This window comes from Lissotriton vulgaris, unplaced genomic scaffold (genome assembly GCF_964263255.1).
Source record: "Lissotriton vulgaris unplaced genomic scaffold, aLisVul1.2 SCAFFOLD_3352, whole genome shotgun sequence".
NCBI lineage: Eukaryota > Metazoa > Chordata > Amphibia > Caudata > Salamandridae > Lissotriton > Lissotriton vulgaris.
This window is the reverse complement of record NW_028249925.1, coordinates 1-71,709: the sequence shown is the minus strand read 5'-3', so window position 1 is coordinate 71,709 and position 71,709 is coordinate 1. Positions and strand designations below refer to the sequence as shown.

At 48.7% G+C, this 71,709-nt stretch overlaps 1 protein-coding gene across 1 annotated transcript; it reads left to right on the top strand.

Annotated features, from left to right (window-relative positions):
• Positions 1-13,930: 13,930 nt before the first annotated feature.
• On the top strand, positions 13,931-66,646 carry MEPCE (methylphosphate capping enzyme). The gene is made up of 4 exons (XM_086950441.1): positions 13,931-15,608; positions 28,568-28,786; positions 34,106-34,232; positions 63,061-66,646. The coding sequence occupies exons 1-4, from the start codon at positions 14,439-14,441 to the stop codon at positions 63,111-63,113; spliced, it is 1,569 nt and encodes a 522-aa protein (XP_086806567.1). The 5' UTR covers positions 13,931-14,438; the 3' UTR covers positions 63,114-66,646.
• The last annotated feature ends 5,063 nt before the right edge of the window (positions 66,647-71,709 follow it).

Below are 71,709 nucleotides of genomic sequence, written 5' to 3'. Positions count from 1 at the left end.
ATATTGGTAATCCCACCACGAGAGACTTGTTCAGAAGGTTGGAGCGACTTATGCGCTCTGAACAGTCTAAGTGGTGGGAACACCGGTCTTTGTGTTGCTATTTACAAGTTGGACGAGTCCCTAGAGGATTACGTATCACCTTAGCCCCTAATTACAATAACCCAGACCTGGCTATGCTGGCAGAGTGGGCGGAGTCCAACTTGGAGTCTTCGAGCAAGCTGATGAATATTTTAGTCAGATATGCTGAAAGTGATTGGGCCAAGTTGCAGGTGGAAATTGATGCCTTAGAACTGGAAATTGCAAAATTGGAAGTGACGGACCAGATAAAGAGAATGAGGGATGAAATGATGGTCAGATTAAATAAAGATGAAGAAGTCATCAAAAAATAAAAGGCTTATAAATTTGAAAGAGACCGAGCAGATTATCAAAACGGACAGGTTTTCACGTTTGCCCGCCGTTATGAGGCAGTTAAGGCAAGAGTAAGAGCAAATAAACCTTCTCTACGACAAACGAGTGAAACTACTGTCACTTCAATATCAGCGTCGGACTTGAGTTCAGCAGCCGAGGGCGATCCAGAGGGGGATACAACAGGGGATCCTAATTTGGGGTTTATCAAGCTTTCGTTGGCACAGGAGGTCAACTGCCTATGCCAGGACCGTCGAGAAACACTGAGGCCACGAATACCTGCTGGCACAAAAGGAAACGAGCAAATTTCAAATGGAGCAAGCACCGCAAGTGCAATACCCGCAAAAACAACAGGGGAAAAGCGGGTAAGGTGGGGACGCTGGAACCGATTTCAGAAGCGGGATGTGGACCAAGTGAAACCTCAAACTCGGTAATTAATCTCACGGATTTAGAATTAACTGCGGGAGAAAAATCGGTCCTAGGCTTAGGACTGTCATATTGTCCACCATGCAATTTGAACTATGCCGATACGAGAATGGACATTTACAGATTCACCCGCAAATTAAAGCTTAGTAAATTCCATCGACTGCAACCAAAAAAGACAATACAGCTGGATACTGTCTGTAGTCCCTCATTGTTATCTGTTGAAGACCGTGAGTCTTTTGAAGAAATTTGGGCACTACAAAATGAACAAGGGGAGTTTATACACACAGCTAAGCCCACTATAACTGAAGTTTCAGGCCATTGCAGTACTTCGTTTAAACCGAAATCTGTCTTCCAACCAATAATGGCCCATGACAACTTGGATGTATAACAGGATATTGTGGTGCAGGACTTTAAAAAACTGTATACCGCCACTAACAAGAAAAAGTTTAGTATTAGCAAACAGAACAGGTGCTACAAACAACTAGTCAGCAAACTGGAATCTGACCACAATATAATAGTCAGACAAGCTGACAAGGGCGGAAATATTGTCCTTTGGCCCCGTCAAATGTACTTAGATGAGGCCGAAGTGCATTTGGGGGTCTCATCCTGTTACAGAAGAAGCAACATCCCAATTTTGAAATCTACTTGGGCGGATCAATATTTGAAACTCCAGGCTTGGAGAAGTGGAGGTTTATTATCAGAGGATGAATTTCGTTTCTTAAAAAAGGAACATCCAGTTATTCCCACTTTTTATTTGATCCCAAAAGTCGATAAGGATATACATAGACCCCCAGGAAGACCGAATATTTCGGCGATTAACAGCTCCACAGAGAATGTGTCCAAATATATTGATTATTTTCTGCAGGACTGGGTCAAGTCATTGAGTTCGTATGTCACAGACACTTCTGATTTTTTAAGGAAAGTGGAGCAGGTCACTTGGGGACCAGACTTGCTTTTATTGACTTTGGATGTCTCCGCCTTATATACATCAATAAGACACTGTGATGGATTGAAAGCTGCTGAACTTTTTTTAAATAGGCGTCCAATGAATTTTGCTACGCATAACAAAATGTTGTTGAGTATGATCCAAATGTGTCTGGAGCTAAATTTCTTTATTTTCAATAATGCCATCTATCAGCAGATCAGGGTTGTTGCAATGGGGGCCTGCTTCTCCCCCAGCTACGCCTGCTTGCATGTGGGGCTGTGGGAGGAGCAGGTCCTGTATGGGCTACACCATGCAATTGCCCAACAACACACCCTTCTGTATCTGAGGTGTATTGACGACCTATTTTTTGTTTGGAGAGGTTCAGTCTTCAGTGCTATAGCATTTGTTGATGAGCGTAACACCAACAGCCTAAATCTTAACTTCACATCCAATATCAATGCCAAATCACTATGTTTTTTGGATGTGGAGGTATATGTGGAGAATAATGCCCTAGCCACCAAACTGTATAGGAAACCCACCGCCGGGAATACGGTTCTACAAGCGGCCAGTCATCACCCGCAACATCTGATCCGCAGTATCCCCTATGGGGAGATGCTGCGGATCAGAAGAATTTGTAGTTCTGATTCCAAATGCATTGTGGCATAAGAGGCCAGTCGGAGGCGTTTCTTGGCTAGAGGGTACTCCCATCAAGTGCTCACCAATGCGATCAGACAGGCACAAAATATGACAAGGCAGGAGGCTTTCATTCCAAGAGTTAAGCAAAATGTAGTGAGTGATAAAGAGCCCAGTATACCATCTCGTATAATCCTCACTTACAATCGACAACATGCAGAATTGAGAAAGATCTTCTGTAAAAACTGGAATTTAGTAAAAATTGACCCTGTTATTGGTCACGAGGTAGCAAACAAACCTTTACTTACTTTCAGAAGATCTCCATCCATGGCTACGGCTTTAGTCAGCAATACCTTGGAACCTCAAGTCTCTAATACATGGTTGTCATTAAGTACAGGTTTTAAAAAATGTCCCCAGAGTAAGGCTTGCCGCTTTGGCATCAATAAGACACATTACACTAGCCCTTTCAAATCAGACCCGATAGCCGTTTCCAAAAGATTGTCCTGTAAAACAGATTATGCAGTCTATGTGCTGGAGTGTCCGTGTGGGTTGTGGTATGTTGGCAGTACCAGGTTACCCGCCCACAAACTGATACTCCAGCACATAAGGGCAATTACAGGACATGATCAGGCATACCCAGTTGCAAGGCATTTTGAACTTAAACATGCAGGCAATCCTTGCCATCTCCAATATTTTGTCATAGATACAGTGTTACCATCTAAAAGAGGAGGGGATCGTGAGGTTAAATTACGTCTCCTCGAGACAAGATATATATTGGAGTTTAATAGCAAAAACCCAAATGGGTTGAATGACAGAGAAGACCTTCATACCTGTATCTGACAGTAAAGAACAAGTTTATCTAGAAATTGCCTGCTCCTCCCGGAGGGGGTTCTGTTCTACGGCTGATTCTTGCAAGATAGTTTTTAACTTAAGAGAACATAAATGAGGTTGAGCGCTGTGTCTTTTTTATCTGATATTTTTTCATATTCAAACTATCAGTAGTAATGAAGTCTCTGTCTCCGCCAGGCTATATCTTTTAATATATGGAATAATGTATGTGCATATAGTTTGCTATGAATTAATTTGGATTTATTGTATATTTGCACTTTAGCATTTTTTGCACTTTCATGCACTTGGGTCACTTTAATTCAAATATGAAGGTTTGCGTTGTTAAAGTGAATATAAATTTTGAATTGTGATACGTGACCATTGCCCACTATGGGCTTTTTATAAAAACCAACAGGCAAGAACCAAGTCTGTTTGGTATCATGACATAGTATATTTTATTATATGCTGTACAGAGAAAATGACTGAAACGTTTGTGTGCTATGTTGATGGGCCTGTAATGATTTCCTAGCTTGTTCCGCAGGAGCGTCAGGAATCCGGAGAATAGTCCTCAGCCTTCCCCTACGGCCTTCCTACTCTATCAGACTCTAGAGTAACGGATGGCACACCAGGGGAAAACAGGGAAACAAAACAAGGAAAGGTGGGGAAAAGAATAGATCTTGGCTTGTGGAACTTCAATGTGGGCTCTTGTTGTGTAGGCAGGCTGTAAGGGAAAGAAGATGTTACAGCCTATACTGTAGTACAAAAGAGTGTACATAAACAATGCCTACATACATATATAGACTGCACATACCCCTGCTAATAGTCTGGACCTTGAGATACCACTGGTGGGTAGAATTGGCGTCCGCTCTCTCTGTGCTAGAAAAGGACCAAGAGTATAAGCACTCTACCTCACTCTGTTCTAGTATAATAAGAAAGTGATATGTAAATCTCACCACAATATCTTTATTAAGGATACTTGAAGAGCGCCCACACTCTATTCCAAGGAGAATTGCATTCATGTGAGCCTTTATTCTGATAAATTGTACAAGGTGTAATCGTGATTCTAGTGGCTGAGCAGCGAAAAACATTGGTCCACGCAAGTGCCCCAAACAAACGTATTCCAAAATGCAAAAGGGAAGGCTGGTTGGGAGGTTCACCCAACGGGAGACAGCTCCGGCCAGTGAACCAGAATATGCAGCAGGCAGTACCCGGCCGGACGACGGGGTAAGACCCGGCCGTTGGGCGGAGCATCAGGAGCAGGGGTGTTTGGGATAAGCAGTACCCGGCCGGACAACGGGGTAAAACCCGGCCGTCGGACAGAGCACCAGGAATTGGGGATATGAAAGGAGAAAAGAAATATCACACAAACACGAATTGCTTCACACGAATTTGTGAAAAGAAGCAATAAAGAAAACACAATTATAAGGGTCAGCGCAGTAGAGGAACCGCCAAGGAAGGCCATCGGGTAAAACAGAGCAGAACTCCAGTACGGAGGACATGGAGAAACAGAACAGGAAACCCAACGGACAAAAACCGGAAGTCAGGCAAATCTCACGCGGACAGAACATACGGAAGGGGGAGCTAAACGCTAGAACGCAAAGCGGCATTCTGTTGTCTTAGAGCGTCTTTTATAGTGACAAGGCAATCAGGCTTCTTCGCGAGAGGGACCTCGGAGCATGACAGCGCCTTCTTTAAGTGGTAAAAAAAATGTTTTTTTAAACTCAGCAAACAATAGGAGATGGGTAAAAAGGCGTGAATTGCAATATATTTTTCCGCCCTCGCTCAAGATGATATGATTGTACCTGTATTACATTTTATGAGCCCCATAGCACATTTTATACATGATGTTATAGATTCTCAAACAATTTTTCAATGTATGTAAGAATCTTGCGTAATTTGCACAGTATTTTATCTATGTCTACAGTATACTTTGAGTCACGTGTCTCATGAGCAATTGTTTTCATGCACTGTCACTTTGAAAGCCCTTCTGAACTACACGTAGTATGTCATGCGATCAAGCTTCTGGTTGAAGCGAAACGCGTTATGGGGGACACGCTGGGCACAATAAATTTGTTTTAATCTTTGCACCAGCAATTCCGGGTCTACTCCTCGTCATTGTTTGCCTGCCAAAGGGTTTGTGATCGGTGGTGACGACTTTGTGCATATATATATATATATTAAAATGAGGTCTAGACTCGAGGACTCTATGGTCCAGTTGAAGGCAAGGAGCCGAAACGCGTAGACCGTCCGTTTTTTGATGCACTTTATTTTGCACATGGTGTGTAAATAAAATCTGTGAACCAACCTGTTGGTGTGCCGTGACTTCATCTGTGGTAATCGTGGGAAGAAGAAACGAAGGAGAATATATATATATATATATATATATATATATATATATATATATATATATATATATATATATATATATATATATATATATATATATATATATATATATATATGCTAGCAATCTTCAATCCAGCCACTGGAACCCTTGTCACGGTATCCCAATCGTAGAAAAGAGCGGAAGACCCAATTTGCAGGTGAGCATTCAATTTTATTGTTTAGTGGAAGCGCACCTCGCCAGCACAACACAGCATATATATATATCCACAAAGTACCTTTATCCGTTTGAATAAAACGTCGCCGACACTCTGAAAGTTGCTGTGCACGAAGGATTTAATAAGGCAGGAAAACTTTTCCTGCCTTATTAAATCCTTCGTGCACAGCAACTTTCAGAGTGTCGGCGACGTTTTATTCAAACGGATAAAGGTACTTTGTGGATGTGTTGGGTGACCGGTAACCCTACGCCGACCCACCCGTGAACGTGACTGGCTTTGGACCGGAACTTTGGTGATGTTCTATATATATATATATATATATATTACCTACTGGCGATCGCCAGAAGGTAGTTATAGTTAGGATTATTTTGAATAGGGAAATCGCAACATTCTATTGTGAATAACTTTGGCGCCGGTTGAGGAATCTGCCTGAAATTTTCCTCAAATTTGCCTCGCGGCGCTCCGGTCCTTTCCTGAAAGTTTGGGGGGGATTCGTCAAGCGGGGGCCGAGAAAAAAGGGGGGTCCCAAAACATGTTTTCCCCATGTTAATTTCCATAGGGCGGTCGACCTCACTTTTAGCCCGAACCGCTGAATGGATTTCCACCAAACTTGGCAAAATTGTAGGGACTGGTAGCCCGATGTGCCTTTGCTATGTCTCAAGATATGTGCTCCAGTGGATTTTGAGTAATTTAGGTTCAAAAAAATATATATATCTATAAGCGCGCCCAGGTACGCGCACTGGGGCGCTAACCAGCGCGCTACGCGAGTTCGCGCACGGAAAACCTGCTTGGCTCTCGGGTGTCTGTCAACATTCCAAACAGTCCAGAGCGGCCGCCATCTTGTGTCTCGGTAGGATAGAGACACAAGAGGTGGCAAAAACAAAGAGGGGAATGACCAAAAGGGGGCAGGATAGACCCCCCTTGACCCTCTAGGTTTGATGTGGGGGCCCCACGGGGCAAAAAAAATTGTAGTTTTTTTTTCGATTTGCACGGGGGGAGCGCCCGGTACGCGCACCGGGGAGCGGACCGGGGAGCGTACCATGGGGGAAAAAGAATGACAGAGTTTTTTTTTTCATTTAGCCTTTTTTTTATAATTTGGAGGTAGTTCTGAAAAGAACTGTTTTTTTTCTTCTTTTTGTTGTTTAATTTTTTTTATTGTTTTTTTGAACATTTTTTACTTTTTTTGGCTTTTCTGAACAGTTTTATATTTTTTTGTATTTTTCATGGGGAGAAACAAAACACAGGGAATTATAAACGGCTGCACTGGAGCAAAAAAAAACAGGAAAAAAATGAGGGTTTCTTCGGGCACTTGTGGTTTTACCAGCAATGTTGATGAGGGTAATACTCTTCTCACCATAAGTAATAGTTTTGCCACAATATATGCAAACGAATTTGAAATCACCAAACTTAGTTTGGATGTTTGGAACCATGTGATTTGCTTCTGGACCCGATGGAGTGGGTTCTTTGGTTGTTGAGGTGCTGGCAGACGATTGTGGAAGGTTTCTGCACAGTTCTCTCACCTCTGCTGCAGAATAGTTATTGGGGTGCAATTGTTGCATGTGCTGAATCATTGTGTGATTCCCAAATGAATATTTTTTTGCAGGGTTCCCCCTGGATAGTACAGCGCCACAGATGAGACAAGTCACCTTTGCAAGGTTTACCTTCTTTGCACCCCTTGGGATTTCAAAAAACTCCCATATAAAGTGCACCTTAGGTTTATATGGGGCATTGTCTTCAGGCAGGAAATGCCTTCTCTGCCTTCTCTCTCTCCTCCTCCTCCTCCTCCTCCTCCTCTTCTTCTTGACCACCAATGTGATGTTGTGGTGGTCCTTGTGGTGATGGTGGTGGTGGTGCAGATGCTCCAGCTGCTGCTGCTACTGTAGCCATTTTAAAGTACAAAATATTAGTCACAGATCTCCAAGCAGGTCTTCCTCAGTCAAAGGACAAAGTCAGAATAAGGAAAAAAGGTGGGGGCTTTCATCATTTGGAAAACAAAACTGCCCAGAACCAATGAAAAGTGTTATTTTCAGGTCACATGACACGGGCTTTCATCATTTGGAAACCAAAACTGTTCTGCACCAATAAAATGTGTTATTTTTAGGTCACATGACCCGACGCGCTTACGCTACGCGCCCCCGGCGCGCCCGTGGGCGCGCCCCGGGGCGCGTCGGATGCTTACGTTGCGCGATCGTAATCGCTCGAATGCTTCCGGGTGCGTGTACGCCGTGCATATCACGCGGACGCGGCTACGCGATACGTCACGATGATGTTTTCGTTCGCGGCAATAGCGCTAACGGGACGCTCACCGGTTCGCCGGAAAACTGCGCTTTCCGGTGCGCTCACCGAGACCCGCACCAGGAGCGCTCCAGGGCAAAAAAATAAAAATAAAAAATACATAAAGAAAATAGTATTACATAAATAAACAATATAGGAATAATTATAAAAAATATTAGATTTTATAGTTATAGAAATTTGTTATTAAAAAACCTGCGCGTGGGGGCTTCCTGGTGCGCTAACGCCGTGCGTATCACGCGGACACGGCTTCACGAAACGTCTCAATGATGTTTTCGTTCGCGGCAATAGCGCTAACGGGACGCTCCTCGGTACGCGCATCGGGGCGCGCCGGAAGACTGCGCTTACCGGTGCGCTCACCGGTACGCGCACCGGGAGTGCTCCAGGGCAAAAAAAAAAAAACATGAACAATAAACATTAATAAAATAGTATTATATAAATATACAATATAGGATTCATTATAAAAAATATTAAATTTCATAGGTTTGAGGCCCTATATATAGTTAGGAATTAGCATTTAAAAAACCTATGAAATTCACTGAAAAAACCATAGGTTTCACACCAGTTATAGTTAGGAATTAGCATTTAAAAAACCTATGAAATTCACTGAAAAAACCATAGGTTTCACACCAGTTATAGTTAGGAATTAGCATTTAAAAAACCTATTAAATTCACTGAAAAAACCATAGGTTTCACACCAGTTATAGTTAGCTGGAAATTTTACTGACATAAAACCATTGAAATTCCAACGTTATAGTTAGACGGACTCACTATAACAAGCGCGCCTGCAATGCACTGCTGATGACGTCACATATTACATCACTCATGACATCGTCAGTGACATCACTCATGACATCACTTATGACACCATCCTTGTGACAGAGTGACAGACCTCCTTTCAGTGTAATGTAACCCTTGTTCACCCAACGGGAGACAGCTCCGGCCAGTGAACCAGAATATGCAGCAGGCAGTACCCGGCCGGACGACGGGGTAAGACCCGGCCGTTGGGCGGAGCATCAGGAGCAGGGGTGTTTGGGATAAGCAGTACCCGGCCGGACAACGGGGTAAAACCCGGCCGTCGGGCAGAGTACCAGGAATTGGGGATATGAAAGGAGAAAAGAAATATCACACAAACACGAATTGCTTCACACGAATTTGTGAAAAGAAGCAATAAAGAAAACACAATTATAAGGGTCAGCGCAGTAGAGGAACCGCCAAGGAAGGCCGTCGGGTAAAACAGAGCAGAACTCCAATACGGAGGACATGGAGAAACAGAACAGGAAACCCAACGGACAAAAACCGGAAGTCAGGCAAATCTCACGCGGAAAGAACATACGGAAGGGGGAGCTAAACGCTAGAACGCAAAGCGGCATTCTGTTGTCTTAGAGCGTCTTTTATAGTGACAAGGCAATCAGGCTTCTTCGCGAGAGGGACCTCGGAGCATGACAGGGCCTTCTTTAAGTGGTAAAAAAAATGTTTTTTTAAACTCAGCAAACAATAGGAGATGGGTAAAAAGGAGTGAATTGCAATATATTTTTCCGCACTAGAACGCCGCTGTAATTGGATGGGGAGTACTTTTTGCTGCTCGGGTAAGCTATTTGTATTTGCCGAATGGAGTTATATATTGCTTAAGTTTAGGATTCAGTGTGGCATACGGGTAACTTCTGTTGTTTTAAATTAATATATATTTTCGAGAAGTGTGATAGTTGTGTACCCGGATATTTTAATGATACAAGTCTGAAGAACACTTACTGTGGGGTTGTCTGGTAATAGGTACTAAGGATGGTTGTGTACCGATTACATAATATGTACTGAAGTGAAGGTTTATATTTTATCGCCTTACCGCATTTAGAAAGTAGGAATTCATATCGATGAGTGGACACGACCGATACTGATCACTCTTGTGGTGTTTTAATGACAAGTGCCAAAATCGTGGTTGGAGACTTATTTTGTCTTATTCGATGTGTATTATTTACAGGTAACAGAATATTCATTTTGGCTATCTTCTTGTCCTGAATAGGGACTGCAAGAAACAGACGGTAAGAACATATAGGGAATGTTTATTTAGGGTATATATTTTGTTTAGTTGTTGTGGAACATTATAGTTAGATACAAAAATATTTTTTTCTCTCCCAATCTTTACTTCAGTTGGATACTTTTCTTGAATCACGAGTTTCTACTCTTAACTACTGTGGCCATTGTGAATGTAAATTAGACGGATATTTTATTAGGTGAGCTCATCTGGCTTTTAACACCAGCATGGGGTTTCATATGACTTTGAGGTTTATGTTGTGCACATTTTAAATTAGAAGTATACCTTACACACAGTGTTTTGATTCTTAATATGGTGATTAAGATGATGTATGTAATCTTATATGTGTTTAGGATTGCCCTTCTTGAACAAGATCAACCATAGATGATAATGTATGCTAAGATGTTTTGTTTAATAAGAAAATTGGGCACTTAAGATCAACCGTTTTTGATCACTTTTTGAGCACACGGGTGTTGTGGTGGAGGTGATCTTGTGTACATTTTCTTGGCATTACATAGAGAAATGCTTGTTAATTTATTTATAGCCCTGATAAAGTTAAGGATGTGAAGGCATCAAATTGACGAAACATGTGTTGGCTATATGTGATCTGGAGAAGGATATACATGATTGAGAGAAAATTTTATCGAACATCATGAATAAAATCATCATGGATAAAGAAGATTGATTGGACTTCTTTGCGATACATATGGTGTTGTGCTCAGGACAATTTTTCAGTTTTTACTGTATTACTGTATGTGTTCACAAATGCTTTACACACTGCCTCTGAGAAAAGCTTGTCTGCTCGTGCCAAGCTACCACAAAGTTGATCAGGGGTCACTTTAGGAGTGTAGCCCCTTTACTCTGACTAGAAGCAAGGGTCCCTATTTGGACAAAGGTGAAAGCCATTGCCAACTAGAGACCCCCAGTTCTAACACAGCTCATGCAGTGTGGTGGGCTTAGTTAGGTGTTCTGTATATACAGTGTGCGGAGTGCACGTGGAATATCAGCCAGCGCCCAGCGTAATATTTCCACCAGTACTCCTTGCATTTGAAGTCGCAAGCCGGTGTAAGTGTTGGGAGTTTTGTGGGTGTAGCAAATTGAGTTATAGTCAAGGTAAAACTGACAGAGTGTTGCATAGGTAACAATGTGGGTAAAAGGAAAGGCGAAAGCTGGTATTTCAAGTAGCATATTAGATGAACATGTATGGTAACAACTGCCAGTGCACGTAACGGCGTGGGTTTAACTCCTCCCATGCCCATGACCAGCTCAGCTCGTCATGAGCCACGGTGCTCCGGTGCTCATGACGAGCTGAGCTCGTCATGGCGCGTGGAACGCTTGCACGCTGGGCTAATTCCCCTGCTGTGCTGAGCGTTCCATTAAACGGGCGTGGTCGTGACGAGCTCCGCTCGTCATTAGCACCGTGGCTCATGACGAGATGAGCTCGTCATGATCATTGGGGTGCTGTGCGTGCCCCCCGTCCCCCAGCACAGCAGGGGAATAGCCCCAGCAGCCAAGGGGTTAAGGGAGGGTAAATGGTGGCTGGGCGAGTTTGCAGTGAATGGTACATGGTGGCAATTTGTGCAACATAGTATTTGAAAGCCCAGGTACAAGCAGGGAGTGAATGCAACATTGGATAAAAGGCACGACAAAAGCTGGCATTTCATGCATCTAGGTGAGTGAAGTGCATGGTAAAAGCTAGCAGTTCATGTGCCGTAGCAGGTGACATGCCTGTTTAAAGCTGTCAGTTCAGGCAACGTGGCAGGTGACATGCCTCGTTAAAGCTGGCAGTTCATGCAACATAGCTGGTGACATGCCTGTTTAAAGCAGTTAGTTCATGCACCTTAGCGGGTGACATGCCGCGTTAAAGCAGGCTGTTCATGCACTCTAGCGAGTGACAGGCTTTGTTAAAGGAGGCAGTTCAATCACCATCGCTGGTGACATGCATGGTAAAAGCTGGCAGTGCATGTAATGTGCTGTGTAACATGGTTAAAGATAACATTTCATGTAACGTAGCAGGTGGCATGTGGTAACAGCTAGCTGTTCAGACAGTTCATGCAATGTGGTGGTGCTCTGGGCTTGTAATGGATTCTGTGTCTTAGGAAATCCATAAGGGCACCGTGCCTTTGACTTTGGCGGGGAAAGTATGTTTAAAGTTGCCAATCTGTTAACAAGTTGAACAGTAGGATTGCTGAGATGTTCTACAAATGTAACATAGTAGTTTAAAGATGTTCAGTATTCTGAGGTGCTTTCATCTACGCCACCCAGGGTGTTTGCTCTTTCACCTATCTAAAGCTCCCTTTCTGTTGGTATAGGTGGTGAGGTTCATTGCATTTTTTAAGCTACTAGTATTGTAAATAACAATGCCTTTTATTTATGTTTTAAAACCCAAAACATAAATAGAAGGCATTGTCATTTACAATGCCAATAGCTCATAATCGTGTGAATGCGAGACCTATTGCGTTGCAAATGCCTGTTTTATATATGTGATGAACAGAAGGCATGCTACCCACCTCAAAAGGGTAGAGGCCCTAAATGAGTACTGTGCTAGAGTACAGCGCCACTGAGACGTACAATTGTTCATAGGAACGGTGAGCCACTAAGATTCATAAATGGCTTTTATACCTTCAGTTCTCAGATGTGAGAAGTTGCTTGCTAAAACAAAACGTTGGAATGCCTCAAAAACTGTCAAGATGCCTTCGACAAAACAAGAAAAAAGTGCTAGGGGCAGGAAAAATGGTGTACTTTGGATCAAAACTTTTCACCAACTTGCCTATGGCGGCTATTGATTAGTGGAGCCCCCCAAGCCCAGCACAATCCAAAGAAAGTGAATTATCTTGGGTCATGCCTCAGCCCAGGCCTCATGAATAAGGAGCTTTTGGTGTATTTAAGAAAACTTGCATCTCCCAGGTTCAGTGCTTTTAACTTGACCTCTCCCAAACGTCAAATCTACTTTTGAGGTATTAGCCGTGGATTACATGTGTTTTTATGATACAAAAAAATAAAAATTAAATTCAAATGTAATTTGTACCTGTCACATGGTGTGTATATATATATATATATTTATTTGGTGCACCTAAAGCTAGTTGAGCGCACCGCATCAAGCTTTCTCAGAATCAGTTTGGTTTGGCCGACAGCCAAGAGTTAGTCTTTGAAAAGTGATGAACTCGTGGGAGCAACAGGTGCGCCGCCCGGGTCCGCGGGACGCAATGAAACGACAACAAACGACAGGCCAACGTCCCACGGAAATGGACGCGAGGCTTCAAAAGACTACAAGTCCCGGCGAGCCGCGCGCCGGGCGAGGACCCGTCGCTCCGACGGCGTCACGTGCTGGGTGCCTCCCCAACGCTCCCACTTCGCATTTTCCGTTAAAGAAATGCGCAATTTGATTTCATTCTGCTTGTTGATTTTCAGAATTCCAGGTTCATGCAAGTTGCGCGTGGCTTAGTGACGGAACCTGACCCGTGTCGTTTTTCGGTGTTCGCTCTAGTGCCTGCAGCACAGCTGTGTTTATTTCCACTATTTTCCTAGTCTTACTGGGTTTTTTGTTTTAATTCATTGAACACCCTGCATGAGGACATTTCTGCCCGTTACCAGAAACTGCATTAAAAATAATTCCACGCAACAACAAATACGGCATTTTCCGTGGGGACCTAAGGGGCTTCGAAGTGGGGACGCGATGCGACGCACCTCCCTCGCCGTTCATTGGGGGAGGCGGATTCCGAAGCACTGCTCCTCGTGCACTCGCCGCGCCTTTATTGGTCAGTGAGGACAACGTCCCGCCCCTCCGCCCTCTTCTATATATAGGCCTAACGGAGGGAAGAGCACTTCAGAAAGCGCTCGGAGCGGGACTGCCTGGGTGTTTAGTGGGAATAGGGGAAGTAGTGGGGCGCGCGGATAGGGGCGGGGCTCCCAGGTAGCTGGCGCTCCCGACGTCACGTGGCGGCGACACTAAAGTGACGCTGAGGCGACGCGTTTGAGGAGCGAGGCGGACTTTTGAGTGGCCACCAGCAGCATCTTCGGCAGGCAGGTCGTTTCGGGTTTCTTTATTATTTAAAGTCTTTTTCCCTGGGAGGGGTAAAAATATACAACCCTTCGGGGTGACGTCACGCTCAGTTGACATATGCTAATGAGGGGGCGTGGCGGGTGAAAGGGGGCGGTTGGAAAGGGGAAGGAGTAGGCGCGGGATGCGCCCGCCCCCTCGCTCCCCGATTGGCTGAGGGTCCGCGAGTGACTGACGGCGCGCTTGTACACAGCCGCGCCCCCCTCGCGAGCGGAGGCTCGTGCGCCGCGGGTGTTCCATTGCTGGCGCGCGGCGCCGCTCGCGCACCCATGCCCGATGCAGACCATGATTGACACGCCCAACGAGAAGAAAAGCAGGGGCGGGGCCAGCCCTGCGGGCGGCCCCGCCCCTGCGTGCATGGCTCCACCCCCGCGCTCTAAAGAGAGTGATTGTATTCGCCCGCGCAATGGTTTCCAGGCCCCCAAGCCCGGGGGCGCCCCCGGCGGGGGCAAGAGGCGGAACAGCTTCCACGTGGGGGGCTTCAAGCACCCCGGGGGCCCCTTCGGCAAGCGGCGGCGGAGGGCCAACTCTGACTGCGACCCCGTGCTGCCCTCCAACTTCCTGCTGGGCGGCAACATCTTCGACCCGCTGAACCTGAACAGCCTGCTGGACGAGGAGGTGAGCCGGGCGCTGAACGCCGAGACCCCGCGCAGCTCCCCGCTGCCGCGCCGGGGCCGCGACCCGGTGCAGATCCTGGTGCCCCGCGACATCACCGACCCGCTCAGCCTCAACCTGGGCCCGGACGGCGAGGTGCTGGTGTCCCCGCTGAAGAGCGGGGGGAGGAAGCGGCACCGGCACCGCCACCACCCGGCGGCGCCCGAGAGCCCGCCCGCGCAGCCTGCACCCGACCCCGCGCAACCTACGCGCCCCGAGGAGCCGCTGTCCTACGAGCTCAACACCGCCATCAACTGCCGGGACGAGGTGGTGGCCCCCGCCAGCCTGCGGCATCGCAAGCGCAAGCAAACGGGCAGCCGGGGCAGCGCGGAGCCGCGGAGGGCCAGCCCCGAGCAGAGGGGCCCGCGGGGCCCCCAGCCCGCCTCCTCCGCCCCTCGGCCCGCCCGCAGGAAGTTCCAGTACGGCAACTACTGCCAGTACTACGGCTACCGCAACCCGGGGCGCGCCGAGGACCCGCGGCTGCGCCTCTTCCAGCCCGCATGGATCCAGGGCAAGGAGGTGCTGGACCTGGGCTGCAACGTGGGCCACCTGAGCCTCAGCCTGGCGCGGCACTGGGGGGCGGCGCGGGTGGTGGGGCTGGACATCGACGGGCGCCTGGTGCACGCCGCCCGGCAGAACGTGCGCCACTACCTGTCCGAGCAGCAGCAGCAGCAGAGCCGGGCCTTCCCGGCCTCCCTGGCCGCCATCCGGGGGCCCATCGCCGCCCCGCAGCTGCCGCCGACCCCCGGGGGCCCGGCGCAGGCCTTCCCGCACAACCTGCTCTTCGTCACGGTAAGGCTCCTCGGAGCGAGCGCTGCGTGTCTTGTGTGTCTGTAGATCAAACATGTCCTCTGCACACATCTCTGGTACTTTTTAATCCTTTCCTCAAAAAGAGCCACTGCTTTGACTTTGATTTGTTGCCCGATCACTTTCTCCTCTCACACACGCTTAAAGGCAAACTTCGCCCTCTCTAGTTTACTTTCATTTGCACTTGATTGGCCGGGTCAGAATGTGGACATGCTGCCCTTTAGGGCGCCCTCCCTCTCAGGCAGCATCAGCAGGTCTGTTAGCCTCCTCCGTCTCCCTGACAGCAGACACTTCCGGGGGTGGCATTTAACAGGTTTCACTGCAGCCGAGGTCACAGCTCAGGTTTAAAGTTGGTGGAGGGGAGATGTTTTGAGGTCTCTGCTGCGCTGCTGTTCACGCTGTGTGCGCTCTGTTAGGGGACAGCTGTCACACCACTATCCAGTAACCTGTTGTGGGTGTAACATATATACTGCTGTTTAAACGATGTATGCTTTATTTTTAGGAAAGGGAGCATTTTTCACTGCTACTGCCTATTATTACTATGTATAAGTTTACACTGCTGTGCAAAGTGTGTGCATATGTGTGCGCTGCTTCCTGCCCTGTACCTGCCGTGTGCATACCGTTTGCCCTGTTCAGTGTATGGGGGCAGAGATCACTGCTGCTTCCTGCCCTGTACCTGCCGTGTGCATACCGTTTGCCCTGTTGTTCAAGGTGTTTGGGGCAGAGATCACTGCTGCTACCTGTAGTGTGCATACAGTTTGCCCTGTTCAGTGTATGGGGGCAGAGATCACTGCTGCTTCCTGCCCTGTACCTGTAGTGTGCATACCGTTTGCCCTGTTCAGTGTATGGGGGAAGAGGTTCATGCTGCTTCCTGTTACCCTGTTGTTGAAGGTGTGTGGGGGCAGAGGTCACTGCTGCTTCCTGTCCGGTAGATCTTATTTCTTAAATTTTATATAGCGCAAACCTGATCCGTGAGGGTATCAGACTGCATTACAGAGGCAAGTGCGAAACAAGAGAACATTTGCATATACGAGAGAGGAGGTATAATCTGAGAAGAAAAACAAGCAGAGGAACATGGCCTCCATAGGAAATCAGCAAGATAACAGTCATGATCAACCAATGAATCATTGTCAAGGATAAGATCAAGAGATGGAAAGTGTGAAGAGAGGTTTTGTCTTTTTGTCCTGATAACAAGTCTGACAGCAAGTTTGAGTGGGCCCATAGAGGGGCCAACTTGTATCTAGGCAGGCCACAGGGAGGAGCACTTCCATAACCCAGCTGGGGAATGCCAGAGGCCTTTGACCGCATCCTGGGGTGGGGGGAGGAGGAAGGGATCTATTTTCCTTCAAAGGCTCATCTGATAATTCTCTACTTTGGTGTCTGTACTCATGTGATCATGCAGGTTCAGGTATTTATCTAGTGTCATTCCCAGAAATCTCGCAGTCTAGAATGTGAGGGGAGCAGTTGGGGCAGTTGGATGCTTCATCCATAAATTGATCTTGAGGTTTTGAGTAGGTGGGGCCATGAGATGGGATTCTTTGACACCATTAAGCTTGAGATGGCTGCGAGTACATGTGTGAATACCGTTTGCCCTGTTGTCCAAGGTGTATGCTCTTTTGGCGCAGATTCTGCTGCTTTCTGTTAAATGTGTGTGTGTGTGTGTGTGTATATACTGTTTGCATTACTGTGCAAGGTGTGTGCACTCTGTGTGGACAGATGTCATTCCTGCTTCCTGTGCGATACATTTATTTAAGCGGTTTGCACTGCTGTGTGCTCTGCGGGGACAGGTGTTGCTGCTTCCTGTCTTGTACATGTTGTTTGTAAGCGGTTTGCACTGCTGTGGTGACGGGTGTCGCTGCTGCTTCCGGTCTGGTACATGTTGTGTGTATGTGGTTTACACTGCTGTGTGCTCTGTGGGGACAGGTGTCGCTGCTGCTTCCGGTCTGGTACATGTTGTTTGTATGTGGTTTGCACTGCTGTGTGCTCTGCGGGGACAGGTGTCGCTGCTGCCTGTCTGGTACATGTTGTGTGTTACTGTTTGCACTGCTGTGTGCGCTCTGAGAAGACAGGCGTCGCTGCTGCTTCCTGTCTGGTACATGTTGTGTGTTACTGTTTGCACTGCTGTGTGTGCTCTGCGAAGACAGATGTCGCTGCTGCCTGTCTGGTACATGTTGTGTGTTACTGTTTGCACTGCTGTGTGTGCTCTGCGAAGACAGATGTCGCTGCTGCCTGTCTGGTACATGTTGTGTGTTACTGTTTGCACTGCTGTGTGTGCTCTGAGAAGACAGGTGTCGCTGCTGCTTCCTGTCTGGTACATGTTGTGTTACTGTTTGCACTGCTGTGTGCGCTCTGAGAAGACAGGTGTCGCTGCTGCTTCCTGTCTGGTACATGTTGTGTGTTACTGTTTGCACTGCTGTGTGTGCTCTGCGAAGACAGATGTCGCTGCTGCTTCCTGTCTGGTACATGTTGTGTGTTACTGTTTGCACTGCTGTGTGTGCTCTGAGAAGACAGGTGTCGCTGCTGCTTCCTGTCTGGTACATGTTGTTAGTATGCGGTTTGCACTGCTGTGTGTGCTCTGTGGGGACAGGTGTCGCTGCTGCCTGTCTGGTACATGTTGTGTGTTACTGTTTGCACTGCTGTGTGTGCTCTGAGAAGACAGGTGTCGCTGCTGCTTCCTGTCTGGTACATGTTGTGTGTTACTGTTTGCACTGCTGTGTGTGCTCTGCGAAGACGGGTGTCGCTGCTGCTTCCTGTCTGGTACATGTTGTTTGTATGTGGTTTGCACTGCTGTGTGCTCTGTGGGGACAGATGTCGCTGCTGCTTCCTGTCTGGTACATGTTGTGTGTTACTGTTTGCACTGCTGTGTGTGCTCTGAGAAGACAGGTGTCGCTGCTGCTTCCTGTCTGGTACATGTTGTTAGTATGCGGTTTGCACTGCTGTGTGTGCTCTGTGGGGACAGGTGTCGCTGCTGCCTGTCTGGTACATGTTGTGTTACTGTTTGCACTGCTGTGTGTGCTCTGCGAAGACAGGTGTCGCTGTTGCTTCCTGTCTGGTACATGTTGTTTGTATGTGGTTTGCACTGCTGTGTGCTCTGCGGGGACAGATGTCGCTGCTGCTTCCTGTCTGGTACATGTTGTTTGTGTGTGGTTTGCACTGCTGTGTGCTCTGCGGGGACAGGTGTCGCTGTTTCCTGTCTGGTACATGTTCTTTGTAAGCGGTTTGCACTGCTGTGGTGACGGGTGTCACTGATGCTTCTTGTCTGGTTCATGTTGTGTGTATGCGGTTTGCACTGCTGTGTGTGTTCTGCGGGGACGGGTGTCGCTGCTGCTTCCTCTCTTGTACATGCTGTGTGTGTGCGGTTTGCACTGCTGTGTGTGCTCTGTGGGGTCAGTTTTGCTGCTGCTTCCTGTCTGGTGCATGCTGTGTGTGTGCGGTTTGCACTGCTGTTTGATCTGTGGGGACAGGTGCCACTCAGCTGTGTGTGCTCTGTGGGGACAGGTGTCGTTGCTGCTTCCGGTCTGGTACATGTTAGTAAGCGCTTTGCACTGCTGTGTGTGCTCTGTGGGGTCAGTTTTGCTGCTGCTTCCTGTCTGGTACATGCTGTGTGTATGCGGGTTGCACTGCTGTGTGTGCTCTGCGGGTACAGGTGTCGCTGCTGCTTCTTGCCTGGTACATGTTTTTAAGCAGTTTGTTCTGCTCTGGGGACAGGTGTCGCACAGCTGTGTGTTCTGCGACGACAGGTGTCACTCGTGAGCTGTGGGTGCTCTGCGGGGACAGGTGTCGCTGCTGCTTCCTGTCTGGTACATGCTGGGTGCATGCGGTTTGCACTGCTGTGTGCTCTGCAGGGACAGGTGTCACTCAGCTGTGTGTGTATAGTTTGCCCTGTTGTCCGAGCTGTGTGGTGTGCAGTGGGTCACTGCTGCTCTGTGGCCGGCACCTGTTTTGTGTGTGGTCTGCTTGAGATGTGTGTGTGTTTAAGATGAGTTCAGGGTTTCCCGTGTGTTTGTTTCAGATGAGTGCAGTGTTTGTGTTTCAGATGAATGCAGGGTTTCCTGTGTTTGCGTTTCAGATGAGTGCAGGGTTCCCCCGTGTGTGTGTGTGTTTCAGATGAGTTGCAGGGTTTCCTCTGTGTGTGTTTCAGATGAGTGTAGGGTTCCCCGTGTGTGTGTGTGTTTCAGAGGAGTGCAGGGTTTCCCGTGTGTGTGTGAAATGAAATGAAGAAGGTTCTTGATAAAGCGCACTGCGACCAATCGGCTTCCTGGCGGTAAAGAGCTAAAGAGAATGGGAATTGCCGAAGGAGATCAGTTAGAGTATGCTATAGAAAACAGATGAGTCTTGAGAGCTTTACGGAATTGGGAGTAGACTGGGATAGATCTGAGCGACAGAGGGAGAGAGTGTGTGTTTCAGATAAGTGCAGGGTTTCCTGTGTTTGTGTTTCAGATGAGTGCAGTGTTTCCTGTGTGTGTGTTTAAGATGAGTGCAGGGTTTCCTGTGTGTGTGTTTAAGATGAGTGCAGGGTTTCCTGTGTGTGTGTTTAAGATGAGTGCAGGGTTCCCCGTGTGTGTGTGTGTGTTTAAGATGAGTGCAGGGTTTCCTGTGTGTGCGTTTCAGCTGAATGCAGGGTTTCCTGTGTGTGTGTTTAAGATGAGTGCAGGGTTTCCTGTGTGTGTGTGTGCGTTTCAGATGAATGCAGGGTTTCCTGTGTGTGTGTTTAAGATGAGTGCAGGGTTTCCTGTGTGTGTGTTTAAGATGAGTGCAGGGTTTCCTGTGTGTGTGTGCGTTTCAGATGAATGCAGGGTTTCCTGTGTGTGTGTTTAAGATGAGTGCAGGGTTCCCCGTGTGTGTGTGTGTTTAAGATGAGTGCAGGGTTTACTGTGTGTGCGTTTCAGCTGAATGCAGGGTTTCCTGTGTGTGTGTTTAAGATGAGTGCAGGGTTTCCCGTGTGTGTGTTTGTGTTTCAGATGAATGCAGGGTTTCCTGTGTTTGTGTTTCAGATGAGTGCAGGGTTCCCCGTGTGTTTGTGTGTTTAAGATGAGTGCAGGGTTTCCTGTGTGTGTGTGTGCGTTTCAGATGAATGCAGTGTTTCCTGTGTGTGTGTTTAAGATGAGTGCAGGGTTTCCTGTGTGTGTGTTTAAGATGAGTGCAGGGTTTCCTGTGTGTGTGTTTAAGATGAGTGCAGGGTTTCCCGTGTGTGTGTTTGTGTTTCAGATGAATGCAGGGTTTCCTGTGTTTGTGTTTCAGATGAGTGCAGGGTTCCCCGTGTGTTTGTGTGTTTAAGATGAGTGCAGGGTTTCCTGTGTGTGTGTGTGCGTTTCAGATGAATGCAGTGTTTCCTGTGTGTGTGTTTAAGATGAGTGCAGGGTTTCCTGTGTGTGTGTTTAAGATGAGTGCAGGGTTTCCTGTGTGTGTGTTTAAGATGAGTGCAGGGTTTCCAGTGTGTGTGTCTGTTTAAGATGAGTGCAGGGTTTCCTGTGTGTGTGTTTAAGATGAGTGCAGGGTTTCCTGTGTGTGTGTTTAAGATGAGTGCAGGGTTTCCTGTGTGTGTGTTTAAGATGAGTGCAGGGTTCCCCGTGTGTGTGTGTGTTTAAGATGAGTGCAGGGTTTCCTGTGTGTGCGTTTCAGCTGAATGCAGGGTTTCCTGTGTGTGTTTAAGATGAGTGCAGGGTTTCCTGTGTGTGTGTGTGCGTTTCAGATTAATGCAGTGTTTCCTGTGTGTGTGTGTGCGTTTCAGATGAATGCAGTGTTTCCTGTGTGTGTGTTTAAGATGAGTGCAGGGTTTCCTGTGTGTGTGTGCGTTTCAGATGAATGCAGGGTTTCCTGTGTGTGTGTTTAAGATGAGTGCAGGGTTTCCCGTGTGTGTGTTTGTGTTTCAGATGAATGCAGGGTTTCCTGTGTTTGTGTTTCAGATGAGTGCAGGGTTTCCCGTGTGTGTGTGTTTAAGATGAGTGCAGGGTTTCCTTTTTTTTAAATTTTATTTTTTTATTTCCAGTTGGTATAAGACAATAATACATACTAAACAGAGAAAAACAAATGTTGCATGTTGTAATTAGTAAACTTGGTTTAGCATACATCTTACATTGGAGTTAGAGTTTGTTTTTACATAAAAATAAAGTATAAAACCATTGCCCAAAATATTTTACCGCCTAGATCCAATATAATCCAGATGTTAGTAGACGGATAGAAAGATTAGTATAAGCCGACAGAGTGTACAGTGAGACAAAAATTCTATTCTAACAGTAATTTTCCCTTTCTCGAAACCTGATAATTCCTTTGATTGCATTAATTCCAGATCCCCCCCCAAAAATGTTCTCAAATTTCTTTAATGAGCGTATACCTCTTAGTTCAGCTAGAGTCTTCTCCATTGTTTTAATTTCTGTAACTAAATACCACCATTCTATAGCATTTGGTGCGTTGCTGTTAATCCGGGCCCTTGCCAAGATTAATCTAGCGCATGCAATTAATATCGCTGCCAATAGTGGGCGTGGTGGTTTTATTATATGTATACCAAGTAGCACCATAGGCGCCGTTATAGAGGAGCTTAGGATATTTTTTTGTATTTAGGATTTTTCCCACCTCCTCCCAATATTTCCCGAGCATTGGACATGAGAACAGCATATGCGCTAGATCCGCCGCGTAGGCCGCACATTTCGGACACTTGGTCTTATCACCTTGGATGTTACTACTGGACCATTTCGAAATCTTTTCTGGCGTATAATAGAGTAGATATGTAGTTCTATATTGTTGAAGTCTAAGACTGGACGATCGAACAGAGTTGTGTATATTAGTATAAGATTTGATTATTTGTTTCCCTGTAATACTTGTTCCAAGTTCCAAGTTTCAGGTTCCATTTATTGAGTGCAGGGTTTCCTGTGTGTGTGTGTGTGTGTGTGTGTTTAAGATGAGTGCAGGGTTTCCCGTGTGTGTGTGTTTAAGATGAGTGCAAGATTTCCTGTGTGTGTGTTTAAGATGAGTGCAGGGTTCCCCGTGTGTTTGTGTGTGTGTGTTTAAGATGAGTGCAGGGTTTCCCGTGTGTGTGTGTTTAAGATGAGTGCAGGATTTCCTGTGTGTGTGTTTAAGAGGAGTGCAAGGTTCCCCGTGTGTGTGTGTTTAAGATGAGTGCAGGGTTTCCTGTGTGTGTGTGTTTAAGATGAGTGCAGGGTTTCTTGTGTGTGTTTAAGATGAATGCAGGGTTCCCCGTGTGTGTGTGTGTGTTCCCCGTGTGTGTGTGTTTAAGATGAGTGCAGGGTTCCCCGTGTGTTTGTGTGTGTGTGTGTGTGTTTAAGATGAGTGCAGGATTTCCTGTGTGTGTGTTTAAGATGAGTGCAGGGTTTCCTGTGTGTGTGTGTTTAAGATGAGTGCAGGGTTCCCCGTGTGTGTGTGTGTGTTCCCCGTGTGTGTGTGTTTAAGATGAGTGCAGGGTTCCCGTGTGTGTGGGTGTGTGTGTGTGTGTTTCAGATGAGTGCAGGGTTTCCTGTGTGTGTGTTTAAGGAGAGTGCAGGGTTCCCAGTGTGTTTCAGATAAGTGCAGGGCTTCCCGTGTGTGTGTGTTTAAGATGAGTGCAGTGTTTCCCGTGTGTGTGTGTTTAAGGAGAGTGCAGGGTTCCCAGTGTGTTTCAGATGAGTGCAGGGTTCCCCGTGTGTGTGTGTGTAAGATGAGTGCAGGGTTCCCGTGTGTGTGGGTGTGTGTGTGTGTGTTTCAGATGAGTGCAGGGTTTCCTGTGTGTGTGTTTGTGTTTCAGATGAATGCAGGGTTTCCCGTGTGTGTTTAGTCCCGCCTGTGTGCGCGGAGCCCCCCCTCCTCCCGCTCCTTGCAGTCGCCCCGGGCCGCAGACCCTTCGGCTTGTGCGCAGGATCACACTGTGAGCTGTGCTCGGCACATATGGCCCTTTATGGCCCTGCTCCGCATGCCAGGCCGTTCCGAGCCCTGGAGCAGCCAAGAGGAGGCACCGTCCGAGGACTGGCACTCATCTGCCGGCAGAGACTGGCTGCCACCTGCGTGTGCCCCACAGGCGGGCGCAGAGTCGGGGGTGGACGCATTGGCACATCCAGGGAACATGTCCAGGCGAACCCCGTCCACACGGTCAGAGGAGCCGAAGGGGCGTTGTGTGGTGTGCAGAGGGCGTGCCGCTGCCAGCCTCGGGGCAGCTGAGCATAAACCCTGCCCACACTATGCAGAGCCAACCTTTACCCGTCTGAGTATAGTGCCGCGAGACTCCGCACAGGCCTTCCAGGGTCACAGCACTCGGTCCTTCTGTCGGACAGGAGTATAGTGCCTCGTGCCTCTGCACAGGCCTTCCAGGGTCACAGCACTCGGTCCTTCTGTCGGACAGGAGTATAGTGCCTCGTGCCTCTCCACAGGCCTTCCAGGGTCACAGCACTCGGTCCTTCTGTCGGACAGGAGTATAGTGCCTCGTGCCTCTCCACAGGCCTTCCAGGGTCACAGCACTCGGTCCTTCTGTCGGACAGGAGTATAGTGCCGCGAGACTCTGCACACTCCTCACGCTCAGTCCTGTGGGACACTCCTTCCAGGGTCACAGCATTCAGTCGGACAGGAGTATAGTGCCTCGTGCCTCTGCACAGGCCTTCCAGGGTCACAGCACTCGGTCCTTCTGTCGGACAGGAGTATAGTGCCACGAGACTCTGCACACTCCTCACGCTCAGTCCGGTGGGACACTCCTTCCAGGGTCACAGCATTCAGTCGGACAGGAGTATAGTGCCTCGTGCCTCTGCACAGGCCTTCCAGGGTCACAGCACTCGGTCCTTCTGTCGGACAGGAGTATAGTGCCTCGTGCCTCTGCACAGGCCTTCCAGGGTCACAGCACTCGGTCCTTCTGTCGGACAGGAGTATAGTGCCTCGTGCCTCTCCACAGGCCTTCCAGGGTCACAGCACTCGGTCCTTCTGTCGGACAGGAGTATAGTGCCTCGTGCCTCTCCACAGGCCTTCCAGGGTCACAGCACTCGGTCCTTCTGTCGGACAGGAGTATAGTGCCGCGAGACTCTGCACACTCCTCACGCTCAGTCCTGTGGGACACTCCTTCCAGGGTCACAGCATTCAGTCGGACAGGAGTATAGTGCCTCGTGCCTCTGCACAGGCCTTCCAGGGTCACAGCACTCGGTCCTTCTGTCGGACAGGAGTATAGTGCCACGAGACTCTGCACACTCCTCACGCTCAGTCCTGTGGGACACTCCTTCCAGGGTCACAGCATTCAGTCGGACAGGAGTATAGTGCCTCGTGCCTCTCCACAGGCCTTCCAGGGTCACAGCACTCGGTCCTTCTGTTGGACAGGAGTATAGTGCCTCGTGCCTCTGCACAGGCCTTCCAGGGTCACAGCACTCGGTCCTTCTGTCGGACAGGAGTATAGTGCCGCGAGACTCTGCACAGGCCTTCCAGGGTCACAGCACTCGGTCCTTCTGTCGGACAGGAGTATAGTGCCACGAGACTCTGCACACTCCTCACGCTCAGTCCTGTGGGACACTCCTTCCAGGGTCACAGCATTCAGTCGGACAGGAGTATAGTGCCTCGTGCCTCTGCACAGGCCTTCCAGGGTCACAGCACTCGGTCCTTCTGTCGGACAGGAGTATAGTGCCTCGTGCCTCTGCACAGGCCTTCCAGGGTCACAGCACTCGGTCCTTCTGTCGGACAGGAGTATAGTGCCTCGTGCCTCTGCACAGGCCTTCCAGGGTCACAGCACTCGGTCCTTCTGTCGGACAGGAGTATAGTGCCACGAGACTCTGCACACTCCTCACGCTCAGTCCTGTGGGACACTCCTTCCAGGGTCACAGCATTCAGTCGGACAGGAGTATAGTGCCTCGTGCCTCTGCACAGGCCTTCCAGGGTCACAGCACTCGGTCCTTCTGTCGGACAGGAGTATAGTGCCACGAGACTCTGCACACTCCTCACGCTCAGTCCTGTGGGACACTCCTTCCAGGGTCACAGCATTCAGTCGGACAGGAGTATAGTGCCTCGTGCCTCTGCACAGGCCTTCCAGGGTCACAGCACTCGGTCCTTCTGTCGGACAGGAGTATAGTGCCACGAGACTCTGCACACTCCTCACGCTCAGTCCTGTGGGACACTCCTTCCAGGGTCACAGCATTCAGTCGGACAGGAGTATAGTGCCTCGTGCCTCTGCACAGGCCTTCCAGGGTCACAGCACTCGGTCCTTCTGTCGGACAGGAGTATAGTGCCACGAGACTCTGCACACTCCTCACGCTCAGTCCTGTGGGACACTCCTTCCAGGGTCACAGCATTCAGTCGGACAGGAGTATAGTGCCTCGTGCCTCTGCACAGGCCTTCCAGGGTCACAGCACTCGGTCCTTCTGTCGGACAGGAGTATAGTGCCGCGAGACTCTGCACACTCCTCACGCTCAGTCCTGTGGGACACTCCTTCCAGGGTCACAGCATTCAGTCGGACAGGAGTATAGTGCCTCGTGCCTCTGCACAGGCCTTCCAGGGTCACAGCACTCGGTCCTTCTGTCGGACAGGAGTATAGTGCCACGAGACTCTGCACACTCCTCACGCTCAGTCCTGTGGGACACTCCTTCCAGGGTCACAGCATTCAGTCGGACAGGAGTATAGTGCCTCGTGCCTCTGCACAGGCCTTCCAGGGTCACAGCACTCGGTCCTTCTGTCGGACAGGAGTATAGTGCCGCGAGACTCTGCACACTCCTCACGCTCAGTCCTGTGGGACACTCCTTCCAGGGTCACAGCATTCAGTCGGACAGGAGTATAGTGCCTCGTGCCTCTGCACAGGCCTTCCAGGGTCACAGCACTCGGTCCTTCTGTCGGACAGGAGTATAGTGCCGCGAGACTCTGCACACTCCTCACGCTCAGTCCTGTGGGACACTCCTTCCAGGGTCACAGCATTCAGTCGGACAGGAGTATAGTGCCTCGTGCCTCTCCACAGGCCTTCCAGGGTTACAGCGGATGAGTTAATTCAAGGTGTGAACTCATCTGAGGCTTGACCTGGTCCGTTTGAAGTGTCTGGCATCGTGACGCCTCCTCGAGCCTAGACCTCTGTGGCAGCGGTGCCTGCTCGAGATGCCAGCCAGACTCTGCCAACCCCCTGCCCGCCTGCGGCCCCTTGAAACTTCAGTGATTAGTGGGACAAACTAGCACCTCTGTGTGCAATCAATCAGCACATGTGTAGAGCACACTACTCGCCCAAGAGGGTCTCACTCGAATAGCCCGGTCTTGAGAAGCCTCCTGAAGGTCAGCAGGTCTTGGGTTTGCCACAGGAGGAGGGTGTTCCAGGTCTTGGTGGCGAGGGGGGGGGGGGGGGGGGGGGCGAGTAGAAGATGAGTCGTCTGTTGAGATACGCAGGTCCGGTGTTGTGGAGCGCCTTGTGTGCGTGGGTGAACTAAAGCTCCTCACAGAAAAGACTCTGCAGGATGCATCTGAAAGCCCCCTCTCCTCAAACGGACACTAGAACAGCCATTCATACCCAAGGGCATCCCTTCCATCCCATGCGGCTTAGTGTGAGCGCAGACTGTACTTGCTCAAGCAGTGTTGGATCTGCAGCGCCTCTCCTGGCACACATCTGGCGCAGCGCCTCACCGCTGACCTGCCACTTGGATGTGCAGCGCCTCTCCTGGCACACATCTGGCGCAGCGCCTCACTGCTGACCTACCACCTGGATCCGACGCATCTGTCCTGGCACATCTGGTGCAGCACCTCACCACCTGGATGTACAGTGCCTGTCCTGGCACTCATCTGGTGCAGTGCCTCACTGCTGACCTACTACTTGGATCCGCAGCACCTGTCGTAGAACACATCTGGTGCAGCGCCTCACCACCTGGATGTGCAGCGCCTGTCCTGGCACACATCTGGTGCAGTGCCTCACTGCTGACCTACTACTTGGATCCGCAGCACCTGTCGTAGCACACATCTGGTGCAGCGCCTCACCACCTGGATGTGCAGCGCCTGTCCTGGCACACATCTGGCGCAGCGCCTCACTGCTGACCTACCACTTGGTTCCGAAGCGCCTGTCCTGCCACACATGTGGCGCAGCACCTCTTCGCTGACCTACCACTTGGATCCGAAGCTCCTTTCCGGGCACACATCTGGCGCAGCGTCTCACCGCTGACCTACCACCATCTTTATTCTCTGCTGAAGTCATGTCCCTGCTGTTTCTTTCCTATTCTTGGTACACGCAAAACTCCAACCCCCGCTGTGCGTTCCATGCCTCTCTGGGCTGTACCTTCCACCGTGCATGTAGTCCAGAGCTATCCGCACTCCTAAACCGCACTGCCCAAACCGCACTGCCCATCAGCATAACTTTAATAGAAACATCGGCTAGCTGCGGCCCAACTCTTGGAAGAACCGACCTGTCCCATGAGGCTGTCCCCTTCCCAGCCCTCCTAGCCTCACACCTCTGCAGGGCCTTCTCTCCTTGCCCGATGAGTGCTGGATGTGAGGCTGAAATTACTAGTGCAATTTATTGCATTAATCAAATGATTACAATATAACTAGTAAATACCACAATCGGCGCAAAAACAAATAGATAATAAATTCTGGACGTGTACAAGTTAAAATCAATCATAAAAACAGATTTGAACCAGATGGCTCACACTTGACAGGCAAATGGTGTCTAAAATGGTATTAGACTTAGAATTTCACTATTCTCTCTGACACTAAAACAATATTTACCAGCCTCAACAGTTATTTTTGCCTTGTTAATAATCGGTCGAAAGTCGGTGGCGTAGCTAGAGGTTGCAGGTAAGGGGGGGGGTCCACCGCCCCCAAAGTTGTGCTAACCCACCCACCCACCATGGTACCTATGGTGGGTGGGTGGGTTAGAGAGGGGCTCTGCTGTCTGGACTCGTGATCCTGATCTGTCTGCGTGAGAGTCCCTGGGGTGATGTCATGAGGGGGGCACCTAACAAAAGCATGCTTCATAGTACCAACTTGTAGTGCCACTACTCAGATGCCATCTTTTTGTGTTCTAGGGGAACTATGTGCCGGAGCGAGACGAGCTCCTGGAGGCGCAGAGCCCGGAATACGATGTCATTCTGTGCCTGAGCGTGACCAAGTGGGTCCACCTGAACTGGGGGGATGAGGGGCTGAAGCGAATGTTCAAGCGCATCTACAGACACCTCCGTCCCGGGGGGCTGCTGCTGCTCGAGCCGCAGGCCTGGTCCTCCTATGGGAAAAGAAAGAACTTAACGGTAAGCAAGGACTGTCCCTCTGATGCTGCTCTGATTTGTAATGGTGATGATGGGGTGTGTGCAAAAACGGGGCTTCTTCTGGGTTAAGAAATAATGTGTCGGCGACCTTTACTCCTGCGTCTGTGGCCCCACACTGCAGGCGTCTGCCACCCTTCTCTAGCCTGCAGGCGTCTGCCACCCTTCTCTAGCCTGCAGGCGTCTGCCACCCTTCTCTAGCCTGCAGGCGTCTGCCATCCTTCTCTAGCCTGCAGGCGTCTGCCACCCTTCTCTAGCCTGCAGGCGTCTGCCATCCTTCTCTAGCCTGCAGGCGTCTGCCATCCTTCTCTAGCCTGCAGGCATCTGCCATCCTTCTCTAGCCTGCAGGCGTCTGCCATCCTTCTCTAGCCTGCAGGCGTCTGCCATCCTTCTCTAGCCTGCAGGCGTCTGCCACCCTCCTCTAGCCTGCAGGCGTCTGCCATCCTTCTCTAGCCTGCAGGCGTCTGCCATCCTTCTCTAGCCTGCAGGCGTCTGCCATCCTTCTCTAGCCTGCAGGCGTCTGCCATCCTTCTCTAGCCTGCAGGCGCCTGCCATCCTTCTCTAGCCTGCAGGCGCCTGCCATCCTTCTCTAGCCTGCAGGCGTCTGCCATCCTTCTCTAGCCTGCAGGCGTCTGCCATCCTTCTCTAGCCTGCAGGCGCCTGCCACCCTTCTCTAGCCTGCAGGCGTCTGCCACCCTTCTCTAGCCTGCAGGCGCCTGCCACCCTTCTCTAGCCTGCAGGCGTCTGCCATCCTTCTCTAGCCTGCAGGCGCCTGCCACCCTTCTCTAGCCTGCAGGCGTCTGCCACCCTTCTCTAGCCTGCAGGCGTCTGCCACCCTCCTCTAGCCTGAAGGCGTCTGCCACCCTTCTCTAGCCTGCAGGCGTCTGCCATCCTTCTCTAGCCTGCAGGCGTCTGCCACCCTTCTCTAGCCTGCAGGCGTCTGCCACCCTTCTCTAGCCTGCAGGCGTCTGCCACCCTTCTCTAGCCTGCAGGCGTCTGCCACCCTTCTCTAGCCTGCAGGCGTCTGCCACCCTTCTCTAGCCTGCAGGCGTCTGCCACCCTTCTCTAGTCTGCAGGCGTCTGCCACCCTCCTCTAGTCTGCAGGCGTCTGCCACCCTCCTCTAGTCTGCAGGCGTCTGCCACCCTCCTCTTGCCTGCAGGCGTCTGCCACCCTCCTCTTGCCTGCAGGCGTCTGCCACCCTCCTCTTGCCTGCAGGCGTCTGCCATCCTTCTCTAGCCTGCAGGCGTCTGCCATCCTTCTCTAGCCTGCAGGCGTCTGCCATCCTTCTCTAGCCTGCAGGCGTCTGCCACCCTCCTCTTGCCTGCAGGCGTCTGCCACCCTCCTCTTGCCTGCAGGCGTCTGCCATCCTTCTCTAGCCTGCAGGCGTCTGCCATCCTTCTCTAGCCTGCAGGCGTCTGCCACCCTTCTCTAGCCTGCAGGCGTCTGCCATCCTTCTCTAGCCTGCAGGCGTCTGCCATCCTTCTCTAGCCTGCAGGCGTCTGCCATCCTTCTCTAGCCTGCAGGCGTCTGCCACCCTCCTCTAGCCTGCAGGCGTCTGCCACCCTCCTCTAGCCTGCAGGCGTCTGCCACCCTCCTCTAGCCTGCAGGCGTCTGCCACCCTCCTCTAGCCTGCAGGCGTCTGCCACCCTCCTCTAGCCTGCAGGCGTCTGCCACCCTCCTCTAGCCTGCAGGCGTCTGCCACCCTCCTCTAGCCTGCAGGCGTCTGCCACCCTCCTCTAGCCTGCAGGCGTCTGCCACCCTCCTCTAGCCTGCAGGCGCCTGCCACCCTCCTCTAGCCTGCAGGCGCCTGCCACCCTCCTCGAGCCTGCAGGCGCCTGCCATCCTTCTCTAGCCTGCAGGCGCCTGCCACCCTCCTCTAGCCTGCAGGCGCCTGCCACCCTCCTCTAGCCTGCAGGCGCCTGCCACCCTCCTCTAGCCTGCAGGCGCCTGCCACCCTCCTCTAGCCTGCAGGCGCCTGCCACCCTCCTCTAGCCTGCAGGCGCCTGCCACCCTCCTCTAGCCTGCAGGCGCCTGCCACCCTCCTCTAGCCTGCAGGCGCCTGCCACCCTCCTCTAGCCTGCAGGCGCCTGCCACCCTCCTCTAGCCTGCAGGCGCCTGCCACCCTCCTCTTGCCTGCAGGCGTCTGCCACCCTCCTCTTGCCTGCAGGCGTCTGCCACCCTCCTCTTGCCTGCAGGCGTCTGCCACCCTCCTCTTGCCTGCAGGCGCCTGCCATCCTTCTCTAGCCTGCAGGCGCCTGCCACCCTCCTCTAGCCTGCAGGCGCCTGCCACCCTCCTCTAGCCTGCAGGCGCCTGCCACCCTCCTCTAGCCTGCAGGCGCCTGCCATGCTTCTGTGACTGTGGCCTCTATACGGCAGGTGTCCACCACCCTCCTCTAGCCTGCAGGCGCCTGCCACGCTCCTCTAGCCTGCAGGCGCCTGCCATGCTTCTGTGACTGTGGCCTCTATACGGCAGGTGTCCACCACCCTTCTCTAGCCTGCAGGCGCCTGCCACGCTTCTCTATACTGCAGGTGTCCACCACCCTTCTCTAGACTGCAGGTGTGTGTTGGAAAGTGGGTTATTGGTAGGGGCAAATTTAGATCTGCCACTGACAATAAGGCCACGAACACATGGTAGGACCCAGCATAGGTCTTAAAAATTATTCCTAGCTTTAACCCTTGGTAACGTGGCTGCGAGCAGACAGGCTTAACTTCATAGACAGATATGTAAAGCATTTAAAAACACCATTTCGGTAAATAATTAAGACACAGCACAAAATAAAAAACCAACACCAATTTATAAAAATAGGTAATATTTTTATCTTTTAAATGACACCAAACGAAAATAATCCACTTTAAGGAACCAGAGATACTAATTTTTAAAGATTAGTCGCTTTCTAGCGCTTAGAAACCAACGGTGCCCCTTTTAGTCATTTTGTTTTCTCTGTCAGGGACACACCTTTATAAATTGTTCTGAAGAATTTTCTCACCACTGTGGGTGGGCCGCCTTCAGCAAGCAGGGTCCAGTTAGAACACCTTCCTGGAGTTCTGCTTGCGGATCCCAAAGTATCCAACACACAATCCAAGGTTCTGGAATCTCCAAGAGGGTCCTTGAAAGCGTGACACTTCAATTCCATAATCCACTTAAACAACACCCTTACAAATCCACTGATGGGTCTCCAAGGTGTAGATTTAGTTGCTGATGTTCCAGTTGAGCTCTTTTAACCAGTAGCTTTCAGGGAGTCCACTCTTTTGAGTTCCTTTTCCAGCACAGAGTCCACATGGCTGTAGTTTTCAGATGGTGCAGTTTTCAGAGGTCAGGCCTTCAATCTTTGCACAGCAAAACTTCACAGCAGGGCTCTTGTTGCTTCAGTAGTTTCAAGCAGCAGATCTGGAGGGCTCTGCCCCTCTCAGATACTTATTCAAAATTCTCTGGGTCGAGCACCAGGTCACTTCTGACCAATGAGAGCAGGGTAACTCCTCATAGTTATGACCACATCCTGTAGAGTGTGGCACTATTTTGTCCCAGAGTGCACCATTCTTCCAAATCCATAATGGCTGATTTTTCAGCAAGGAGGTAAGAGCTGGCTAAACGCACCCCATAGATGGCTTATTTCCATGGCCTCTCCCCCTATCATCTGCACATACCTTAATTAACTAACCCCTTCCCTGCCGGGTACATTCCTCCGCTGTGCTGGGGGGAGGCGGGGCGCGCTCAGCACCCCCATGCTCATGACCAGCTCAGCTCGTCATGAGCTACAGTGCTCCTGTGCTCATGACGAGCTGAGCTCGTCACGGCCACACCCGTTTCTTAACGTTCAGCACAGCAGGGGAATTATCCCAGCGTGCAAGCGTTCTAAAGGCCATGACGAGCTCAGCTCGTCATGAGCATGCAAGGGGTTAACCCCTCCCATGCTTCCTTAACCCCTCCCATGCTCATGACGAGCTCAGCTCTTCATGAGCCCCGGTTCTCGTGTGTTCATGACGAGCTGAGCTCGTCATGCCCGTTGGAACGCTCGCACGCTGGGGTAATTCCCCTGCTGTGCTGAGCGTTCCATTAAACGGGCGTGGTCATGACGAGGTGAGCTCGTCATGAGCACCGGGGCGCTCTGCGTGCCCCCCAGCACAGCGGGGGAATAACCCCAGCAGCCAAGGGGTTAAGCCTAGCCCTGACTCTGGGTCAAGAGTGTAAGGGTGAAACTGAAACCCAGGCCTCCCCTCTGCCTTTGAAAAGTATGGGTTAAGACTCCACCCCTGGCCTGGCATTCCTATAGATCAGCACACTGCCCTCCCAGCAGAGTTGTTAACCCTAGGGGTACCTTATCATCTCTTCAAAGCAGCCTGGCTAATCCACTTAACTCTGACCAATCAGGACAGACTACTGGAAGGCTGAATTTGGACTTACAAACAAGAAAGTCTTATAACTTCTTGTATGTACACTTTAGGAGAGATTCAACAATATAATGTTGGATTTACTACTACCATTCTGGGAAGTCTTTGAATGGTCCGGCTAGTCCTCTCCTATCAATATTTCTTAATCAATAACTTCCTACCATCTTAACCTATGGGCCATGGGGTTTGCAATGGGGAAAATGACTTGGGCCAGTTTTCTAGCACTAGGGCTTATAAAAACATATTTTATAAGTATTTCCCTAAGTTCTACAGGACTCACACCCCCTGTCCAACTAAGGGAGACTTTAGGGGTTCTGAATCGGCGGAAATATTGCAGATCCTCCTTACCCAATGCTCCTAGCAGCAAAATATCAAATTTGATCAGCACTTTAATACAATGTGGGGAGTTTAATGTAAAATTGCACTTTACCCAGGCATATAAAAACTCATTTTAGAAGGGTGTACTTTACAGATAACTGACCCCCACCCCTGGGATACCTTGGGGAGACCCTGTGAGTCCCTAGTATGAACAAACATTGTAGGTTTTCCTACAGTGTGGATGCGTCCCTTCTCTAGACGGCAGGTGTGGCCGCCACCATTCTGTGACTGTTCGCCTCTAGACTCCCTCTTGAAGTTAGATATTCAGCCTTCAAGTTGTTTTCAACTGCTTCTGTTTTAACGAATTCAAAGTATATAGTTTAGTGAATTTTTCTTTCTAGACACCCCGTCTCTTCCTTGATTGACCTTTTTTGTTGTTGTTTAAAATATGCAATTCTTTATCCGGAATAAAAAACAGACAAACTTTGAAATGCTGCTGATCCTTTAGTTTGCAGACAAGTTATCTACATTTGCAAAGTAGCACAGTACTAGATTTAAACTTTCGACATTTTTTTTATTTTTTATCCTCCATGCAGGAAGCAATCTATAAAAATTACAATCGAATACAGTTTAAGCCAGAGCAGTTCACATCCTATTTGGTGTCACAAGAGGTGGGCTTCGCCAGATACGAGTTGGTGGGAACTCCACAGAGCACAACAAAAGGTAAGTTGCAGGAGTGGACTGGTTTTAAAAATGTATAATTTTTTTAAAATTTGGTTTTACTTTTTTCTCCTGGGGAATTATGCCAAATATGTATGTTTGTAAATATATATATGTGTGTTGTATGTTTGAGGCATGTGTGTTGTAGATACACATGCTTTGCAAACTCCTGCCATCTAGTGTTGGGTCTGGATGTTTGCAAGTTGTTTTTCTTCGAAGAAGTCTTTCTTCGTCACGAGGTAAGTTGACTCCTCCTTTCGGTGATAGTGCGCATGGGCATAGACTCCATTGTTAGATTGTTTTTCCCACTATCTGGTTTGGACGTGTATTGCTGCGCTCTGGTTCGAAACAGTCCTTAGGGTTCCCCTCGGTGCGCAGTCCACTTACCCTCAACGGTATTATCATACGCGTTTCCCTCTCTACATATCCATTCGATCAGGAAAGTCTCATCTATGATTGAAAACATAATTTGCTGATGGATCAGACCCCGTTTCAATTCTGTCCTTGGTGCCATGCCCCATACCCTTGCACCTATATCCACCAAGTCTGCAACACAGGAGCACAAGAAAGAAGATTGCAGGGCCTGTTGGTTGTCCAATCGAAAAAGACTCAACATACTCTGGATATATTTGGAGAAAAATCTGAACTTGAAGACACAGCTGTGGAAGAAAGGGAGGCCTTCTCGGTCGCAGAATCCGATCTCTAGGCCAAAATCGAATTGGAGTATGAAGACATTCAAGCTGGGCAGGTGGTCGTGAGTAGTAAAACTCCTGCATTCCAGAAGCTATCTTCCACTAAACAAAGCTTCGGGCACCACCTCTGCCTCCGGGCATTGGTCAGCACCAAGACTGTTTCTGATGCCATGCCCTCTGGCCCATGCATAAGAAACAATTGATGGATGGAATGCTGGAAAATGCAAACCTTCACCCCCAGTCACAAGGATCTGGATTAAATCCATCATTATTTTGCTCACCTTGCTACACCACCCCAGTTTGGACCCAGCCATATGCAAATCAGACTTGACCCTGTTCCGTGTCCTCCCTGGACCGGAAACAAGCATCCTGGGACTGGTTTCAGGGCATCACCTATCATCAGCCAGGCTAGCTTGAATCCAATGGTGTAGTGAGCATAGGACCCTCGTCTGGGCATACCCTTCTCACTTAGGGCGACATATGTACAAGAAACAATTGATGGAGGACAGAATGCTGGACAATGCAAACATTCTCCCGCAGTCACAAGGATCTGGGTTAAATCCATCATTCTTTTGCTCACCACACCACCCCAGTTTGGACCCGTCTTGCCCGGCACCAATACAAGTAGTCCAGCCTTCCGGCTCCGGATCGAGCCGAGACAGATAGTCTTTGGACCCGAAACCTTCCGCTTCCAATGACAAGTCTGGTTCAGCACCAAAACGTTTGGCGCCTTCATCCAGAGAAGATATTTCAGACTCTTTCCCCCCCCGGAACCAATTTTAGACATTACGAAAGACAAATTGGATCCAAAGCTGAAAAGGCTTTACATCAATCCGGACACTGGACATATATTAGCCAAAACTCCTTCCAAAAGGAAATTCAGTTCAGAGGACACTGGATACAAGACCCCCCCCCCCCCCACCCTCCCCCCCCCTCCTCCTTAAGAAGAAAGACATTGCTACAAGTCCTATCCATCCTACTTTTCCATCTCCTCCACTATTTTCACCTCTTCCAATATTGCCAGGCTCGGATCCACTACACATAGCACCACTGGGATCTCCTCTCACACAGACTGAATTAGGAGATGACGATGATAATGACTGACCATATTCCTTTACCTACAGATCCGTGGGATGATATTGATCAACCTATAGCTAATGATCAAGACCTTTACACTGCAAAACCTTCACCTCTAGATGATAATGTTTCCTATTGAGAGCTAATTTCCAGAGCAGCAGCATATCACAGGGTTACACTGCATAAAGAGACCTTGGATGACGATTTTTTATTCGAGACACTTGGGTCTTCACACAGTTAGCCAGTCTCCCTATGTTAAAAGGCATGATGAGACATGCAGATGACATTTTTAAGGACCTTGTACGTGCACACATTTTAACCTTGGGTTGATAAATACAAACCTTCATCCTCTGATCCTGTTTTTATTAAAGGACAGCTCCCTTTATGTTCACTAAAAGTTTCTAACACCCAAAAGAGAGCAAACTCACAGACCTCTGAAGATGCACCTCCCCCAGATAAAGAGTTTAAATTCATTGATGCACCTGGTAAGAGTGGCTGCTCAAGCCGCTCTCCACTGGCACATTACCAACACGCAAGGCCTACTAGCTGGGTATGACTGGGTACATTGAGATGGGATGGAAAGCTTACTTTAATACCTCCCAGAGGAACACAAGAAAAAGGCACAAGAGCTAGTCCAAGAAGGAAAACCTATATTTAATTCTTCTCTAAGATGTGCTCTTGATGCTGAAGGAAAATTCGGCAAATGAAGTAAGCACCAGCGTTCTCTTACGTCGACATGCTTGGCTTAGAATTTCAGGTTTTAAACCAGAAGTACAACAGTCTGTTACACACTCTTTTTAACCAAACAACTTTTCGGACCTCCGGGTTGGTGAGGCTTTAGTAAAAAATGAATTAAAAAAAAACAGATGTGGTGAAATCCATGGGAGCACTTGTCTCCTTCAAGCAGAGCCTCCTTTCGTCGCTCATTCTATAGACCTTGGTCTAAAACTACATCCTCATACACTAACACTTCGTACAAGTCCAACACGCAACCCTCTTCCGGTAGAGATTTCTTTAGCAGAGGGTACAGAGGAAATCATTTTAAGGTTAGAGGTATGGGCATGTCAACACATAGCTCCCCATCTCCCAATAAGCAGTGAAATGGCTATGCTTCCACCCATCATCTAACACTTGTTGGTGGAAGACATCAACAATTTCTCCCTATTTGGCAATCCATAACATCAGACAAATGGGTGCTGGACATCCAACATGGTTATTGCCTGGAGCTCACCAGCAATCCTCCCAACATTCCACCTCTCGCACTCAAACTCTCGTTGGAAAACCTGCAGTTTCTCAAACAAGAAGTACAAGCTCTTTTAACAAAAAAGCAATAGAACTGGTTCCATTACAGTACAAAGGGTCAGGGTGTACTCCATATTTTTCTAATCCCCAAGAAGAACAGCTCCTTAACACCAATTTTATATCTAAGGACATTAAATCTGTACATACTTTCAGAACATTTCCACATGGTCACGCTTCAACAGGTCCTGCCACTGCTACAGCAAGGCGATTTTATGTCCACACTAGACTTGAGCGCATACTTTCATATTCCGGTTCACGCAGCTCATCGTAAATATCTCAGATTTGTGATAACAGGAAACCACTATCAATTCAAGGTTCTCCCATTCGGAGTAACCACTGCTCCGAGAGTGTTCACTAAATGTCTGGCGATAGTGGCGGCACATCTCGGAAGACAACAAATTCAGGTCTACCTATGTCTGGACGAGTGGCTCATCTTAGCAATCACACACCAAAAGGGTCTACACCACACTCAGACAACATTAGACCTACTCTACCAATTGGGTTTCACAGTCAATGATCAAAAGTCTCATCAGCCGTCACAAATGCAGTCTTATCTGGGAGCGACTTAAACACTTGCACAGCTCTGGCCTCTCCCAATGCAGCCAGAATTTGAAATATTCAAACTCTGCTACTACAGTTTCAGACCAATCAATACTTAGAAGCCAGAACTTTCATGCAACTGCTAGGGATGATATCATGCATCATGGTAGTGCCTCATGCAAGATTGCATATACATCCTCTACAGGAGTGCTTAGCACGTCAGTGGAATCAGTCTTTGGTTCAATTATTAGGTCTAGTGTTGGTAGACAGCCACGCTACCTATTGTTCTCTGCAGTGGTGTACCACACCATACTCCTCAAAAGGGCGGCCTTTCATTGTACCTGTTCCACAGCAGACACATCCCTTTGGGGTGCCCATCTTTACAACTTGGTAATTCAAGTACAAAGCTCTGCGCATCAATTATCTAGAGCTTCTAGCTGTGTATCTAGGACTGAAAGCTTTTCAGTCTCACCTCATAGAGAAAGTTGTCTTAGTCCGCACCGACATGATAGCAATGTACTAAATACAAAAACTGGAAGAAGTGGGGTGGATGGAAGAGACGCATTCTCTGCAACTGTCGCGCCTCTCTCGGACCATTTGGCGTTGGGCAATTAATCACAAAGTTCATCTTCTGGCCGAGCACCTCCCCGGAGTGGACACTCCAATTGCCGATCTCAGCACAATGCAGCAACAAATACACAAGTGGGAACTTTATCCCCAACTTCTCCTTCCATACTTTCAACAATGGGGATTCTTACAAATAGATCTGTTTGCCACAGTGGAAAACTCAAAATGCCTAAACTTCACCTTCAGTTTCCCATACCCTCTATCCAAAGGCAATGCCCTGTGGATGAATTGGTCCTTGATATTGGCCTATGCTTTTCCGCTTCTCCCTCTCCTAGTTCTGGTTCGGAAGCTCAGGCAAACATCCTCACATTTATTCTAGTGGCTCCCACTTGGGCTCATCAACCGTGGTTCACAACACTTTTAGAACTGTCAGTAGTTCCACATCGAATGCTGCCTCTCAATTCCAATCAACTCACGCTGAACCATGGAGAAGTCAGATATCCAAATCCCAAGGAGTTCAATCTAGCGATTTTTGGCCCCTGAAGTCATCGTTTGGATATCTTAACTTGCCACCAGAATGCATGACCATTCTTAAAGAAGCAAGAAAGCCTACTACCAGAGCATGGTATGCAGCTAAATAAAAACTATTTGCTCTGTATTGGAATAATAACAATGTGTCCTCTAAATGAATCTACTCAAAATATCATTTTATCTTCTGTGTTTATAGTGTGCTGGTTTAGCCTACGCTTCCATTTGTTTGCATCTTGCAGCAATAGCTGCATATTTGCAATACAAACATCTATCTCTATTCAAGGTTGCAGTAATTAAAGTGTTTATGGAGGGCCTTAAGAAAATAATACCACCCCGCGTACCTCCAGCACCAGTTTGGAATCTGAACATTGTGCTTAGATGGGTCCACTTTTTGAGCCATTACACAACTGTCCGCTACAATTTCTTTCATGGAAAGTCGCCTTCCTCTTTGCTATCGCTTCATTAAGGAGATTTGGTGAGCTTAACCTTAAAAGAATTCTTCTTTGAACTTCATAGACAGAGTAGTTCGCACCAACCCAAAGCTTCTTCCCAAAGAAGTTTCTGCTTTCCATATCCGCCAATTCGTTGAGTTGCCCGTGTTCTTTCCTCAACCTGATTCGATAACTGAACAAGCTCTTCATGTTCTTGATGTCAGAGTTCTATTGCACTACATTGAAAGCACAAAATATTTTCGCATAACTGTACCTCACAAAGGCAATCCCATTTCTAAATCTTGTATTGCAAGATGGATTGTTAAATGCATTCCTGCTACATTAATGATAACAAACTTCGGGGGAAGATCCATTTCAATGTCTTGCGGAGGGTGTTGAAGCAACTGGAGGCTACAGCGTTGATCTGTCAGTTTTATGGAGGGATGAGTCTAGGAGAGGGATGAGTCGAGTAAGATACCAAGGTTTCTGGCGTGACCCGGGGGGTCAGTGGGCTGCCGAGGGTGGTGGGCCACCAGGTGTCGTCCCGTGCTGAAGGGGTGGTTCCGAGGACGAGGCCTTCTATTTTCTCAGAGTTCAGCTTCAGACAGCTGTTGGTCTTCCAGGCCGCAAAGTCCTGCATTCCTTTCTGGAAGTTGAGTCTGGCAGTGGTGGGGTCCGGGGTGAGGGAGAGGATGAGCTGAGTGTCGTTGGCGCAGGATACCATGCTGAGTCCGTGTTGTCGGACGGTGGCGGTGAGGGGGGCCATGTAGACATTAAAGAGGGTCGGGCTGAGTGATCCTTGTGGGACCCGGCAGGTGATTTCCGGGGGGTCAGAGAGGAAGAGCAGCAGTCTGATCCTTTGGCTTCTGCCCGTGAGGATTGATCGGATCCAGTCAAGGGCGGTTCTTTGTATGCCGGTGTTGTGTAGTCTGGCCACGAGTGAGCAATGGGAGACTGTGTTGAATGCTGCTGATAGGTCGAGTAGGATAAAGGCTGCAGTGTGGCCTTGGTTGAGGAGGGCGTGGATGTCTGTGGCAGAGAGTAAGTCGGTCTCTGTCCTGTGGTTGCTTCAGAATCGGGATTGAGACAGGTTGAGGACTTTGTCTTTTTTGATTAATCTAGTCAGTTCCGCGTTGATCGTTTTCTCTGACTTTATCAGCAAAGGGGAGAAGCGAGATGGAGCGGTTGTTCTTGAGGTCTGTGGGGTCTGCTAATGGCTTCTTGACCAGGGGCCTGACTTCTGCAAGTTTCCAGTCGTCTGGGAAGGTGCCGGTTTCGAAGGTTGTGTTAATGGTGCGTTGGAGTTCGGGCACAATGTCGGCTCTGTGGTAGGTGGGCAGGGTTGGTGGGGGCCCCTGAGTGGATGTTTTTCATGGTTGAGGCCGTCTCTTCAGCTGTGATTGGGGTCCAGGTGGAGATGGTGGGCTGGCTGGCGTGGCTGGAGGGAGGGCTGTCTGCGGAGTCGTGCGTATGGTTGACTATGTTACTCCAGTATTGGAACTTTCATATATTCCCATGCTTGTATCATTCCCCGTCGTTGGAATGGGAGTCCCCGGTATACATAAAACAGCAATAGAAACCATTACAAAAACAGAGCCTAGGCCTAGGTCCGTTCTTGTTTTGCAACCTATCCACCTCTTTTTGTAAAAGAGACCCAAAAAAGGAACAATCAATCAGATTAGCCTCACCCCTTAGAACCCTCCTGCAAGAAGCTCAGAATCTCGGGTTTTCTACCGCATGTTGTGCAAGGGAGTCTCCATTGAGCTCTGCTCAGTTTTTTCCTACAACTTTAATTCTACTACCTTTTCACCAGGTTTTTCTTAAACTTCTTCAGGATGTCAGATAAGGAAAAGAAGGCCCTCTTTAAAGCATGTGCTACTTGTGCTAAAAAGAGATTATATATTACAAAGACTGTATATTGCAGAGGTTTTTGATCTTCAGGTTGAAGTAGCATCGAAGCTTGTCAAAGGTACTGGGAGTGGGTGTTGGTGGCTTCGCTGCGGGGATTAGTGAATTCCTGGATGACAGAAGAGTTCCTTGTAGTTGCTAGAGATGGCGAGGATTTTGGTGTGAATGAATGTCCTTTTGGTAGTTCTGATTTGTTGGTGGTAGTTAGTCATAGTGTCCTTGTTGGTGGTGTAGTTTCCGGGTGTCCTACAGTTTCTCCAGTTCTTCTCCAGTTCTTCTCCAGTCGTCTGCCGGTCCATCTGGCTTCTTGGAGATCGGTGGTGAACCAGGCAGCTTTCCTGGGGCGCTGTTAGTCGGGGTTGCGTAGCGGGTCAAGCTTGTCCGCTCAGTTGGCGATCCAAGTGTGGAACTCCCTGGCTGCGAGGTTGGTGGCGGGTACCGTTGTGTGGTTGTCTCGGATGATGGTGGAGTTGAGTTGCTCATCTGTGACTTTACTCCAGTTCCTTCGAGGTGGGCGTGGGGCTGGTTTGGGTGCCTTGGCTTTGTCGACGAGGAAGTGTACGCAGTGGTGGTTGGTCCAAGGAGGTTGCGTGAGTGGCTGAAGTGGACGCTGTGTCCTCCTACGAAGATGGGGTTGAGGGTGTGTTCTGCCCTGTGGGTCGGTGTGGTAACGAGTTGTTTGAGTCTGATGTTGGCGAGGTTGTCGCAGAGAGTGGGGGAGTTGGGGGTCGCAAGGGTTGGCGAGGTGGAAGTTCAGGTCCCCGCTTAGTATGTATTTCATCGAGTCGATGGCATGGGGAGCGAGGAGGTAAGTGATGGCTGCAGTTAGTTGGTGTTAGTTCGGTGGAGGGGAAGGTTTTGCTGGAGGTGGTGAGGTGAAGGGAGTTCTTGGGAATGATGACGAGACCCCCCTCCCCAGTGGTTGGGGCAGTCTTTCCGCTGGATCTTGAATCCGTCCGGGATGGACTCCCATCTCGACAGGGAATGATTCAGGCATGTGAATCTATGAAAGCTTCTAATACTGGAAAAATACAGTTTCAGGTAAGTAACTTGTTTTCTTTTTCTTCTCATGGCTTTGTCAATAATAAATTACAGTGAAAGTTAATTGTGCCCGTGCTTTTAATAAAAAAACTAGTTTGATTCATATGACTAATCTGAGATGATCAAGCCTAATTTAAATCTTTTTATAGAAGCGAGGCGTTATATTTACCATCATTACCTAGAAGTGTAATCGTGCAATAGTTTGCTGAGGAAGTCCTGTCTTCCCCCTTTGTAGATTATTTGCAAAATTGCCCCTCTTCAAGAACCTGGATCACCTCATTCGTTAATACATAATTGTACAACCAGGCCACTTTCCCTGACCAAAACTAAACACTGTGCTTAATGTTGTCCATTTGGGCCTGGTGTGCCATCTTTAAGACTTTGATATTGGAGATTTGGGACAATCCGTTTGCCAGTGCTGATTAAGGTTTTGCTTTATGTAGCCTATTTGGTTTGAATAGGAGACTACATTCTGCTGTCACTAACTAGCAGTCGATGCTGTCACTAACTAGCAGTCGATGCGGTCTATTTCCCAAAGATATCCAGAATCTTCGTCTGTCCTTCTTTGCTGTATATTGGGCCCTTATGGAATCTGCCCACGTTGACTCTGGTATATTCACATTATTTGCAGTCCTAGTTCATCTCTCAATCTGATTTACTATTGGCCTAAAGATGTTTGAACTTTTGTCTTTACTGGCCCAAAAACGTAATTGCTGCCTCTTTGCTTGCCTTTCTATGATTGGGTAAGGATTTTTAATTTCTGGGCATTATTTTCTCAATGTGTTAGCAGTTCCTTACAGTGCCACATCATGCATATAATATTCAATTTCAGTCTCTTATGATTCTGTATGCAAATGATGCTGGGCAGTTGGACATTACAAACAAAGGTAGTGCAGTATTTAACTCTCAGGATGAGCTCTTTCTGGTCGTTTGGCAGCGTGAAAGTGACTAGTAGGTTATAATTACCCTCAAGCTCGCCACCCGAAAGCACCACCAACTGATCCACGCCACCAAGAAAACAGCATTCAAGGACCGGCTGGACAACAACGCACACAACAGCAAGGAACTCTTCAACATCGTGAGAGAGCTCTCCAACCCCAACGCCGGAACCAACGACATCACCCCATCGCAAGACCTCTGCAACTCCCTCGCCTCCTACTTCCACAACAAGATCGCTGACATACACAACAGCTTCAGCACACAAACAACGCTCCCCACGACCACACCAACGCCCCCCCACCACCACCCTCAACGCCTGGACACCGATCAACCTCGAAGACACCATCAGCACGATGAACTCCATCCACTCCGGATCTCCAACCGACCCCTGCCCTCACCACGTCTTCAACAAGGCCGACGCTGTCATCGCACCCCACCTGCGGGACATAATCAACACCTCCTTCGACACCGCCACCTTCCCTGAGAGCTGGAAGCACGCCGAACTCAGCGCTCTACAAAAGAAACCAACGGCGGACCCCACCGAACTCAAGAACTACCGCCCCATCTCGCTCCTCCCGTTTCCAGCCAAAGTCATCGAGAAGACCGTCAACAAGCAACTGGCAGCCTTCCTCGAGACGACTGGATCCCTCGACCCATCTCAGTCAGGCTTCCGGGCCAACCACAGCACCGAGACCGCCCTCATCGCTGCCACTGACGACATCCGAACCCTGCTGGACAACGGAGAAACAGCGGCCCTCATCCTCCTGGACCTCTCCGCGGCATTCGACACTGTCTGCCACCGCACCCTAGTGCAGCGCCTCAGCAACGTCGGAATCAAGGAGAAGGCACTGGAATGGATCATCTCCTTCCTCGCCGGAAGGACACCCAGAGTCCGCCTCCCCCCGTTCAGATCAGAAGCCACGGAAGTCATCTGCGGCGTCCCTCAGGGCTCCTCGCTCAGCCCCACCCTCTTCAATGTCTACATGAGCCCCCTTGCGGCCATCGCACGCCAACACAACCTAAACATCATCTCCTACGCCGATGACACCCAGCTGATCCTCTCCCTGACCAACGACCCCGCCACCGCCAGAGCCAACCTACACGAAGGGATGAAAGACGTGGCCGAGTGGATGACGACCAGCCGCCTGAAACTGAACACAGACAAGACGGAAGTCCTCATCCTGGGCTCCTCACCCTCCGCCTGGGACGACTCCTGGTGGCCCCCGCCCTGGGCAACGCAACCGACGGACCACGCACGCAACCTGGGCTTCATCCTGGACTCCTCCCTCTCCATGACCAGACAAGTCAACGACGTCTCCTCGTCCTGTTTCAACATCCTGCGCATGCTACGTAAGATCTTCCGGTGGATCCCCACCGAGACCAGGAGGCCGGTCACCCAGGCCCTCGTCACCAGCCGTCTGGACTACAGCAAGGCCCTCTACGCCGGAACCACCGCCAAGCTCCAGAAGAGACTCCAGCGTATCCAGAACGCCTCGGCGAGACTCATCCTCGACGTCCCCAGACGAAGCCACATCTCCAGACACCTGAGACCTGCACTGGCTCCCGATCAACAAAAGAATCACCTTCCGGCTCCTCACCCACGCACACAAAGCCCTACACAACCAAGGCCCGACTTACCTCAACAGCCTCCTCAACTTCTACGCTCCCAAACGCCATCTCCGCTCGACCAGTCACGCCCTCGCCGCCGTCCCCCGCATCCGCAGAGCGACAACAGGAGGAAGGTCTTTCTCCCACCTGGCCGCCAAGACTTGGAACTCCCTCCCTCCCTCCCGACCTACGCCTGACCCAAGACCACCTCTCCTTCAGGCAGAAGCTCAAGACCTGGCTGTTCGAGCAGTGCGGACCCCCCCCCCAAGCGCCTTGAGACCCTCCGGGTGAGTAGTGCGCGGTATAAATGCCTATGATTGATTGATTGATAATTGTATAGTCAATAATGGATGTGGCTTAAATAAAAGTCCGTTCCAGTCTTGGACAGATAAGTACAACTTCTTCTTAGCTCCTATGATTCCATGTTATAGACTCCATTGAGTATTCTTAATCCTGGCTGTGTTATTATACTTTATCAAATCTGCTCTTGTCCAGAGCAGCCCGTGCGGGTATGTTCCAGGTAAGATCTTGTGCAAATATTTGCTTGTCAACAGAATTTAAGAAACAAGTTAATATTAAAATTTCATGTTAACATAATATTACCTGTAATCTTGCTTTAATTCCATAATAAGTCATTAAAGTGGCCTTGCTCGTCTCTGTATTGATGTATAGACGCTGGCAATTATCAGGGAGAATTAAAACTCCTTTGACTTTTGAAGTTAACTACTAGCAGTCACCGTTCCTTGAACTGTAAGTAAGTACATTCCACATTTCGATCAGAGATTATGTAAACGGCTAGTCGTCCCCTTGGGCATTCTTTCTTTCTGACTTTGAAGGCTGGATTGTTGAACTCTACAAACCAAATTAGAGAGATTGTCAATTGGGATCTTGTCTCTTGTAGGATTACGATATGATCATCTTTCCAATGCTTCCTTAATTTGGGATTGTAAGGAAAATCGTCGGTTTGTATGATTACCGGCCAGGTTTTTCGACCGATACTGCTGGTGTTTGAATCGGAGTGCACTGAGGCCTGCTAACCAGACCTCCGTGCCAGTGCCCGGACTCTAAAAGTGTATGTCGAATTGGCTATACCCAGTTGGAAATGGCTTCCTAACCTGCAAGTTACTAGTAAATGGTACCACAGTTCTCAGGGTATACAAGTTAGAGGTGTACCCCGGGGCTTGAAGCCATAATTGTGCCATCCTGGTGGTCCCCCAAGTAAAGAGAAGTCTCTCCCCATCCCCCTCCCCCCAGCACGCTACTGCAGACTGGTAGAGCAGTCATGCACTGCTAGCCCGACTTTGCCACTGAAAGCAATGGCAAAACCAGCACTCCCCTGTACATGTGTATAAGGCCCTCCTCCACCAGGCCTATTGAGTCCTAAAGGCAGGACGCAACATAGGGCACAGGCAAGGCATTTACTTTACATATCCTGGAAATAAAACACACAGAACTACAGATTGTACTATGGAAAAACTTGGTCCCCCAAATGCGAGTACAGGGTTAAGTGCTGACCCTCAGCTGTGCTAACTCCTGAACAGTGCAACCAAAGGGTGCACGCAAAGGTATCCAATAACTCATTACATTAAGCCTGACTTGTATCGACTTGTATCTCGTCAAAACGTATCTAACTTGTTGCAGTGTGCAGCTGTAGATAGAGCTGCAAAAGAAAAAATGCCTCTGACACAATCCATGCAGATATTTGTGTGCCTCAGTGGTCTTCTTAATTGACCCTGGGTTATTTACTTATGTTTTCATACTTTAAACTTTATCAAGGAAGACGTTACTACCACATTATACATTAAAACATACTCCTGAGTTTCTTGTACAGTAGCAACTCTCAGCACCACTAATCACAAGAACAAGTGACATAAATACTTTTTACAAACCATACATTTATAAGATTAGTGAAAAACAAGTAACAATCAAAGAAATGTGCTTTGGAACTTGAAGCAGTCCTACTTCTTTACATGCAATAGTGTGACTATATTTGTTTTTTGTCCTCCATATTCTCAAAATCAAGAGGTCCTAGAGGGGTCAGAGTTATTTAACCAACTCTAAGCAAGAACTTCAAAACATTCTGCTCAAGTTAGCCTGATATGGTGCAAATAGAGTTCTATCGGTTGCTCAGAACCTCTCTTGTGTGGGGGCCAACTCGTTTCGACCTTCAGTATATGGGACCAGAAGGAAATATTCTTTCGAAGGTCTTCATCAGTGCGGGGGTATATTCGTGTAGGACATGGGGTGCCATATGTGGCTTACGTCGTGTATTGAAGCGTAGTATTTTGGTTCTTCGATTGCACAGACTGTGATTGTCTTAAATTTTGTGTCTCGTAGACATCACGCTCGGGGTCTCGTTTCTTTAGAGTTCCGGTTTTTCTCTTTTGGCAGAATCTCTCCTTAGCGGGTCGTTTGAGCTTCTACTTTCCTGGGCACACATGGAGCCTGGTCCACTAGACAGATCTCATTCCTCCTGAAGAAATGTGCCAGTGATTCGCGGGAAGGAGAACATTGACTGAGTGCAGGAAGCCACTTGGGTGTTGCTCCCAAAAGGCAGGCTTCAAAGGTGAAGCCACCTTTGAAGGGCAGATGTGTAACACAAGGGGGAGTGCTACCCCATTGTTGAGTTAGACGGGCTGGCATGGGAGGCAGAGAGGGGAAACTAGTTGCCAAAATGGTTTCCCATAGGGAGGGTTGCCCTGAGGTATCTACACCCCAGGGATGGGCTAGGGGGTTCTGAACACCTAGAGAGGAGGCTCTCCATCCTAGAAGTAGGCAGAATGGTGCATCCTAGGATAGTCAGATGCTACACTCCACAGGAAGTGGTCTCCAGGTGGGAAGGAACCTGGTAGCCAATTGGCTACTAAGTGCATTCTGCCTTGAGGGCACTTTACAAGCCTAAAGAGGGAATCCCTGGCACCCAGACCTCCGATCTCAACTGACTTGTAAGGACTGCACTGTTGCACCGAGGAGCCAGCGAAGAGAGGCTGCACCGACTAAGACTGCACACGGCAGCTAGCTAAGAGAGGGACTGCCATTGCATCCACAGCATCCTTGGAGCATCTTCAGCATCCTTCATCTCTTGTATCAGGGCCACTCCATAGGTGTCCACTGCAATGTGGATAAGTGCCTGCAACTGAAGGACTGTTTCTTCTGTGAAGGTAACTGTTCTTGAAGATCGAGCTGGGTCACCTGACTAGAGTGGAGAAGTGTGGCTCAATGGTTAGAGCGGCAGACCCTGATGCAGAGGTCTAGCCCGGGACCAGGGTTCAATTCCCCGCCTCGGCGGGTCTTGGGCTCAAAATTCCACGGACCTGATAATTCTCGCCTCGGTACCTATTCCAATCATGGAGTCCCACTCTGCAACTCTGGGCAATAGCTTGCCTAATCTCCACAACGGCCCCCACAACGCTAAGGATGCCTGGCCTCCACCTTGGGGGTGCCCAGGAGTGGACGCCTCACAGGGAAAGCCAGGATGGGTTCCACAGCGGTATTCGTGCAAGCGCCTTGAGACCCTTGCGGTTGAGTAGTGCGCTATACAAGTATCAATTTACATTTACTAGCTCCTTGCCGGAGTCTGTCACCCCAAGTACCTGTAAATGACCACATTGACATTTACCTACATTTTCCTTGAAAATATTTCTGTGTCTACTTTGCCGACTTTGCCACGGCTTGTTTTCTGTGAGTGATGTTGATTTATTGTTTCTTGTAAAATCTAGATCTCTGGAACCCCCTCTGGAGGCTCTTTTTTGTTCTGGTGTCTAAATCCTTATAAGAATAGTCTATTTTTATAAATTGCTGTCAGATTTCTTGAGTATTGTGTCGATTTCTTAATGTTGTTGTGCTGTTGTAAGAAAGTGGCTCTGTATATAATGGACCAAAGTAAGGTACCATGTGCACATAGTCCACAGTCCCCAGAGGTTTGGCTGAGGCTAAAGTTAGATAGTCAAGTCAAGTGACTTATATAGCGCACTACATACCCAGAGGGTCTCAAGGCGCTAGAGGAAGGGTGGAGAATTACTTGTCGAATATCCAGGTTTTAAGCTGTTTTCTGAAGGCTAGGTGGTTTTGGGTAAGGCGGAGATGAATGGGAATGGAGTTCCAGGTTTTAGCCGCTAAGGAGAAGGATCTCCCCCCCCCCCCCCATGGTGGTTTTGTTGATGCGTGGAACAGCAGCGAGGGCTTGGTTGGAAGAACGTAGCTGGCGGGAGGGGGTGTAGAAGGATAGTCGCGTGTTGAGGCTTTCGGGTCCAAGTTCGTATAGGGCTTTGTGTGAGTGGGTGAGGAGGCGGAACGTTATCCTCTTATTGACGGGGAGCCAGTGGAGGTCTTTCAGGGAACCGGAAATGTGGTCTTTGTGCGGAATGTCTAGTATGAGTCTGGCTGAAGAGTTTTGGATGCGTTGGAGTTTTTTCTGAAGTTTTGCGGTGGTACCGACGTACAGGGTGTTTCCGTAGTCCAGGCGGCTTGTAACCAGTGCGTGGGTGACCGTTTTTCTAGTTTCGGTGGGGATCCAGTGAAATGTTTTTTGAGCATGCGAAGAATGTTGAAGCATGATGATGAAACGGCGTTGACTTGTCTGGTCATCGAGAGTGAGGAGTCCAGGATGGCGCCCAGGTTCCGTGCGAGGTCCGTTGGGATGGGTGCTTTTCCTAGGGCCGCTGGCCACCAAGAGTCGTCCCAGGCGGAAGGGGAAGTACCTAAGATGAGGACTTCTGTCTTGTCCGAGTTCAGTTTTAGACGGCTGTGCTTCATCCATTCGGCTACTTCTTGCATCCCTTCATGTAGGTTAGTTTTGGCGGTGGTAGGGTCTTTGGTGAGTGAGAGGATCAGTTGAGTGTCATCAGCGTAGGAGATGATGTTGAGGTTGTGTTGGCGTGCGATGGCCGCGAGGGGGCTCATGTATACGTTGAAGAGGGTAGGACTGAGTGATGATCCTTGTGGCACGCCGCAGATGACTTCGGTGGCCTCTGACTTAAACGGTGGGAGGCGGACTCTCGGAGTTCTTCGGCAAGGAACGAGGTGATCCAGTCCAGTGCTTTTCCTTGGATTCCGATGTTGTTGAGGCGTTGTATAAGGGTGCTATGACAGACTGTGTCGAAGGCTGCGGAGAGGTCAAGGAGGATGAGGGCGACTGTCTCCGTTGTCCAGTAGTGTTCGAATGTCGTCTGTTGCTGCGATGAGGGCGGTTTCGGTGCTGTGTTTGGCTCGGAAGCCGGACTGTGACGAGTCGAGGGATTTGTTGGTTTCGAGGAAGGCGGCAAGCTGGTTGTTGACGGCTTTCTCAATGACTTTGGCTGGGAATGGTAGGAGCAAGATGGGGCGGTAGTTTTTGAGTTCGGTGGGGTCTGCTGTGGGTTTTTTCAGAAGGGGGCTGAGTTCGGCGTGTTTCCAGCTTTCCGGGAAGGTGGCGGAGTTGAGGGAGCAGTTGATGACGTCTCTGAGGTGGGGTGCGATGATGGAGTCTGCTTTGTTGAAGATGTGGTGGGGACATGTCTGTGGGGGATCCTGAGTGGATGGAGTTCATCAGGCAAATGGTGTCCTCAGTGCAGATTGGGTTCCAGTCATAAAGGATGTTCGAGGGGGGTTTGGGTTCGGGGGTAGGTTGGGTGGGTTGGTCTCCGGGTTGGTTGTCGAAGCAGTTATGGAGGTCGGCGATTTTGTCGTGGAAGAATGAAGCTAGGGAGTCGCAAAGGATTTGAGAGGGAGTGATGTCGTTGGAGTTGGCAATTGGGTTGGTACACTCTTTGACGATGTTGAATAGTTCCTTGCTGTTGTGGGCGTTGCTGTCTAGTCGGTCTTTGAATGCGGATTTCTTGGCTGACCGGACAAGTTGGTGGTGTTTACGGGTGGCGTTATTGAAGGCGTCCTTGGTGCTAGTGTTTGGGTCTTTTTTCCAGGCTTTCTCAAGGGAACGGCAGACTTTCTTGGATTTCTTAAGGTCATCGTTGAACCAGGGGGCGTTTTTGCTGCCTAGCTTGATTTGACTTTTTTTCAAGGGTGCTAGGTTGTCGGCGCTGTGGGTTAGCTATTGTGTGAGGTTGATTGCTGCTTGGTTAGGGTTCGACGAATAGGCAGGGGGGTTTTGAAGAAGCGATGTGGAGAACTGGTCAATGGTGATTTTGTTCGTTTCTTCGCAGAGTTGGTTGGGGGTGGTTGTGGATTGTGGTCTTTTTGTAGTTAAAGTGAACGCAGCTGTGGTCCGTCCAATGGGGAGCTGTGGTGTGATTGAAGGAGATGTGCTTGCTGGAGTTGAAGATAGGGTCGAGTGTGTGTCCTGCGTAGTGGGTGGGGGTGTTTACAAGTTGTTTAAGTCCGAGGTTGGCGAGATTGTCCAGAAGGGTGGTGGTGTTCCTGTCGTTGCTCTTTTCCAGGTGGAAATTGAGGTCTCCCAGTAGAATGTAGTCCTTGGAGGGGAGGGCGTGTGGGGTGATGAAGCCAGTGATGTCTTCACTGAATTGTGTACGGGGTCCTGGTGGCCTGTAGAGTTGGGTGCCTCTGAGTGTGGTCTTGGGGTCGGTGTGGATCTGGAAGTGAAGATGTTCGGCGATAGCGAGGTTGTTGTCTGAGCTGGTTGAGACGCGGATGGAGTTCTTATGGACGATGGCGATGCCTCCTCCTGTTTGGATGGTGCGGTCTTTTCGGATGATCTTGTAGCCGTCCGGGATGGCTATGGTGATGTCTGGAGCTGATGAGGCGTTCATCCATGTTTCTGTTAGGAAGGCGACGTCCGGAGAAATGGACTCCCTGAAGTGGTAGCTTGGTCGAGCAGTAAGGCAGTATCAAAGGACAGTGTATAGCATTTGTTGTACACACTCAGCAAATGGTCTCACACACTCAAGAACTGAACTCTAGGCCAATTGTTTTGTAGCAAAAGATATAGTTTTATTTTAGAACCAAAAAAGGTATCAAAATATACTTTCTCAGAATGAGTTACTTTAGTTAAGTACTTTTCAAATACGCAATAGACTTTGATTACAATAGTTAGTTTGTTGCAATAGGCAACACAATTTCAAACACAATGCAACATTGAGCTCAATGGGAATTTCTATTTAAATGCAATTAGTTACTTTGTAGATTACTTTTCTAACCACAGGACTGGATCCTAGATTCAGTCCTGGGACATGTCCTGTAAACAGTTAAGTAAAAGTGTTTTGGTTACAGTAGTGATTTTCAAGGAATAATATTGTATTTTAAAAGTTGATATTCTTTGTCACATAGAATGACCAATGTTATTCTATGGGAGGAAATTCGCTTAGCAGGTAAGTAGTGTTCTGATTACCTTTTCTTACTCCGTGTTGGATCCTGGATCCAGCACTAGCGCATCTCCTGTAATCAGTTGAAAGAATGCGTTTAAAGTCAAACAGGAGATTTTGAAGGAATATTTGTAGTTTCTGAAAATAGACAAACTTTTCTGTTGAAAACCAGACAATGGGTTCCTATGGAAGAAAATTCAAGTTACTGTTAAGTACGGTTACAATTACTTTTCAGTGTCAATGTTGGGCTAAAAGAAGTTCCAGAACTCCACACTTAAAAGAATTTTCAAGTGAAACCAGTCAATGCTATCCTATGGAAGGAAAGTGAATTATCCGCTTTTGGGTAAGTACTCGACTGGCAGAGTTAAGATTCTGGGGATAGACCCAGGGGTCTCCCAGGGTCAGGGAGGTACAGTTGGCACACCCTCAGCCGCACAGGGGCAGCCGGGTGCAGAGATAGTTAGGCCCAATGAGAGGCAGGGGGCCTTCGGTTGGTGGCTGCTGGCAAGCAGGCCATGCGGCTGTGGGAGCTGGGCTCCTGGTCACTTGCTCAGGGTAAATGGGGGAAGTAGATGAGGACAAAGGTTGCACTGCCAGGGCACTCGAGCGGCTGAGTACAGGGGCTTTTGAGCCGTCGGGCGCTCAATGTTATTCAATGGAGATCTTGGAAAGTGGACAAAGGCTGCAGGCGCGGGGACGGAGGATCTTCAGCAGCAACAAACACTTCGAGGGGGTAAGTTGGGATCGTGGAGGATAGGTAGGCACCCCGGAGTTGGGCACAGGGGACCGGAGGGCGCCGGGTGCAGGGGTGTCTTGACGTCGGAAAATCTTGCTCTCTGCTGGTCGCGGTTGGAGGGGTCCCTTGTTCTGAGGCTGCAGGAGTTGTTGAGGAGGGTCCTTGGGCACTGAATTCCAGGTCAGAATCGCCAGGGGGACGTCCTCAGGGTCTTTGTTCACTCAGGCACAGGCTGGGCTCAGCGGTTGCAGAGTGTGCTGGATTCGAGGTTCCTGGCTGGCACCAGGGATATTGCTGTTTGATCAGAACCACTGCTCATGGGAGCCCCAGTCTCTAAGAGGGTTAAGGCAGGCAGTTCATTCGGGGTTCTCGAGGTTGCTGTCCGCAGGAGATGCCGGGATTTAGCATGAGCAGTTTCAAGGATCAACAGGCCTGTAGGGCTGGTACCCTCAGTCAGTTGGTGTCGTCGTCTTGTTAGCAGATGCACAGCAAGTAGTCTTCTTGGTCTGGGTGCCCCTAAATACTAAATTTAGGGGCATTATGGGTAGGTGAAGGGCAGGGACCTATTGGTCCCTGTCATGGGGTGAGTACACCCCCTATCCTGCTCCTCTCCTGTGGGAGGGGGGCAGGAGCCTATCTCTGATTTGGCAGGGTGCCCTATCCTCAAGTTGGCCGGAGCCCGGAGTTGTGCTTCACCTCGCCTCTCCCCCCTGAGGGATGGAGTTGGCACAGGCTGGCACACCCCCTTGCCTCACGTAGGGTTTCCTGCCAGTCTTCCCGCCAGAGTGGGGGTCCGAACCGGTGGGGGCCAGTTGCTGAGTACAGCAAGTGGCCTGGAGAAGCTCACAAAGGCGGCATGCCTTTGAAGCTTCCCCCTGCCCATGCTGGGGGAGGAGACCTAGCACCTCGCCCAGGATGTGCATTGTTGCAGGCCCAGGAGAGCGAGGGACTCTCCACCCAGGGGTCCAGTAACATGTCTGCTGTGTGACTGCCTCTCAGACAAGACGTGGATTGTAGGTAAGGTTTCAGGGGGCATCTCTAAGATGCCCTCTGAAGTGCATTTTACATTAAATCCCACACTGGCATCAGTGTGGGTTTAATGTGCTGAGAAGTTTGATATCAAACTTGTCAGTCTTCGATGTAGCCATCATGGTGCTGTGGAGTTCGTAATGACTACCTCCCAGCACCATATACTCTTAATGGCATCTCTGCACTTACAGTGCCCAGGAATGGCCCTGGGTGCTGTAGGGGCACAGGGCTCATGCACCTGTGCCCATACAACTGGCATAGTGCACCCAGCTAGAGGGGTGACTGAGGTATGCCAGGGCAGTGGGTTTGTGGGCATGGCACACAGGGATGTGTGCCATGTCGACTGTTCAGTCCTGTACCAAGTCACTAGTCTGCAAAGGCAGGGTAACTGTCTCTCGGTACAGGGGCCCCTATGGGTGGCACAATAAGTGCTGCAGCCCTTGGGGTCTTCTCTGGTCACAATGCCCTGGGTACCTAGGGTACCATTTGCAAGGGGCTGACTTGTGGCCAGAGATGCCAATTGGGTTTTAGTTTCAACAGTTTTAGGTAAGGAACACAGGCCCTGGGCACCTGATTGGCAGGAGCCCGGGACGCATTCAGTCAAAGCACATCAGCAATTCACCAAAAAGTGGGGGGCATACCATGCAAGAAAGATCACACTTTCTCCCAGTTGTTAAAATGCTTAACACTTGTTCCTCTGTGTAAGCGTGCTACGCAGTACCACAGCTGCTCAGGGCTGTGCTGAGGGTTTAACAGATAAAACCTAGATCAAAAGGGGTTGGTAAGAGTATTACATGGTGAGGTATATAATACACCCAATTTCCTCACATGGATCCTGCATTTTGTAAGACGGGCAGCCCAAGTTCCTGGGGCTAACTTTTATTAAAGCAAGTGGATAGTGAATAACAGCGGCTTTGTCCATAACTGTTTAGTCACTTGTGCGATTCAATAGTGCTCCTGGCAGCCAGCTCTGATCGGCAGCGAGCTCCGATCCGATTCCCAAACAGCTTGATTTTGGGTGTGTGACAATATTACTGGCACCAAATTAACGTATTCAATATCAGCAGTAAAAAGAGTAAATTTCTGCATGACGTCTGGTTTGGAACACCTAATGAAATGCTTTGTGACTCGTTAGTACATAGGGATATGGTTATGCACAAGAGCTCCACCAAAAAATCGACAAAGACGAGCCCCAGACATTTTGGAAGGACCTGGGCCTGTTAATGCTTCAAGAGACCAGAGGTCATTCAACAGTCCCTCTAATAGGCTTTGAGTTCCAAAAACCAGCAGCTATGGCCAACCGATCGGCGTCCTGTCCATCTGTGGATCTACATCATTGCAACACGCTGCAGAAGAAATCAAACTCCAAGTTCCCTGGGCCCAAGCACTTCATCTAAATCTTCGTCAGCATTGCAAAGTCCTTTCACTTTTGATCATCAAAGTCTACATCAATCCCTCTAAAGCAAGCAAGGAAGAAAGACACTGACCAATCTCATGTTAATGCTAACAGATCACAAATTAGAACAACTATCTGCACACATCATATTAACCAGTGACTTTCAAATCTCTTCGGGGTGCGATTGACCATAATGTCAATAGCCTGGACATTAAATAAGACCTTCCAGTGCAAAACCTTCCCCCATCCCCCCGGCGGAATATCGCAGCAGAATCCTTTCTAAATGATTGTCCCTCTTTATGCCTGAAGCTTATCAATGGTCGCCTCCGTGGTCCATCTCCCACACAGACTTCAGTCTCTGCTCAGCAAGCCTTTTTAAACACATTGGAGACGTCTACTTAGGTGAGGGCCTAAACAGTGACCACTAGTCGCAGCACATCAACTTTAATTTAATTAACCTAAAACTGAAAGCAGCTCCTCCCACCAGTCTTGGTGTAGTGACAGAAAATCTTAAACGGCTGAAATGGGATAACAAAGTTGACCAAGAAATCACATCACAGATAAGTCCTATTAGAAGGTAGCACCACCTTCAGGAAGTATGCCCATCGCACAACAGACTGACCTTGTAGACCAAATCCTATTGGATTTCCTAGGCAAACCAACACCATGTACCAACTCACGTGATCAAACCTCAGCCAAACTTAGACTGACAGATGAACTGAAACTGCTGAAAAGAAACGTTAATCGCAAACTACGAGCTACAGCGAGACACGGCCTGAGCGAAGCACGCTCATGGTTTATGAAATCAATTTGGCGCATCAGAAAGGAAAAAAAACGCCTGGGTGCAACTGCTAACCACCACCAAGGAAAGGAACGCAAAGAAATTCTGGTCACTAATCAACCAAGCCGCAATAGGCCCCAGAATAAGCATCATCGCAAACATTTTCGGAACTGTGTGGGCCTCATTCCTTTCGGCTCCTTTCTCCACAAACTGGCATGCCCGTCGCCATCCAGTAGCCTGCCAAGCAAATCACCTATGACTGAATGTAAGCAGTACAGCTTGCTCGTCAAATCTTTCCATGACCACTAGCAATATGGAAGAACGCTGTACCCTTAAACTAAGAAGATTATGGAAAGATGGAGCTCCCGGCCCTAATGGGCTTCCCACTGCTCTCTTTACCTCTGAGCCTATACTTTGGTCTGAGACATTAACACCATTGTTCAAATACTGCTTAGCAGCTAGTTCCATCCCGGACATCTGTGGAGGCTCCATCATTCAAACTATTTTTTTAAGGAAGAAACTGATGTGGGAGCACACTGCTTCACCTCTGAACAGGTCTAGTGGTTTGGTCCGCATTATTCCGCGGTCTAGTGGTTGGGTCCGGAATCGTAGTCTTTTCTTTCTTCTTTTTTTTTTTTTTTTTTTTAGCCCAGGTGGGAAGTCGACATCCCACCTTTTGGTTTACTTCCTGTGACGTCTGCACGCTTCCTGAGGAAGCTCCCACCTTTGGGCGCCATCTTCAGATTCTTTTTTCCGCCGTTGGGTCTGGATCGTTCCCGAGAGGCTCCAGAGTTTTGGAGGAAAGAAGACAAAGAAAAGTCGAATTTTGCACGGAAAAGACTGAGAAGACGACGAGGGTCAACACCATCGAACTGGGACGACGAAGAAGGGGAACTTCGACGTCCAACGGAGAATGCGCACACCGGGGGCCCCATGAGCGTAAGAAATGGACAACACACCTTTTTAAATTCTGCCGTAATTGCCACCACAAATACGCGCAGAAGGACCCGCACCCGGTTTGCAACCTCTACCTACCGGTCGACCACGAGAGTAAGGACTGCAACGCCTGCTCCACCTTCACACAGAAGACTCTCGGGTTAGACAGCGACAGAGTAGAGCCAACTACAACATGCAGGGCAAAAGTCAACCGCCGTCTCTTCAAGACCTGGGGCTCTCGAGCGACGAGGAGGACAACGTCGCCGGAGAAGACTACACGGTCGTAAAGACCGATAAGAAGACTTCTAAAGAGGTAGGAGAGTCAATGACCCCTAAAGCCCCGACAGACCCTCGAAAGTCTGAGTCAGACTCTCGAAAAACATTCTAAGTCCTCGAAGGGAGCACTGGCGCCGACAATCTCGACGGCCACAGCTACATCCAAGGAAAAGGACTCCCAGGCGGCGAAGACCGGCGAAAAGCCAAGGTTGTCTAAGCATGTCCTCGAAAAGGAACGTTTGACTTTGAAAGAGTAGGACCCGAAGCCCATTTCGACGTCTATGTATACGTCGAAGAGATCAGCTGAACCTTTCGACGCCGAACTGGAAAGAAAGACGACTCTAGGCCGAAATCGATAAGATCCTGCAAAGAAAGAAGGAGTTTAACGAAAAGATGAAGAGGTTCGCCATTCTGTCGAAGCCAAAGACTGATCGTCGACATAGAGGAGAACTTCCGACGCCGAAGAGCCGACAAAGTCCCGGGACCCAGGAACATCCGGAGGAAAAAGCCTTCTACTACAAGGAGAAGGGTGTCTACTATCAGCGGACGACCCTTGGATCTGCATACTCTTGAGACTCGGGACCTGGAGTGGCAGGACCTTGACACCGAAAGCCCAGAAGAGGCTGTGGACATGTACCCTTTGAGGCCTTCGCCGCCAGATGACATTAGGAGCTACAATATGGTCATCAAGAACGCAGCAACGGCTTTTGGAGTCAAGCTAGATGAGGAAAAACCAAAAGCAGACTTACTCTTGTAGACCCTGCTCCCCTCACAGACTAGGAGCCAGTATGCTTGAGTGTCATGGCCCAGGGGAAAGAGGCGTTCAAGGAACTGGCAACATGCAGGTCCGTTACGCCTAGGACGGAGAAAAAATATAAACACTCCACTAAGGATCCGCCATACATCCGAGGATCTGTTACAGCGGACTCCATTATTGCGGCGTCCGCCAGGAAAAGGGCAAATGTGCCAACGACATCAGGTCCACCACCAGACAAGGAAAGCAGGAGGATGGACCTAATAGGGAGAAAGATAGAAAGAAATGCAGCGATGCACTGGCGCATGGCAAACTCTAACGCCCTGCTGAACAGGCACCAGTACCAAATTCTGGACGAGATCAGACAGCTGATCAAGCACCTCCCAGACTAGTACCAACAAAGAGCTTCACACCTTGTGGAGGAGGGGAAAAATTTGGCAAATTCTTGCCTCAAAACTGCCTTGGATGGAGCAGACGCGTCCAGTAGGCTGATGATGTTGGGAGTCACTGAGAGAAGGCAGGCCTGGCTCAGGATCTCAGGCTTCAAACCAGAGTTACAGCACAACATTCTTAGCATCCCGTTCAATGGGGAGACACTGTTTGGGGCGCCGGTGGATGAAATGCTCACCCAGTTCAAGAAAGAAAACTAAACTGCAAAGTCCATGGGGGCCTTACAATTCAGAGGGACGAAGAGGGGTACCCCATCATGGAGACCGAACGGAAGAGGGGGAAACTAGCCAGGAACGTTACACCAGGCATTCCAACAGTCCCACCAGGGCGACAGCCAAACACAGCAGGGACACCAAAAACAAACCTGGCACCACCAGCAAAGGGGCCAGTCCTTTCGCGGGAGGGCGAATGGACGTGGACAAAGTAAGAGGAGGCCAACAACCCACCTCAAAGTGACTCCGTCACGCAATACGTGCCCACCTGCGCAACTCCTACCGGGGTGGAGCACAAAAAGACCAACACAGGGTTACCATCGAACATGTAACACCAGTAGGAGGCAGGCTAAGTCATTTCTTCTGGGAGTGGAAGAAGATAACCACAGACAAATGGATACTCAACATCATACAGTTCGGATACTGCATACAACTGGAAAAGACACCGCCAAACGGAAAACCAAAGAGGAAGGTGCAGTCAGGAAAAGAGCTAGAGCTACTTCAAAAGGAAGCGAAGGAACTCCTCCAAAAGGAGGCCATCGAACCAGTACCATATCGAGAAAGGAACAAGTGGGTGTACTCAACCTACTTCCTGGTACCAAAGGTGGACGAAACCCTGGGACCCATCCTGAACGTAAGGTTCCTGAACAAGTACATAAAAACACAAAAGTTCAAGATGTCGTCCCTACAGGAGGTCATTCCTCAGATAAGGGATGAAGACGTCATGACCACCATAGACCTCAAAGATGCCTACCTGCACATCCCAATCGAACAGGCAGCAAACATCTACGGAGATTTACCATCAACCAGGATCACAACCAGTTCACAGCCCTAGCATTCGGACTGAAATCCGCACCAACGGTTTTTCACCAAGTGTCTCGCAGCAGTGGCAGCGCACCGAAGGAGGGAAGGGATCCATGTATACCCTTACCTGGACGACTGGCTAATAAAGGCAAGTTCGCACAGGACATGCAAAGAGCACGCACAGCGTGTGACAAGTACACTGGTGGACCTGGGATTCCCCTCTATGGAACCAGAGCAAGTAAAAATCTTCCTGGAAGCGCAGATCAACACCCTACAGAGCAAGGTGTTCTCCAGCGACAAGAGGACACTGGCCCTGCTGAAGGAGGCGCGCCTCTACCAGAAGGGGCGAGCTCTGACAGTGAGGACAGCGAGCAAAGTCATGGGCATGATGGCCTCCTTCATACATCTGGTACCAAATGTACGCCTCCACATGAGACCATTCCAAAAATGGCTGCAAGAACAATGGTCACAAGCACAATGGTCACAAGCTACGGGAAGTAGGGAAGATCTAGTGGTTGTAACGCACGCAGTGCAGGAGGAAATGTTGTGGTGGAACAAGGAGAACATAACCGAAGGGAAACCTTTAACACCACCGACCCAAACGGTGACCATCACCTCAGACGCATCCCAGAAGGGATGGGGAGCACACATGAGCAAGCTCAAGGTGAGGGGTCTGTGGACTCCAGCAAATGCAGTCAAACACATCAACTACCTGGAACTAAAGACCGTGTTCCTCTCCCTGAAAGCCTTCCAGACAAAGCTGTACAACCAGAGAGTGTTGATCCAGACCGACAACACAATGATGTTCTACATCAACAAGCGGGGAGCAACACAATCAGCCCCGCTATCGAGCCTAGCACAGGAGTTATGGAGATGGGCCATACCACTCATAATAGACCTGCTAGCCATACATCTGCCAGGGAAAGACCATGCGGAAGCAGACTGACTCAGCAGACAGACATCGGCATCCCAAGAGTGGGAGCTCAATACACAGGAAACACTAAGGCTATTTAGAAGGTGGGGGAACACCGACAATAGACCTATTTGCAACACACCAGAATGCAAAATGGCAAAGCTTCGCATCCAGGCAACTAGGGGGAGGGATCCCTGGGGAATGCCCTATGGATAAGCTGGCCCAAAAAATTTGCTTACGCTTTCCCCCGATACCCCTGATACAGAGTACTCAACAAGTTCAGGACCAGCAACATGACTGATCCTGGTGGCACCACAATGGGCCAGGCAGACCTGGTACTCACAGATAATGGAAATGGCACAAGGTGCTCTCCACAAGTTCGGGAAAAGGAAAGACTTACTCTCCATGCTAAACGGAGCAGTACTACACCCAGAGCCAGAAAGCCTCAGCCTAGCAGCATGGCTCCTGAAGAAATAGAGTTTGCGCACCTGAAGTTACCTGAAGGCTCCCTGCGGGTACTACGAGAGTCAAGGAGCCCTAGTACACAAAGGTGGTACGTGGCGAAATGGAAGAGGTTTACACAATGGTGCAGCAAGAAGAAGCTACACAAGAAGATGACAAGAGAATCAATGGTGCTAAGGTATCTCACGCACCTGCTGAAGGCAAAACTAAGTTCATCCTTGCTGAAAGTACACCTAGCAGCGATTGTAGCCTACACAAGAGGAGAAACAGGGAAGAGTTTCTTTACATCACAGATAGTAAAGAAGTTCCTGGAAGGGGCAAAGAGGATCGCTCCACCAAAGAGGATGCCGCCGCCGGCATGGAACCTTAATTTAGTCCTAACAGAGCTCATGAAAGAGCCTTTTGAACCCATCCATAAGGCCTCCCTACAAATACTGACAATGAAAACAGCCTTCTTGGTGGCAATCACCTCACTGCGCTGGGTGAGCATATTACAGGCGCTAACGCTACAAGAACCCTACATCCAAATACACAATGATAGGGTGGTGATGAGAACTGACCCACGCCTATGCCAAAGGTGGTAACAAGGTTCCACATCAACCAGACAGTGCAAATACCAAGCTTCTTTCAGAAACTGGCCACAAGTGCAGAGAGGGCACTGCACACACTGGACGCTAGGAGGGCAGTAATGCACTACATAGAAAAAACCAAGGAGCACGGAAAACAAAGCTTTTCTTTGTGTCCTTCGCAAGCAGTTTCCTGGGTAAACCAGTAACAAAGGAACCATTGCACGATGGATCGCACAAACTAAACCAGTCTGCCACAAACAGGCAGACCAAGAACTAGCAGAAGGGGCACGGGCTCACTCTACCAGGGAAGAAGGAGCAACAATAGCCTTCCTGGCTAACACGCCCATTCAAGACATATGCCTGGCGGCAACATGGGCTTCAGTGCACACGTTCACTAAGCACTACTGTGTGGATATACAAATGAACAAGGAAGCACCTTCTGTCCTACTTGTGCTTCAACAACCAACGCTCATCTTCCACTCAGCTGCCACAAACATAACAAACCTCTACAAAGTCCATGCACAGCATAGTGAATCCAGAAAGATTCACGCTGCAAAACAAAAAGTTTCTTACCTGTCGGTGTAGTTTTGCAGCTTGAAGATCTTTCTGGATTCACTAGCGAACCCACCCACCTCAGCCAGAAAGATGAAGCTGGAGAAGCAGGTGGTAGTACAAGGACAATACAGAAACAGACACCTTGAAGGACAAAGCGGGAAAAATCACTTACTTGACCCATTGCCAAAGGATTCGCAAACACTACAGAATACGAGAAAAAAAGAATCCGAAGATTGCGCCCAAAGGTGGGAGCTTCCTCGGGAAGTGTGCCGATGTCACAGGAAGTACACCAAAAGGTGGGACGTCAACGCCCACCTGGGCTACAAAAAGAAAAGACTACGATTTCGGACCCAACCACTAGACCGTGGAATAATGCGGACCCAACCACTAAACCGCGGAATAATGCACAGCATACTGAATCCAGAAAGATCTTCAAGCTGCAAAACTACACCGGCAGGTAAACTATTCGTTCTAACCTCTTTAGAATTAGTGGCTGTTTTAATATAATTGGAGATTTTTTCAAATGGGCTGCAAAGTACATTTTTTTTGTTTAAGTATATGAATGGTCTACAAAAAGAAGTTGCGCTCATATACACATTTTGCAAAGTGCTTGGAGTTCAGTGGTTAAGGCTTTTGAACATTTCCACGTAAAGAGAACTAAGATTACAGGTAAGAAACTGTTCCTTCAGCACTGAAACCTTTGTTGATGTATAGTTTTACAGTGGGCTGCTGGGGAACCAGAAAGTAGCTGCACTTGTTGATTTATTGGTTCTCAGCAGGCTTGGGTGTAGAGGAGGGGAGTACCTCTGCTTGCTGATGTACTGGTTCGCAGGCTCTGCAGCTAGGGTTAAGGGAGGGCTTGTATTGTCGGTATTAGTAAGGTGATCCTTTCTCGGGCTGTGGCCACCCCTGCTCCTGGTCTGGAGGGAGCCTCATGCTTCTGAAAACCAGGGTGGATCACTCCCCCCTGCCTGTGCTAGTACACATCACTCCTTATTCTCAGGGGATCTTAATTGCATTATTTCCAATCTTTGAAAACTTTCTGATTTGGTGTTTCTTCTTGCAGGATTTCAACGTCCAATCTATCTCTTCCACAAGAGCCATTCTTCCTTCAAGTAACCAGCTGGAGACAGGATGCAAAGAAAATGGCGTTTCAGCTGCAGTACAGTCCGTTCAGCTGCTGGAATGCAGGGTTCTGTGCACATGGATACCCGGATGTCTTGCCGTGGGAATGTGTTTCCAAGAGCTCTTCACTCCGGGTGGACCAGATATTTGCATCCCCCTTGACTGGTATATGCTCAGCACGGGCATATGATCGGACTCTGGGCAGTCTGTTTACAATGGCCATTCGACTCCCCATCAACTGTCACATACGTCACCATCTACTGTTATTAAACTTTGATGGAAGGGGTGTGGAGCTGCAGTTTTTCTTGGCTGTAAATTGACCTATAAAACTTATTTTATACAGAAATTTGAAATGCTTGTCATTCAAGGCTGTTAAAAGGAAACTACTGCTTGCTGTCATCTGCAAACTGCCATTTACCTTCCCAGGCTGGAATCCTGTTGCGTGGACTTTTGAACCCCTGCTGTGTGAAAACATTTAAGGGGCAGAGCATATTCTCCCCTCCAGGCCTCGCCCCTCCCCCTCACGGATGTTAAATTCATGACTGGTGCTGGCACTAAGAGCTTCCACTTCCCTCTGACTATTCATGTTTGAGAACCCAGAATGGAAATGTGTGGGCTGTTTCCACAGCTTGAGAGCAAGAACTAGATGGCATATGGGCATCCTTGTTGGCAAATTAGTTTCAGTATTTTCTCCCATATTATTTTCCAATAACCACATTCTTCTTTCTACATACATCCTTCCCAATTTATTTATGTTGTGGCTAAGATCTGTAATTCCATGTTTCTTTTTTGGCATCTACTGTTAATTGACTAAAATGTATATCTGGTAACTGACACAATCATTCTACGTTCTCTGCTAACCCTAGTTTTGCACGACACCCTGAGCATTGTTATTTACTCTTGGAACCAGCTGTCTTCAAATTATTAGGGGGGACAGGTGCACCAAATATGTTTGCTCATAAAACCCACCTAGGTGACTTTTCAGAAGTGAAGCAGGCCTTAAGTGATGCCACGTTATCTGTGAATTATAGCGGTTGAAGCTGGTGTACAACCCTACTTTATCCTAAATCTTGTTCTTTAGGGAGACCGATTGAAGCTGGTATTCAAACCCTCTTTCTATTGGAACCAGCTGTTTGAGAATGCCAGATGTTTAAGATTTCATATTTGCTTCTAAATCAGTTAGTCAGGATTTTTAGGAAACGCAGCTAGCCCCAACACTTCTCAACACCATCTCAGGGAATTTTGGGGCCTGAAACTACTCATTGAATTTATGTAGCCTAAAAGGCTTTGCTATTTACATCATTATGCACAAAGGCATGGTGCAAATAAGTAGATGAATTTGCCTTAGTTTTTTGTTTTAATTTGGTTTCACCTTAATTTAAAGTCCTTTTCAGTTCATTCACCATATACCTTAAGTTTCTGTTTGTTCAATTTGGTAACACCTGTGTAATGAGCATCACATTCTTCTAGTTGTTGTGCATTTGCCCTCTAAATAGACAGTGCCCTTGTCTGGTACAAGCTCTACATGTCCCTTTACATTATGTATTTTGTGAAATCCATTATTACCCGACTGCCAGGTTTGCAGAAAAGTGGCATCCCAATCATTTGTGGAATCTGTTCGTGCCATAGGACATGGGCAGCTGATCCTAACTTGTGGTCTGATCTTGGTGTCTGCCTGCTCATTGTTCTGTCTCGTGCTGCCCTACTTCTTCCTCTGGAGGGACTTGGTCCACATTCCTCCTTTTTGGTGCTGTTATCACAATGGATATTTCCAGGAATTGCATTGATTGCTAAATACGAATGGTATAATGTCCGGCTTGTCAGTCAGCTTCTGACCTACATCCTTAGTGCCGTTTTCCCTTCTCTTAGGATAGTGGTAGCAGGAGTAGGACATGGAGTAGTTTTCAGACATCTCAAGGGCATTTCATTCAAAACCGATGTACTCTTAAAACCAAGATCCTTTTGCAGCCACTTAGTTTTTTTTAAATATATTAAATTTATTTAGCTGCGCCAAGGACTGGAATGTCAAAGAAAGCTCAGCACTGCTTCCTGCACCAGTGGGTCAAAGAAAGCAGAACAGGATACACTAGAGGTGCTTATATCTAGTCTGTTGAAGGTACATCTATTAAACAGGGTCCCAAGATGATCCATCTAGTTGCTGTTCAATATAGGCTTACTATTATTTAGTCTTGACATTCTAGTGGTGCTAAACTTGTAAAAAAAAAAGATGCTAGCCATTTCCTTCATATTAAACTAGGACAGAATTCTAAATTACTTTTTGTTTCCTAGTAAAAACCAAGAAATTTAATTTTTCAGTATTTATGAACTCCAACCAGCATTCCTTTTTGTTTTCTAATAAAAAGCCAGAAATAATTTAATTTTTCAGTATTTATGTACTCCAAACAGCATGTTGTGGTCCGTTAATAATTGGGTTCCATCATAGATTCTCCTGAAATTTATACTAAAGGCTTGCCTAGTGTAAAAGCCAGAAGGGAAATTGAAGGGGTGGATTGCACCCTAGTTGTCAGGATGTCCTTTCACTACAAATCTCATCCGAATAGACTAAATAAAATCCGGAACTAAATATAGTCTTAGTAACCATTTAGATTTTTCACCTTCTGCACCCAAGGGCTCTAGTATGATTTGGTGCAGTTAGGTAACCAGAATATATATATATATTTTATATACATATAATTTGTGGCTTTACATTGATGGAAAGGTAAACTGCCACATTTCCAGTGCTGCAGAGTCAGTTTGTCCATCCACTAGAATCCCTCTTGAGCTGGGCCAAACCTGTTCATTTCCCACAGTCTGGTTTGTCTGTAGTGTCCATATCAAACCCAAAGAGAGGACTTGAAGATCTATTCAAAAACTACAGGGAGTTGTAAAAATTTCCATTTATATTAAGTTTGTGCAAAAATGTTTTTTTTTTTTTGTTATCCTCCTTTTGGAAACCAGTCTGGGTAGGAGCAACATTCTCCTGGAAATTGCAGCCGAAAATTCCACAAAATGTGTTGTAGCTGGAGTCCAAGGTGGTTTCAGTTCATCTTCAACATAGTGCAGTGAAGGATACCTATTACTGTTTCTCTTAGGAAGCATAAGGCATAACAAAATGTTTCCTGCTGTAATAATAGATCCTGCTTATTTTGTACACTTCTGGTTGATCTGTGCTTGTTACAGATCCAGTTGTATTTTTGACAGGTGCTTCACTGCAGCTTCCAAATGGCCTCTTCAGTTTTTTATTTTTTATTATTGCTTTAAAAAAAAGAGCATCCACGTTTCAGTGGACAACAATTGTCAATCGAAAATTCATATATTTAAGATGATTATTAAGTGTTTAACTTTCATACAATTTGTAAATGATTGTTTTATAACAAAAGAAAAAAGCTGCAAAAAACAAATGTCAAACATACAGTTGTCTTATTTTTCATCCCCTTATATTTGCAGAATGTGAGACTGGCTTCTTTTGTTTGGAAAGGGGCATGGGTGAGGCGCTTGCAACTGAAAATAAATGGACTTTACAATTACCTTAGCTTTGAGTTTTTGTTTTTAATGGAATTTATTATGTGGTTATCTTCAGCTAGTAATGCCTTAATTCTGTTTAATTTATTGTTTTAGTGGTGAAAACAGCCGGGTGCCAGAAGACTTGAGAGTTTAGGATTGATCTTCTGAGTGTGAGCAGCTGTGCTCCCAGCCAGCCAGCTCATCGGTTTAGTAGCACAGCCACCTAATTTGAACAAACCCATGTGTCGGCCAATGGAATAGAAGCTTAAGCTCCCCTACTTGCTCTAGAGGCTGCCGTAGCTCCGATTTTGTACCACATGTCGTGTGTGAGGGAGTCCCCTGGCAGAGCTCTGCTCTAACCTTTTCAGTGAACCTAAAATCTGTTGCTTGCTTGATCTGCCCTGGATTTGAAGCAGCACGATTGTCTGCACTGAAGTACTGTGATCTGTTTTTAGGGGATATTTGATCAAAGGCTGTACCAGGGAGATCTCCATACCCAAAACCTAACTGTCACATGGCCTACAGAGAAGAAATCCCTTCGCAAACCTTGTTCAAGTGGATTTACATTCAAAGATCCTCTTTTTTCAGTGTTTCTATTGCCTTTATCCAAATCATAAGGCATCTAAATGTGATGAATGTAAGACTTTCATAATTAAGACCATTAAGGACCGAGAAAGGAGGTTGGCATCTAAATGTGATGACTATGGAGAATTTTCCTCCTCCTAAAGGAGTTACCCCCTCTTCTTGGGAAGATTCTGTGAAAAGTGCTCCGCCTAGCACTTCTATCACTGCAGCACAGAAAAGGAGTCTATGCAGTTTCCTGAAATTGATTTGTTTGGTACAGTGCTTGTAGCCACCTCTTCTGTTATTAAACATGGACAATGAAAACATTAATGTGAGGGATTGTAATCTTTGTAAAATATAGTGCATATGAGGATCAACCTATAATTAAAAATGAGAAATCTTCGAAACTACAGCAGTCGACCCCAATATTGATGACTTGACCAAAATGATGGTCTACATCGTCTAACCAGTAGAGATCGACACCAATCCCATAGACTGACACACCCTCGACCGCCATCTTTGCAGGAGGGAACAACATCCACTTCAGCCACACCACACAACCCCCTTGGACGGATCACCACTGCGTACATCTCAACATTGATAAACCCACGCTGTCCAAACCGGCACCGCACCCTCCACGAAGGAACTGGAGCAAAGTCACTGAGGGGCAGCTCAACACCACCCTCAACCGCAACGTCCACACCGTCAAGACGCCAACCTCGCAGTCAAAGAAATTCACAGATGGCTATCCAACTGCGCAGACGAGCTCGCACCCCTATGTATCCCTGAGAGACAGCGCCCCAGGAAGGCCACTTGGTTCACCGCTGACCTCCAGGAATCAAGACCCCCTACAGAAGTCTTGAACTGGAGTAACGACAAAACATTAGAAGACTGCACCACCTACAAGAACGCCATGACTGAATACCACCAATGCATCAGATCGACTAAAAGGACCTTTATCCAGAACAAGATCCTCAGCACCTCTAAACAACTTTTCAGCGTCCTCCAAGAATTCACCAAGCGAGACCAGACATCACCCCTTCCCAGGACATCTGCAACAAGCTCGGATCCTTCCATCTGAAAATCAAGGGCCTTTACGACCATTTTAACAAACAGACTGGAAACCAGACTCCGAAACCTTCTACCCCTCCAGCAATGCCAGCCAGCCCACCTTCTCATCCTGGACCCCAGTCGCCACCGAAGACGCCTTGTCGACCATGAAAGGCATCCACTCAGGAGCCTTCACGGACCCATGCCGCCATCGTCCCAAACTGCAACGCCACCTTCAAGACCGGTATCTTTCCTGATGACTGGAAACGTGCAGAAAAACCACTGCTCAAGAAGCTCTCGGCAGATCCCAAAGACCCCAAGAACTACCGACCCATCTCCCTCTTTCCCTTCGCAGCCAAATTCACAGTGAAGACCGTCCATATACAACTAACCAAAATCATCGGAGAAAACTCCATCCTCCACCCCACCCAATCCAGCTTCCACAGCACCGAGACCGCTCTACACGCCGCTGGTCTACTCGCCGCCACAGATGACATACGCATCCTCCGACCAAGGTCACACTGCGACCCTCATCCTACTCGACTTCTCGGCAACGTTCAACAGTCTCTCACAACACACCGGGGGGAGGCGGGGGGGCCTCCACATCAAATACCTGAAACTTATAGCCATGCAACTCTCACCAAAAGCCTTCCTGCCTCACCAGAAAGGTTGTTGTTTTCCGAATGGACAATATGACAGTCATTTACTACCTCCCGAAACCGGAGGGACACGCTGTGTGACCGCTGTGATATATGTGAAGAGCATCTAGTGTTTACCAACAAATGGATTTTGCGGCGGAGGGCCAGAGTCCTGTTTACCAACAAATGGATTTTGCGGCGGAGGGCCAGAGTCCTGTTTACCAACAAATGGATTTTGCGGTGGAGGGCCAGAGTCCCTTCCAGGAATGGACAATGACTTTACTGACGACCTCAGTAGGATTCGGCAGTAAGTCTACGAGTGGGGACTCCACCTTAAAGTCCTTCTCTGATACTATCACAGAGGGGCTTCCTGCAGATAGACCCGGTCCCAGCAGCAAAAAATGCCAAATGCTCAAACTTCGCCTTCAGGATCCCACATCATGGTCCAGCAGCAATGCACTGTTGTAAGAAAGTGCCCTCTTTTTGCATGATTGCCCCCTCTTTTTTACGAACTGCTGATGGAGTGTGCCCTGTGTTCCTGCCTAACAGCATTGAAAACAAAACTCATTTGGCATTCTTTTGGCCACAGGCCAGTCCCTTGTAAATGGTACCAAGGGCAGTGTGGCAAGGGAAGGGCTGCAGCACTTATTATGCCACCCTTCACTGCCCTGGCATAGGTCAGCTACCCCTCTAGCTGGGTGCACTATACCAGTGGTGAGGGTACAGGTGCATGAGCCCTGTAACCCTACATTGTATAAGCCCATTCTTGGACATTGTAAGTGCAGTAATGCCATTCAGAGTATATGGTGCTGGGAGTTTCATTACAAACTCCACAGCACTATAATGGCTTTACTGAAAACTGGGAAGTTTGGTATCAAACTTCTCAGCACATTAAACTCACACTGATGCTGGTGTGGGATTAAATAAAAAATGCACTTAGAGATGCCCTCTGAAAAACGACCCAACACTAGTGTCCTGGCTGAGTGGCTGCTCGCCAGTTGCCACCATCAGACATGGTTCTGGAACCCTGGGTCTAGAGCCTGTAGGTCTGAAACCATGCACATCCTGGTGCGAGGTGACATGCAGCTTCCCCCAGGATGGCCAGGGTCTACTAAGGGGAAGCTTCAAATGCTTCCTGCTTTCTGAGCTACCCCAGCCATTTGCTGCTTCCAGCAACTAGCTCTGACCCCCACTCTGGGTGGGAGAGTCGGCGGGGAAAACCAAGGGAGGTGTGCACACCCCACAGTTGGAGGAGACGAGGTGAAGCATAACTCTCAGTCCCCATCATCTTGCAGATGGGGGGGGGGGCCCAACCAACTAGAGAGGCATATGCCCCCCTCCCACTGGAGGGAGCATAATAGGGGTGTATCCACCCCAAGGAAGGAACCCATTGGTCCTAACCTTTACTTACCTGTAATGTCCCTAAATCTAGTATTTTAGGGTCAACCCTGAACCTTGCCTCCTCAGACAAGAACCGAAGAGAAGGACGAAGAAGCCATGCTGAAACTAAGAGGACGATGCCCACTGACATTGACCCAGCTCTACTAGCCTGTCCCCACCTCGAACCGTGCTCCAGCAAAATCCTGGTGTGTCCAGCAGCCTGAAGGACCTGCCCTGCCTTCCAAACACAAGACTTTGTCTCCCGTAAGCACTGGATTTGCTCACTTACAGACTCTGGCCCGAACCAAACTGCAAGTCTGCACCCGATGGTCTTGGCCTGAGTTCGAGTGGCCCAACACCACGAGGATGTCTCCCCGGCGATCCTGACCTGAGATCTGGTGATCTCTGACCTGCTTCAAATCTCCAAGCGAAGCCTGCAGCTCCTTTCTGGGTATCCCCGTGACTGGAGCTGGTAAGAAAACCCGACGCCTAAAGACACCCCTGCACCTGACGTCCCTGCCAAGTCCCACGGCCTTGGCTGGCTCGATCCCAACTTACCTCTCCAACCGGTGGTCACCCCCACAATATCTTCGTCCCCGAGCCTGCAGTCTTTGTTGCAACCGGAGAATCCCCATTGAAAACAACAGGGCACCCGGCATCAAAACGGCTCCATGCACCCAGCTGCTCCTGCGCCGATGTAGATTTACTTTGGGCGCTCACTCAGATCCCCTTTTGTCCAGAGGCTAACACCAGGAACTTTGCTCCTACAACCTTGTGGGCTGCTTGTGAGCAGCATCTACTAACCGGAGGCCCCCTATTTCCCCATTGCCCTAGTGCAGTTGAGGGTGTTTCAAGAGTGCATCCTTGACCCTGGGTCTAACCCCAGAATACCAACTCCCACGAGTAACTGCTTACCTGTAAACCGATTAACACAATTTCCTCCCATAGGATTGCATTGACTGCTTTTCTTGAAAATTGTTTTAAATGTGGAGTTGGTTTGTATAGAACATTGAAAAACTGCAAATGTACTGAAAAGGAATTACTTACCTTTTGTCCAGAAGATGGCTCAGTCTGAGATCTAGGCATATCACACTGATTATCGAAATTAATCTTAAAAAGTAACGTACATAGTAATCTATAAAGTAAGCGAAAAGTAAATTTGAACTGTTGATTTACCTGTAATTCAACCAACTGCATTTGAACCTGCATTCAACTGTAAATCACTGCATAAGATTTTGCAAAGCATTTACTTCACTTACCTGCACCAGTCTTGGCTTGGTTCTAGAAATAAAATAACTAAATATTTTTTATACAAACAAATTGCTCTGAGTTCAGTCTTTAAGTGTGTGACATCATTTGCTGCCTGAGTGTGTACAACAAATGCTTAACACTACCCTCTGATAAAGCCTTATTGCTCGCCCACACTACCACAAATGAAGAGTAAGGTGCGATCT

Coding starts and splice junctions, on each gene's coding strand:
- MEPCE (XM_086950441.1), top strand. CDS start 14,439: ATGCAGACCATGATTGACACGCCCAACGAGAAGAAAAGCAGGGGCGGG. Junction 15,609..28,567: donor ACAACCTGCTCTTCGTCACG/GTAAGGCTCCTC, acceptor TTTGTGTTCTAG/GGGAACTATGTGCCGGAGCG. Junction 28,787..34,105: donor GGAAAAGAAAGAACTTAACG/GTAAGCAAGGAC, acceptor TCCTCCATGCAG/GAAGCAATCTATAAAAATTA.